At 30.1% G+C, this 51,335-nt stretch overlaps 4 protein-coding genes across 7 annotated transcripts in view; 3 read left to right on the top strand and 1 right to left on the bottom strand.

The window, feature by feature from the left end:
* The window catches only part of PFC1 (Ribosomal RNA adenine dimethylase family protein), a 5,684-nt gene extending 872 nt beyond the window's left edge, over nucleotides 1-4,812 (top strand). The window contains exons 2-10 of the mRNA XM_020363760.3: nucleotides 1-21; nucleotides 318-374; nucleotides 1,165-1,245; nucleotides 2,057-2,152; nucleotides 3,172-3,256; nucleotides 3,578-3,630; nucleotides 3,751-3,834; nucleotides 4,052-4,162; nucleotides 4,295-4,812. The exon at nucleotides 1-21 is cut by the window's left edge and continues 129 nt beyond it. Of these exons, the coding sequence (XP_020219349.1) occupies nucleotides 1-21; nucleotides 318-374; nucleotides 1,165-1,245; nucleotides 2,057-2,152; nucleotides 3,172-3,256; nucleotides 3,578-3,630; nucleotides 3,751-3,834; nucleotides 4,052-4,162; nucleotides 4,295-4,360 (654 nt within the window). The 3' untranslated portion in view covers nucleotides 4,361-4,812. The remainder of the gene's footprint in view (nucleotides 22-317; nucleotides 375-1,164; nucleotides 1,246-2,056; nucleotides 2,153-3,171; nucleotides 3,257-3,577; nucleotides 3,631-3,750; nucleotides 3,835-4,051; nucleotides 4,163-4,294) is intronic.
* Nucleotides 4,813-8,116: 3,304 nt separating this feature from the next.
* Nucleotides 8,117-10,876, bottom strand: LOC109802319 (RING-H2 finger protein ATL54). Its single transcript, XM_020363637.3, has 3 exons — nucleotides 10,335-10,876; nucleotides 8,906-9,009; nucleotides 8,117-8,690 (listed from the first exon to the last, which is right to left on the bottom strand). Exons 1-3 carry the CDS (start codon nucleotides 10,608-10,610, stop codon nucleotides 8,381-8,383), a joined length of 690 nt encoding a protein of 229 aa, XP_020219226.1. The 5' UTR covers nucleotides 10,611-10,876; the 3' UTR covers nucleotides 8,117-8,380.
* An 18,150-nt stretch (nucleotides 10,877-29,026) lies between these two features.
* Nucleotides 29,027-35,908, top strand: LOC109801831 (uncharacterized). Its single transcript, XM_020362959.2, has 7 exons — nucleotides 29,027-29,148; nucleotides 29,259-29,386; nucleotides 29,471-29,547; nucleotides 31,261-31,428; nucleotides 34,515-34,625; nucleotides 35,009-35,075; nucleotides 35,495-35,908. Exons 2-7 carry the CDS (start codon nucleotides 29,266-29,268, stop codon nucleotides 35,773-35,775), a joined length of 825 nt encoding a protein of 274 aa, XP_020218548.1. The 5' UTR covers nucleotides 29,027-29,148; nucleotides 29,259-29,265; the 3' UTR covers nucleotides 35,776-35,908.
* A 9,878-nt stretch (nucleotides 35,909-45,786) lies between these two features.
* Nucleotides 45,787-49,448, top strand: LOC109802416 (ARM repeat superfamily protein). 4 transcript variants are annotated; one of them, XM_020363782.3, is made up of 3 exons: nucleotides 45,787-46,420; nucleotides 46,610-46,717; nucleotides 47,601-49,448. In XM_020363782.3, the coding sequence occupies exon 3, from the start codon at nucleotides 47,636-47,638 to the stop codon at nucleotides 49,313-49,315; it is 1,680 nt and encodes a 559-aa protein (XP_020219371.1). In that variant the 5' UTR covers nucleotides 45,787-46,420; nucleotides 46,610-46,717; nucleotides 47,601-47,635; the 3' UTR covers nucleotides 49,316-49,448. The 4 variants fall into 4 exon arrangements, with proteins under 4 accessions (XP_020219371.1, XP_020219372.1, XP_029128023.1 ...); XM_020363783.3 differs by having other exon boundaries at nucleotides 46,562-46,717; XM_029272190.2 differs by lacking the exons at nucleotides 45,787-46,420; nucleotides 46,610-46,717 and adding an exon at nucleotides 46,909-46,926.
* The last annotated feature ends 1,887 nt before the right edge of the window (nucleotides 49,449-51,335 follow it).

Here is a 51,335-nt window from a genome sequence, read left to right as displayed (position 1 = left end):
TTCGTTCTTGCAGTTGAGAAGGTAAATAATAGAGATACACACACTCTCGTGCTTTCCTTGACTTGTTAGTTTCTGTGCAGTTTGTCAACATTGAGATGGATACATTTTTGCACATGTAAATGTGTGTAACTATGAGTTTATTTGTGTCCTTTTTGGTCTGTGTTATTTTTAATTTTGATATCTCTATAGTTTAAATATTTATTTATTGGTCACACTGTAGGTTGTGTGAACTTTCCAACTTTGTGGTAAGTTGGAGTGGTGATTCTTCACTTCTGCTTCAACTCAACTTTATGTTTTATATCTTTCGTGCGATTCAGGATAAACACATGGCTGCCCTTGTGAGTGAAAGATTTTCAAGTACTGGAAAGTTTAAGGTACAACTCATGGTGAATTTAAACTTTATGTTGCACGCCTATAATCTTCTTGTTCATGAGGTGCAAAATTAGGTTTCTCAAGAAGTGAGATATAATTCAGTTACTATATTTTATACAGAAGCTTAATATGCACTATAGTTATACTAGCTGATGTTAACATTGAAATCTAGTTACTTATAGTGCTTATCAAGATTATATCTTTCATGACATTCATTACATGATTAGGATTACTAATACTCCTTTTCTGGCCTTGATTGTTTGAGTTTGAGTCTCGAATCATGTATAGGATCTATTTAGATAAAGTTCTCCATAAATAATTCTAGAAAGAAAAAAAATAGAAAAGAAAAATGAAATAAGTCTTTTCACAAGTTAAAATTAACTTATGTATAAGTTAATTTGTAAAAATTCTCTTATATTAGCTTATCCAAAAGCTTATTTTTTACTTATGCATAAACTAATTTTAACTTATAAAGAAATTTATTTCATTTTTCCTTCTTATTTTCCTTTCCTTGAAGTGTTTATGGAGAAGTTTATCCAAACAAGTCCATATTGTTGTAGTTTTCCCTCAGTTTCTTCTTATTGCATTTAAAAATTGTCACAACTTGTAATTTCCCAATAATTTTTTTTTGATTCAGTTCATTTGTACTTCAGTCTGTTTACATTGCCCATCTATATTTCATATTTTAGTCTGTGTCATGTATGATTTGTATGCTAAAATTATGATAATTCAGGACCAGTTTTGCTGCATGAATTATGATTTATATTTATGTTTTGATTAAAACGCTTGTAGGTTTTGACTGAGGATATTGTCAAATGTCATGTGCGCTCTCATATGTCATCATTGGTTGATCCAGAATCTAGAAATGCAAAAGTGAGGACTTTACTTCCTAAACTAGCAAACATTATTTAGTCATTTGTCAACTTTTAGAGGTCATGCTTGCTTAATCTTGTTCATTTTCTTTTTTGAATAAAAAAAATTGCAAGGCTTTGATTTATGATCTCCACAACTCAATTGTGTTTGAAGCTTAAGCTTTAGAACTGCATAGATGTTAATAATCTTTTTAAAAAGTCCACATTTCTTTTGAGTCATTTGTGGGGTATCAATTTGGGAGGGCACACTATTGGCTATTTATATGGACTGGGTCAGATTTGGTGTTAACTAACAATTTGTGGGCCGAGACAGCCCTGTGCAGGCAGTTGACTGGTCCAATGCATTAACTTAGAAGCAATAAAAATAGTATCCTTAACAAAAGTCTTTCTAGAGTCTAGACACAATACTGGAGTTTTTTCCATGGTAAAAAGTTTCAGGTACCTCTGGAATCAGAATAACTCATTTGAATACAAACATTGTCATTACTGTAAGAATTGAACATATTTGAAGAAGTTACATGATAAAAGCGGGCTGAATTGAACCCACCTTTCTGCTCCACTTATCACTTTAAGAATTAGAAATCATAGCTCATTTCACTTTTCTTTAGTTATGCTTTGTATCTATGCTAGCTTGCTCGTGCTTGTTATGAATCTTCCACTATTATTATTATAAACCTAAATAAATTCAATTGGCAGCTTAACTTCAAGGTCCTGATGCTAACCAGTTCCGCTCTTCTACTAAAGTTTGTAAGATATGCCAGAAAAAAAAAATGAAAATCCTGAATTGGCCTGTTATGTTATGTTGTTTGCAGGTGGTTGCCAACATTCCCTTTAATATCAGTACCGATGTGATCAAACTACTTCTTCCAATGGGTGACATTTTCTCAGAAGTGGTTCTGTTGCTCCAGGTTAGAATTCATAGCTCTAGTGTATATAATTTTTTGTCTAGTTTTACTTTTTCTCATAACCTTCTAACTTCTAAAGTTTCCATCCGTATCACTCAACCCCCTACCCACCATTTACTTAATCCGAAGTTCAAGTGCTTCTCATGTTCGTTGTTTTTGCATCTTGATCAGTATTACCAGCTTGAAGCACCGATACCTTAGTAGAATGAAGAAAGAAATTATAAAAATTAGAAAACTGAAGGTAGTAGGGTCAAATTATTTATAAAATGATCAAATCTGTTGGCAAGAACTGGAGTTGATATTGCAGAAGAGACATGTTTTCCAAAGGACCTTTGCAGCATTTATTTAACTTAGAGACTTCAGAACCTAAGGCCATGTTATGTTTTTCCCCGTCTTTTCTTTTCGAGGTAATATTTCTTCTCTTCAAAGTGTGAACCTTGGCATACGATAAGGTTGTTGCCTTGTGATCTAGTGATTGAGTTTTGAGTCACAGAAATTGCCACTTTGATTATAAGGTAAAGCTATAACTATACATATCACCTTCCCCAGACCTCCCAGACGGGAACTTAGTGTAATGAACTTCTGCGAGGAAACCACCTGTTACTGTGGGTATATTAGAAAAATGTGCAAAGGATATAAAAAGGAAAGGAAAGAAGATAGAGGGGTAAGCAAAAATGTGGAGAAGACTGAGGGAGAGTATCAGAGTTTCTCGATTGCTCTCTGTTTCAGTTTTCTGTCTTCCATAGTAAATCCACCCCACAGGTGTTGATATGACACTGACATCAATATCTGCACAAGAATTGTGCACTACATTCACCACAACTGAGTGTTTTGAACTAGTTTCTATCAACCTTCCTTTCAAGGTTTTACTGTCTTAGTTCATTTAATCTTTTAAAATTAACACCCCTTTGAAAAATGACAAGGGTTCAACCTAACGTAATGAGAGTACCACTTGGAATAATAAGGGGAACATCATATAATAACAGTTAGAACTAAATACTAACCATATCAAACCATTGCAGGAGGAGACAGCCATGCGCTTGGTAGTGTCATCACTCCGGACCCCTGAGTATCGTCCCATCAATATATTTGTTAATTTCTACTCAGGTAAATATGAAGTACAAATAGTTTAGTGTTAAGCTATCCTTTTATAATCAAGGATCACAAGTTTTCCTATGGTATATTGAAAAATCAAACCTGTAAAACTGATCCAGTATTTCAGTTACAAAAAAAATTTAACTCAAGTATATCCTTTTCCTGTGTTGGCATTTACGACACAGAGCTGTAAATGCGTGTAAGATGCTGGTTTTACTGGTTTGCATGTGGTTTCTTAAGGAATCACATGCGTCAAAATTCAACCAGAGATTTTGCTACCCGTTCCCCACAGTTTGGTTAATTTTATGCTGAAGTTCTGATTTTCCTTTTCAGATCCAGAGTACAAACTTAAAGTCCCAAGAACCAATTTTTTCCCTCAGCCTAATGTAAGCAATCTGATATTTAAATGTACCTTTAAGATCTTGGTTGTGGATTTTTTGCTTTGATGAACTCGAGAATAGATAAACTATAAATTATCAATATGACTCATTTTAATATTTGTGTAGGTTGATGCAGCCGTTGTCTCATTCAAGCTGAAGCTACCCTCAGAATATCCCCAAGTTTCTTCCACTAAAAGTTTCTTCTCAATGGTAATCCTTTCCACAGCATATACTGTCATGCATCGAATTTCCAAGGATCTTCATCTTTAGTTTCATTCTAAGTCTCATCACTATGTGATATACCACGATGCATGAGCTACTGAAGATATCCATTAGCATGCTTTCTTCCTAACAGCTACCGTAAACCAAGGTAAAGCAAACGCCTCTTTCACCATTTCAATGATACTTCAGTCGTCTGTATTTATAGGTTAATTCAGCATTCAATGAGAAGCGTAAGATGCTGCGCAAGTCACTTCAGCACATATGCACATCCCTTGAGATCGAAGAAGCTTTAACTAGCATAGGTCTTCTAGCTACTGTAAGTGATTAGTGTGTGCTAATTTTCATTTTTCATTTTTATTTTTATGCCCTCACTAAACTTCATCAGTTCTGGTATTTTGTTTCTCGAGGATTCTGCTGACCCATATGATCTTCTGACGCTTATTTACAGTCAAGACCTGAGGAACTTACATTGGATGATTTTGTAAAGTTGCATAATTTGATTGCCAAGGAATAACAATCTGGATTAATGTGGAATTGTAGAGCAACCTCAAGCAGAAGAAGGCCCTGGAGATTCACATATTCATGAGGCTCTTTGTTGCCGCAGACATATGATTCAAATATAGAAGCAAAGTTTTAAGGAGAGCTGTGCTATGGCATTCAGATTGGGAATATATTAGATTCCCAGCAGGTTTCTTCTACCAATGTTTCAAGCACAGGAGCATGTTCATATTAGAAAAACAGTTCGCAGCTCCAAAGCATTATGTCCATTATGTGATTATAATTAAACTGGACTCCTTGTGCTAATATACAACCTGTAAAGTTTCACTGCCATCATAGGCAGTGCAACCAGACTGAATCAATCACTCTAGACTGTAAAAGAACAGCAATCTATTCTTCAAGCTGATACAGATGCTTGCTACATCATCATAGAGGGAAAATGAAGATATGTTTTCATTTTTGTTCGAATGCTATAAACATCTAACACCTATAACCAAGGTTTTAAGAAATGGTTTGCAACCGCAATTTCGGCAGTAATGTCAAGGTTTTTGGGATCTCATCGTGATCGCAATTTGCATCTTCTCCCAATATCAAGGAACATGATTAAAAGTGATCACAATTTAAAAACCTTGACTAGTAACTAATATTTTACTTAGAGTTAACCAATAAAAAATCGATGTATCATGTTTAATTGTATTTGTATTTACCCTACCCACCCATAAACAAAACCCTTAAAAGATTATTTGCATAAAAACAATCAGACAACACAATGCTATTCTTATACACAATCAGAAAGTCTACAAAGAACTAACACAACGCTTTGATTAATTTATGTAGCTTGAACTGACTATACATCCCAAATCTTCCATGCCCCAAGAACCAAAACTTGTATAGGTAGAACAAAAAAGTAATCAAGAAAATTAACACCACCATCATTATATATCTGACACATCATCATCACACATGAAACTGGTACACAAGTTCCAATGCCCTCAACCTGACATCATATCCCTTCCCACAGGCCCATCATCGGAAAAAGGCTTCTCTCCGCGAACGGCGACAGGGATCGTCCTCCACCTGCATCGGCGAGGAGGCGGAGAGGTGGCGGTGGGCGTGGTGGAAGGAAGAGTGGATTTGGTGGCTGATGATGGCAACTGTTTTGCCATGAAAGTGGGTTGTTGAAGAGAGAGAATGAGGTCTGGTATTGATGGGGGTGACTCTTCCATTGAAAAGATTAGATTTTTGCTTCTGGGTGGTTCATGGAACACGAAGTACAGAACTGGGTATGTGTTGTGTTGTTAAATGAAGAAGGCTTGTGTACTTGATGGTTTTCTAGTGGAAGATGGTGATTTTTATTTTTACATTGGGGTGTTACACTGTTACTGATATTGTTGGTTGTTGTTGTTGTTGCTGTCAGGAGTGTAATGGCTGAATATTGTTTACCCATTTTCAATTTTCAGATCTCTAACACTATCTTTCGGATAATTAAAGGCATGTTTGAATTGTTGAATTGTCGTTCCTTTGTTGAATGGAAAAGCTTTGCAAGATAGCTTTTCTGTTCAACTTCTCTAAACAAACACACTATAAAACTATTCAAGGAGTGAAAGAAGACGGAAAGAAAGAGATTTTTCTTTTTTTAATTCATTGAGAGAAAAATAATGCTTTGGGTTAATTTTAAATATTATTAATGATTTTTATGTATAAACTATTTCATCAATTAATTGTATTTTTTTTTCAGTATAATTCTTTTTCATTCTTCAAACCTACTTTTCATGATTTTTATATTCCCAAAAGTTTATACGGTGTAGTTATAACTGATACCTACAAATTTTTCTTGATTCTGGATTTGTCTTGTAGGTTTCATGTGCAACTTTTTTATATATATAAAATTTGGGATTTTCTTACAATATTTTCTTCAAATGTTGCAACGATTTTAGCAAAAATATGATTATCTAATAAATTCATTAAAGAGTTTAATATTATTTTGCGTATTCTCCGCACAATTTTTGTTTTTGATTAAAAGAAATTAATTTGCCTTACATTTTTTTCACAATAATAAAAACTTTTCATTTCTAATTCATTATACAATATTCTTTAAACTCTGATTATTGTTCATAATAAAATTGTTTTTGAAGTTACCAATTCTTAAAATGTGCTATCCAGTGAATCTAGTTTTTACTTTTTGATCGATTAACTTTGAAAAAAAAAAATTCATCTGAACAAATTCCAGGTTCCACTGCTGGCAGAATTTATTAAGACCACAGTTTATGGCCAACCAATCATTGTCCTTAACCTGCTTTAATTTTAAAGACTTTTGTAGAGTTAACTATGGAAATTCTACTTCTTTGGCATTTATGTGTTAATTTTATTTTATTTTTTTGGTATAAAGCATTTATGTGTCAATAAAGAAGAAAATGAAATCACTATGATTTGTTGGTGGTTCTTAACTTCGTACCACATGCTCTATAATTCCTAGAAAAGCGCAAGATGAGACCACAAAACAAATATGGTGCCGAGTTATGAAACATTGGACTTGATTGCTTTGCAACATTTGAGGATGGTTTATAAATTGATGTTAAAATTCTGTATTTAGTTTCAGTTTTCTAAGGGGAAAAATTACCCTGAAACAGTAATAAAATAATCACTTGAATCTATTTTATTTTACGTTTAAGGTTTTTCACATGTATTAAGAAATGCAATTAATATTTTAGATTTCATAAAAATTAATGTTATTTTCTAATATATTTTTTATATTTTATATTACTCCTTTCACCCTATTAGAAAAATATTTCAAAATGAATTATAGTTTCATTTTTATCATAATATTAACTATTATTTTTTATTTATTTTATTATAAATTATTTAATCACCACAATTAAAAATAATATATTTATTAAAAAATAAATTATTCGATCGTTCATGGTTCTTTTCTCTTACACCCTCCTCCTGCCCCTACCAAACAAGAGGCAAAGTATTTTTCTAAGTTATTGATTAGCATTCTTTACACCTAAACTATCGAACCACTTCCTTAACTCCTGTCATTATCTACAAGGCACACGACCATAGTTACATGGATAGATCATAGTTACAAAGATGATCTGGCATTTAGTAATTTAATATACAGATTTAACAATATATTGACTGAATTCCTGGCCTCAAATTCTTACATATTAGGTTTGCTCTCATTTCAACATTTCTTAGAGGACCTAACATGCACATCATGATAATTTATGACAAGAACAATACCTTTCTCTTTGAATTCTCTACAATATTTCAATGAGAATGAGTAGCTTTGCAGATGTATTTGGTATAATATTTCAATGAGCAGTTATTGTTTGTTTTATGTGCAGGGAACCTCCAGCCGTTTTGAAGATATATTTGGTAACCAATTGCAAATGCAATAAATGAAAGAACTTTCTGCAATAAATATTATACAAATTTGCTCCGCAATAAATAGGATAATTAATTGCTTAATCATGAATCAGATACATTTTGTAGTTCTGAAAAAAAAAATTAATGTTAAATTTATTAAAACATGCAAAAACAATTATAAATAACGTCAAACCAAGCCTTTTCTGATCAGTATCAAAACAACACCATAATATTCTATTGTGAATCATGCAACTATAAATTTTTTTTAATGATTTTATTTCTTTCATACTAATATATGCATTATCCCGCTATCCAAATTTTCTAGACCCATCCTATGATAAGAACAAGAAGCATTATGTAGAAAAAATTTGCTACTGAAAAATAATTGCACAAGAAGAAAAACATGTAATCAAACATTTGTTTAATCTGTGGAGCATTAACAAGAGTAGTGTGCTTGCTTGAGTAAGTGATACCATGGACAAAAGAACTTCAACTTGGTATGCAATAAATCCCACCAAAACCTAGGCCTGCATATGCTACAAAAGGAAACATATTTACACCACCAAGTGAATATGAAGGCCATATTAAAGGCAAAGAATTTGAATCCAATCTATATTTAGAAGCATTCCTCTATAGAAGCAGAACAACCCCTTTAGCTCTTAGATCATTGCCTTGCTTCTTGTTCTCCTGAAGTTGGTTGTGAAGAATTACTAGCAGCATTAGGTTCAACATGTCTCTCTATATCTTCATTCCTTTCTGATGTGTGAGACTCATCAAGAGGTTGGCTCATGGTAAATGTCACAGGTCTCACATGTTTCGTTTCGGAAGCGTTTTTCAATGGCAGACGGCACACCGGACAGGTAGATTGTTTTCTCAGCCATATATCAATGCAAGAAAGATGAAAAGTGTGGCCACATTTGGGCATGATGCGCAATACTTCTCTTTCTTTGTAATCTGCCAAACATATTACACACCTGAAGAAGCAAACTCAGTCATGAATCTATCTCCTCATTGCATGAACTTATTAGTCTATCAAAGTGTTTCTTGCATACCATGAGCTCTTGTGACAAAAATTGAAAGAACAATGTATAGTAGTGAGAATTTTTTTGTATCAGTTTGAAATCTTCTGTCGAGGAAAATATGATAAACTTTCTGTTTATGACGCTACAATTGAGAGACTAAAACTTACTGTGTGTGTTCAAGCGAACTGAAAGCCTCTTGGTTGAACTTCAAAGTAGGGATTGCATCAAGCAGAACAGGTTCGGATTCAGGGTCATTAACATGATGTTCTGGCTATCAGTAAACAATGAAAAATTAAAATCTAAAGCAACCAACCTTAACAGTACAGAATGACATAAACTAAATTACAAATTAGACACAGTATATCCTCTTGCGATCAACCACTGTTTGGAGGTCTAGAAACATTCAAATTCATGAACACAACATTATATAAATAGGTTTAAATACTTATTTGATACTATAGTTTCATGAACTTTATCTTTTAGTTCTTATAGTTTCATAAATTTTATCTTTTAGTAATATAAAATAAAACAGGAAATAAAAATGGTATGTATAGAAACTAAAATAAAATATTTTTAACTATAAATAAAGTATATGAAACTATAAGTCTAGAAACATTCAAATTCATGAACACAACATTATATGAAATAGGTTTAAATACTTATTTGATACTATAGTTTCATGAATTTTATCTTTTAGTTCTTATAGTTTTATAAATTTTATCTTTTAGTCTCTATATAAAATAGAACAGGAAATAAAAATGATATGTATAGAAACTAAAATAAAATATTTTTAAGATAAAGTATATGAAACTATAGAGACCAAATGAGTATTTAAACATATAAATATTTACCATGAAAAAGTAACTCAGCTTATGATTTTATAGCCATGCCCAAGCCAGGTAAAGGAGAAGGGTTGTGTTAGGCCCTCAACAATCAATGTAAAACTTATCGATATACCAAACAAGGATCACTCGCAACATATTTTTGCTAATGTTGGATTGTTACCGAAAAGTAACGCATTGTATGGTTAGCATGGTTCCATTATAACGTTAATATCTCCAGATGTTTCATCTTTAACCAAGCCAAACTGTATGTGATCTATGTAGCCCATCTCACCTAGTGTGAATGTGTGGTAGGGCTTTGTAATTGTTGATATTTATCACCAAAAAATCTCCATTACAAAAACGGGTTAGAACAATTCCATACATCTTAGTATCTTACCAAGACAAATGACAATCGATTTAAAGGAGCAGTATACGCATTCATTGTTACAAATACCCATTTTCTAAATCTGATTGAAAGCTTATACCCAAGTCACAGATTTACTTATGGAAATAGAATGCAGCATTTGCATCAGAATCAAAAAGTTTAAAAAACAACAGAAAATTGCAGCTATCCTCATTCCTCATACCAATTACCGGATCAGAACAATAACCTGCGATTCATGACCAAATAAAATAGATTACAGTATTCAAATTCATACAAGTTCCATGAAAATTGAACAAAGTACCCAAAATCAGGCCATATTCACAAGCAAAAACAGTAAGCAAGAAAAGGGGAGAGAAAGAAGGAAAAGGCATAGCTTAACTTAATTACCTGTTCTATATCAATTCTTGATTCAATCTCATACATCATCCGAGATTCAACACCCCCTCTAAGCCTTCCACATATGATTCTGGTGCACACAAACACAATGAAAGTGGCACTCATGCCAAACCCAATGACCGTGGTTACCAAATTGGTACCTGAACCCAACATCTCCACCCCAAAAACCAATCCACAACACACACAAGATGCAACAAAGCACAACACAACGCACAAACCCCAAAAGCTAGAATCACAATAATAGCAACAGAAGCAGCACCACAGCATATAGAACAGAACAACCCCACTTCACAGATTCTTCAGCACAAACACATGATGGCACCCCAAATACACGTGAGGCAAACTCCACACGTGACAAGCACAAAGAAGATGAAAACTAAGAAAAGCAGAGAAAATAAGAGATACCCATGTCAGAAAAACGGAAACTTTGTTGTGCAGAGGAAAAAATAGAAAAGGGAAACCATGAATTGTGAAGAGATGGAATGGAATCACAGTGACTTTGGTGTGACTCAAAGGATGGTGGTAGGGGAACAGACAAGAGTAGAGAGAGAATTAGAATGGTGTGGTGGGGTCCACTGCATGCGGTGGACCCTCACTGATGTTGGGGATTTCTAGATCAGACGGTTGAGAGTGGCTGTCAATTTTTCGGCGGCAAAAGATCTTAACGGTAAAAAAACGTTGAAACATAAGCATTGGATTTTTAAGATCTGACATTTTTCTCAAACTGCTTTAGCTTAAGGAGTACAAGATTTGATGTTCTGTCTATTTCCCTTGTTACTTCTTTTCTGGAAAATTTTTCTCAAATGCAAAATGAAAAAAGTCCTTTTAAAGAATGTGACATTACATACATTAAATTGGGCTCATAAATTATCATTTTACCATAATACTTCTTTACAAGTTATCGGTGAAGAAAATTAATATTGATAGTATACGAAAATTAAATATCCCATCGTAAAAGTAATATTTTAATTCAAAAAGTTCTTTTACACCATCTTTAATTCAAGAAATTAGAGAGTAAAAACTGCATAACATTAATTAAAAATAAAATACGGTTATGTTATTCTTCATTTTTTTCCTTTTCTTTTCACATTCTCCTTTCTATTATCTTTGTGTGCAAGAAAGAAATATATCAACAACAAAAAACGAGCGAATACATGGGCAACATCAAATTCTTGTGGGATGAGCTGTTTTTCTTATACTTTACTTTTCCTTGTACTTTGTTTCTCTTTGTACGCCTACTATTATAAGACCTCTCTTGTTTTTAGGGAGTGAAAAAACCTACTATAAGACGTTTCATGGTTCCGTTATTTTAATTTTTATGACAATCTCACTCACAAAAGTAATTCTAATTATTATTATTATGGTTGTAAAGTATTTTTTTTAATACAAGAGACTTTCATGATGAATTTTTGTTAATATTAAAATAATATTTAACAAGTGAAAGTCATATTCTGTGAAGAGAAATTAAATTTTTATCATCAATTTTGGGATATTAGGTGACTATTCTCATAATCAAATTTGATTATTACTTATTTATTTTTATATTATAAATTGGAATGTAAAATTTATCAAATAAAGTAGTGAGTGAGACTGTCTTTAATGTTATTTTTTATTGGTTCCTCATACATAAATAGCGTTGAAAATGTGTTAGATTGAATAAAGTTTTACTTAAATAAGAATAAAGAATGATCCAGAAAAAGAATTCAATAATCTAGGGTAGGTTAAAGCGCCGTCGAGTCTCCTACTCTATTCACACCGCTATATATAAAAGTAAGTATGCTTTAGTTAATTAAAAAAATTGAATTTAATTTCACTCACTCTACCTTTTATTTCTTTTTTTACAGTTTAACAGTTAATACTGTTCAGTAGTTAATGGTGCTGTTGTTCACATCTCAGATTTGTACTAAAATTAAATAATGTGCTGGATCTCTTTAATGCACATTATTTGCTGTCTTTGTTGCATAATTATTCTAGCCACAAATTATTGCCACAAACACCCCCGTGCTGTGCTATCTTGTGACTTGTAAAATGTCAATGAATCTAATATTATACGAGAATGCTAATCTAACGTACTATTATCATAATTTTTACTAAAAATATTTTACGTATATTAAAAAATTTCATTGATTTCTTTAGACCCTCGTGAGTAAAATGTATAACTTAAAGCAGAGGTTAAGATAATACTTGTCTAATTCAAAATTTTCAATTTCCAAAATAAGTGGTTGGTGCATTCTTGATCCTGAACGCTTTTACCACAAAAAAATAATAAGCTCGGTTAATTAAAAAAAAAGTTCATTTGATTTTCATAATATGATCTTATGAAATTTACCATTTTGTTGTTGTTCTAAGTAATAGAAAAATTGTTGTTATTCTATAGATACCTTATTTTATGATTGTTCATTTCATCTTTAAGAAAAAAATTAAGATCGAGAGAAACTAATAATAAAAAGGAATGTTTTCAAGATTGAGTGCTACAAAATGACTATGGATTTTTTTTTTTTTTTTTTTACAGAAATGAGTATGGATTTATTACTATTATCTTAGGAAAAAGAAGGGCACCCCATGCCTGAGAGAATAGTTTTTTCTTTTAAGTATTTTTTGTATTAGTTTAATTTTTTTATATACAGTTAATTTTTCTTTTAAGCAAAATGGTGATTAGATTTTTTTAGTGTAAAATTATCTTTATAGTAGTTAATTGAAGATAAAATTAGAAATAAACTATAAACACCAAAAATGATACTTTTGTTATTAGTATTGATACAATATTCAATATTGTAATGCAATGTGTGGTGAAAAATCATAAACGTCAATTAGAAAGGAGTTTTCCTTTATTTATCTTTAGATTATGTTTTTTTTTTAATTCTGTAAGCTATCTTTAGATACACATGCTTTCTAAATACGAGCTTGTTTCATGCATTATGAATATATGATAATCACGCATTATTATATTTTGTAAAAATGATAATAATGTAAACACATTTGAATTCTTCACTACGAACTGTTGCTCTTTTAGTGGTATTGTTGACATGTAAAATTGCAAGCACTTCCATCAAGAGGTTCTTAATATTTAAAATATATACAAAAGTTTAAATTAAATATACTTTAATAATTAAGTCTAAATTTCAACAATATCAACTATTTTTTTATTGATAATAAGTTAATATCTAGAATAAAAAAACAAAAATATAAAGAGAAAATCAAGGATTAAAGTGTTATAAAGAAGTCGAAAACTAGTTTTCATCATTTTTTTTTTCATCTTTAATAATGTTTTTCCCAAACTAATTGTATGAATTATTTGAATAGGTTTATCGGTTTCCGATCCAATCGGTGGATTTGAAAACACAGTTAAAAGGGTTGTGTTCCCATTCTACCAACCCCTAGTTGACCAAATCATGGACTCCTTCGTGCTTCTCAATGTGTCATGTGACAAGGAAAAGAAAACAATATGTATGAGAAAAATACAAACACAAGCACTTAGCTCAAGAAATAAAAAATAATAGCATAAGAGGAAAGGAAAGAAAAAGACATGAGCCATTAATTAGGGGAGAGACTAGATGTTTTGTCTATAAAATTAATTAAACCTCATTGTCAATAATAGTCAACACTATTTTTTTGAAAACGATATCCACTTCTTTCATCACGACACTCTTTAAAATGCAATGAGATTTTTCAATCTCCTTTTAAGTTCTAACCATCATATGGTGCCAAATATGCCTTGGGTCAATTGCAACTTAATTGCAAGGGAAAACTTTGGGATATGCTTCTCTTCACTAAAAAAGGATTTTTTCTTCTTTTGGGTTGCATGAATTTCAAGTAGGATTTATGGATACCAAACTCAGATGCATATAAATTATTATGAAATGAGAAACTGTTTTATAAATACTTACAAAAGAAAAAATATAAGTTTCTCTTTATATTAAACTTAATTTATGCATAAGTGAAAAATACACTTTAATATATTTTTTTAATAAATATATAATATACTTTAATATAATTTAAAAAAAAATTACTTAAAAAAATTATGAAAAGTTTTTATTGGACACAACGATATTATAAAATTCTAATAGATTTTTATTAGTTACAAACTTTAACTAATAAATTACATATTTAGAAAAAAAAATGTTGAACCTCCTTTTATTAAATCTCTAAATCTATCATATTTTAACGATTATTATATCAATCATCTGATATCAAATTATTATTTAACTATTTAAATATGTTTAATTATATAAATTTTATATTTAAAAATGTATAGTTTTTAAGAAAAATTTATTAAAAATATGACGTGAATTGAATATATAATTACTTAGTGATATCATCTTAAAAATTAATTTTATAAGATTGCCAAAACCCATGTTATTTAATAATTTTGACATGAATCCCGTGCTGTTACAACTTCTATCATGTGAATATATAAAAGGGATTGTACTTCAATTTTATCCAATGCAATGCAAGTAGCACAAATAGTCGTTGGCCAATTTCACAATTGTTGATTTCATGATCCAAGTGCTCTTTTATTTTTTCTTTTTTTCTTCTCGAAGGAAGGGAAGAGTACTTGGGTTGGGTCTAGTACTGAAAATCAAGATTCACGAAAGGACATAAATAAATATTAAATAAAACAAATATCTGAACTTGGAAGGTAACATCATCAACATGCCCATAAAGATGGCACTGTTTTCACAGTGAAAGATGACAGATGGGACCACTAGAAGCCAAAAGAATGACATACTTATTTTTGGCCCTGCAAAGATCCTTGGGCTTTGGAATTTCATGTTTTCGACAGTATCTCCTCCTCACAACTCACAACCACGGGCTTTACATATAGGAAAAAAATAAACTAAAATATAGGATTAAATAAATTTTTAATTTCTCAACTACTTAAAGAACTCAATTTAGTTATTTTCTTTTCTTTTTCTTATCAATTTTTAGTACTTTATTATTATTTTTTCCCTAGTTCTTGATGTTAAATCTCAATTGTTAAGATGAATTATCAATATGCCATGCATTTTGTACATTGAGATGTAAGGTATTGAAGTCTCAACCTCTCAACATGTTTTATTATTTTTTTGTTTTTTAATTTAAAAATTAAATTATAAAAATATATTTTAATATATATATATATATATATATATATTGAAATGAGTAAAACACAATTTAAATTTAAATAAAATGCTTCTTCCATTATATAATAAGGGTCCTCCTATGTTATTTTATGTTGATAAAAAATGAAAAAGAATAATGATTTTACATTAATCTTCTTTATCGTAAATGATGCAATACAACAATCATTATTTACATAATATTATTAGAGGTACAAATGAAAAAAAAGACAATTAACAATACATTGAAAAACTAACATAACACTTATTTTGAGGTGATTTTCTTCTTCTAACAATACACCGGTGTAATTATAATCATTCTCATATTATATATATATATAGATATATATGTGTATGTATCAAATTTTGTTAAAATTAAACAATAACTTAAAGGTAATCAACATGTTTATATTTTAGTGTATTTTGAAATAAATATATAACGTCAATTTTATTTTATAAAAATGAAGTATCAAATTATCTTAGATTAACATAAAATTTTGTATATATGATCTAAGAGTAATGAACTTTCAATCTAACGGTTAGAATTACAAAATTCACATTTAATATAAAGTTATTGAATAATTAATACTTAATAAAAGTTATATCAATATAATTATAACCCCTCATATAATATAATATAAAAATATAATATTAAATTGTATCTGTGTATAAGTAGGTTGGTCATAAACTATTTTCAAGGTATAAGACATGATCTTTTTATTCAAACAAACTTTTAAAAAATTAACTTTTGTAACAAATGAGTTAGGTTAAGCTAAGTGAAACTAATCCTCACAAACGTTACACATATCGAGCTAATATCTTAGATTTTTGATAGACGCATAACTTATTTTTATTCTTAATAAAATTTGAAACTTTGAATATATGACTTAAAGGAAACAATAAAACATACAGTGTGCATGTTTGATTCGAGTTTCATTTATAAATTGATATGTGAGCTAAATACCTTTTGTTTCATATGAAATCCATTCGATGACACAAACTAATATTCAATATATTTATTTGTTATTCATGAATACACAGTTTTATCAGTTATTTTTCTATAAACAATGATTAAAAATTTGTATTTAATCATTATATTACCAATTCATGATATATCATTAGGATAATTAAGTTTAATATATAAAAGTTCTTAAATTCAAATGTTATTTTTGTTAATATAATTTTTTTCGATGATAAAAAAATTGCCTAATCATGATATTTTGTTTAAAATGTATACTACATCAGAAATCTTCTCCATACATCAATGCATTCTCCAAAATTGACATGTTAGTTGCTTATGAAAAAAGCTATGGAATAGTAAACTTTGGCCTCCTTTGGAGAGGTATTTATAATGGTAGAGATAGAACAAAGGTGTAGGCAATAATTCAAGGCAAAATTGGTTCAAACTTTGATGGATCTATTATGATTACGACCATGAAAATGAGGTGCCCACTAACTTGTCCTAATTGTGCTGAGAAAGAGAGAAAGTTAACCATAGTAGTATTTCTCTATGGTCCAATTTCAGCAATAAATTGACGCGGATATTTAATACATTATGAAATTCAGTACTTATGAAGAAGAAAATATCCAATATATCCTTTCAAATGTTCAAACTATAATGTTCAGTTCTTTATGCTTAGGATCGAAGTGAAAACAGTTGGTGCCTCGTGTCATCAAAATCTTCATGAGCTGAAAAGGTGTTGCCTTTTCTTTTAGGTTTAGGAAGTGTACGGTAATGAGATTTTATAAAATTATTTTAATATGAAAAATTCTCATGAATTTAAAATGATTGTATAAGAATATAATAATTTTAATAATAATATTATATATAAAATAGTAAATTATGTATTTGGATTTTTTTAATAAAAAGTATAATTTTTTTTATCAAATTATAATTAATCTTAATAATAATAAAATGATATATTTAGTCGTAATTTCATCTCGACTAAAAACAAAGCTTTCATTCAAGTTTCTCAGCACAACTGTATTTTCAATGATATATTTCAACTCAAGACTATGATCGAGAATACAATTGCATTATTATTAATGATATATTTAACAACATATTTTAATTTTTGTAAAATTAAGTTAAGCCATATATAGATACTTTGGGACAAAAACACTGAAGAAGTATTAATTAATCATTCATTTTTATTAAGAATGCTTATAAATTATTTATATATAGATATATTAAAAAAAACACTGGGAAGCATTGAATGCTTTAAAAATTGTGAAAAAGACAAATAGATGATTCACAAAGTCCAACCACCAAAGCTGCAGATGCAACTATGAGAAATTGAGAATAAGATTACAGGGGCCGTTTGGCCTTTGCTTCCTTTTTTTTTTTTTTCATTTATTTACTCATTTTCATGAGCTTAATTTTATGTTCTATTTGATGTTAAAAAATTATACAGTCAATTAATCATAAATCATTATCAGTATAATTTAATTAATAAATTTATTATACATAAATGCTGGTGATCGAAATGAAAGCATTTTTTTTTCATTATTTACTATTTTTAAATAATATTATCTACATATATAATGAACAATACCTTTAATGTGAAAGCATGAACCCAAAAGAGAAAGTTTTCGTATAATATTATCTTTTGTAACAAGAGAATGCCCAATTCAAAAGAGAATTAACTTTACATATATACAATATCAATCACAACCTCGAAAACATTGTTTCTATTTAGATATCACTACTTATTAAATACAGCTCGACCAATTACTTAGGTTCCACAAGTTTCACCTTCATCAAAAATCATTTTTTTAAAACATAATATTAGTACAGAATATTTATTATTTAAAAAATGTGACTAACCTCTATTAAAAATCATAAAAATAATATATATATATATATATATATATATATATATATATATATATATTATTGACATAACCCATTATACTTGAAAAGTATGCTAAATGCAGCATCTAAAGTAAATCTATATCTACCCACTTGTGAGGGCTTTTTTACATACCGAAACCCATAAGTTGTTGAGTTCTTTGAACTTTTAAATTTACACCAAAATTTTAGAATCTTTTGAGTATGTTTTCAAGCATGTAGAAATCTTGAAGATAAAGGTAAGAATAGATTCTATACATAACTTCAAAATTGAACTCTCCCAACAAGATCTCAGCATCAGATAACTACCTCGACCAAACTTATTTACTTAAATTTGCGAGCCTGACTAACTTTTGGGGAAAAGAGTCTAAAAAATAAAACTATGTAGACATTACTAAGAAAACTAGTGGACCCTCAACCTACTTGAAAGCATTAGAGGTGAATACTTTGCGAGTAAGTATGACAAACTCTACCTTAGATTGTCCCTTTCTGATTTTTCTACCTAGAAAGAAACATCTACGTAATAATTGGGTTGCTAGTTTCCATCATATCATGTCAGCAATAAGAAATCCCAAAATTCAAAGGAACTAAAAAACAAAATCTCAGAAAATCACCAAAGAAGATACATATATAGTTAAACATCTTGTGTTGAGCTTCTAGCAAAACCATCGTAATTTCAAAACCCAAATGGGTTCTTATAGTTATTCGTGGGATTTTTCATTTTCCTTTAAAGAGAAATATGAGATATATCAACATACCAGCATATACAATGTCATCTTAATCAAATTTCTTCTTTAGCAAGCCAACAGTGTCGCGGTTAATTGTGACTTCAGGCAAATTTTACTTGCAATGTTTAGACATGATTCATAACATTCGAAGTATTTTTTTTGGTCTTTAGACCAGGAAATTCCCGCAAAGTTTTGTGACTAAGGTTTGGTAAAATTCTCTCCAAGATGATTATTCTGTGATGCACTGATGCATGTTATCATTTAGCCAACGTGGCTCATTGCCATAATGTCAACCTTTATATCTATGTTCATGCAATGAAGAAATCCACGAGGACCAAGTATTAATCAAATTGAAGTACCAAACAAGAATCAAATAATCAAGGTGTATAACATGCATTATCATGTAAACAATGTCAAGAACCTTGAATTCTACTGTGCTGTTTCATCTCAATTATTCTATACTATTCAGCTTTTCCGGATGTGGTTAATATTTTCTAATGCAATCAATTTATTCTCATGAAAAACAAAACACAACCACGTGACAGTAACTTTACACATCCTTTTGGACCTTGATGCTGCTCAAGCAAAAAGGGAAGGGAATATGTAAATAGTGGCACAAAAAGTTACATATGTAAGGTAAATAAGAAAACTGAAAATAGAAAACCAATGCTGAAACTCAGTTCGCTATCAAATCCAATCAAAATAATAACACAAAGCCTTGCGATCTAGAGACATGAAAGGACCAAGTGCCCAAATCAGGAACTAAAAGAACACTCCATATTGGTAGTACTAGGTACAAGCACATGAATGCTCTTATAAGGACAAACATAAAGAGCATCAATGTCATCATATTTTCCACTAAACCTTATAAGCACATGCATGCTATACAATGTAGCTAGCATACAAAATCACGGGCTCCTAACCACCAAATGTGCATATACTAAAGTAGGGCCCCCCCACACACACACACACACATATATATATATATATAGCATATCAAGTGAGAAGAATTTATTATGAGAAGGTGAGAAGGTTAAAATATAACCTTTAAATTAATCAAGTGAGAGAAAATTTTGGATTTAATCAAGTGAGAGAAAATTAATCTAAGGGTTATATTTTAACCTTCTCATCCTTTCATAATAAATTCTTCTCACTTGATATGCTCTATATATATATATATATATATATATATATATATATATATATATGTAGCATATATGGGAGTATATATTTTGAAAGATGTTTCATATTATTTGGATCTAGTAAATCTTGAATGTTTATATATCAAAGTGTACTATACACTTTTAAAGAGACAAATAATAGGTGGTGAGCTCACGCCATGAGAATGGATAAATATTTTCTTTAGGCTTATGTATAGAGACATCTATCTCACTATGTTAGATGATACATCTTTTTAGGGATAATAAGTAAACTCGTTTTTGTAAGTAATATTCGAATCGGTCCCGACTTTGACGGCAAATATCTAGTTTGACCGAGTACAAGTAGTACTTGAATTGGATTTCTAGAAACTTAATTTATTTTTTAAAAATTTATTTGACATTTATGTAATTCTTACACTGTTTTAAATTTATGTCAAATGAAATTTAATTAATGTAATTTTGTAATTGTTACTTTATGTTGAAATTCTTGTTTTTTTAATATTTTTTATAAAAATATTTAATTAATTTTTGAACTAGCATGAGTATTAAGGACAGGAATGTAGACACAAATTATATACTCGTCTGAGTATGGGATTGAGGATGACTATAAGGTACAAGAATGAGGACGAGGGTGAGGATAAGGATAGTGAAACTCCTATCTATCCCGTTGTCATCCATATTCTCTTACGCACTCGGCCTCTTCTCTCTCTATAGGCTCTACAAAATTTTTAGTCAATTCTACTCTCCAGTTTTCCTAAGACAACCTGTTGTATCCTTGGAAACTTGTGCATATATCATAGATAAGTTTAAAATTAGTGTCATCATATGTCTCATGAAAAATTTTGTTATCTATCTACTCAATATTTTAGGTTGTTTTACTTATGTGTCCATCATTTTTCCAACAATATATATATATATATATATATATATATATATATATATATATATAAAGCATAGTTTTAAAAATCGGACTGGTCATCAAACCGGTTAGGATACTGGATCAGTGGGTCAAAGATTGAACTGGTGAATCACTAATTGAACCACATAACCGATTTTTATTAATTTTTCTAAAAAAATATCCATGTTAAATATATTTTATACTTATAAATTTCAATAAATTCATATTCTATCTTAAATTTCAATTTTCATCTTATTTAAAATTATCTTTATTTTTTTTTGTATAAAGAAATATATTTAAATTTTTTTTTTTTGAATCGGTCTGACCTACTAGTTCAACCCACCGGTTTACTAAATTGACTGGTTCACTCCGATTTGAAACAAGTTGAATATATAATCGATTCAACTCAAGATTCGGACCAACTAGACTATCAATTCCCAGTTCGACCCGAATTTTTAAAACACTATATATATATATATATATATATATATATTAACTTCATCGATTATGTCCTTAAATTCTTCGAAATATATAATTATATTAAATAATATTTAATAGGATAAATTTTTTCGCTTATAATAATTTTACTCGAGTCAAATAACGAAATAAAATTGTTTTCGCTGGAAAATATATGCATACAGACTTTGGTCTAATAAAAAGTCGTGGGCTTTAATTTGGGGAATCCTATCAGCTTCTGCTTCATTCCACCAAGTAAGGACCCATCAAAACAATCAAAACTTGGGTCAGGAAATAAAATTATCGCCTCTACAGTTTCATGTCTTTGCAATTGAAAATTGACACCTTCAAAATTTAAATAATTTAAGAAAATATTACGTAGTATTATTTAAAAGAGACTTTAAGAGAGAGATGTTTTGTAGTGAGGGTTATATATATATATATATAGGGATATATATAGGGAGCATATCAAGTGAGAAGAATTTATTATGAGAAGGTGAGAAGGTTAAATTAATCTAAGAGTTATATTTTAACATTCTCACCCTTTCATAATAAATTCTTCTCACTTGATATACTTCCTATATATATATATATATATATATATATTTTTTTTTTTTATTTATTTTTTTTTTTTTTCATTTGGAGAGAAAACGTACGCACAAAAGAGAATAATGAGCAAAATGGAAAAACTTTTAAATTTAATTTGAACATTAGAGATTACAATGTACATGTATCAATCTACTCTTATGCTATATACATTAGAATATGCATCATTTGAAGAGCGGTAATACTTTTTTTTCACCCTCTTTATTAGAAAATTTCAATATTATTTTACTCCTTTTTAGATGTATATTTTATACGTTACTCTTGTTATTTACCAAAAAAAACTTCTATCCCTTGATCAATCATCTATAACTAATTACGTTTTTAAAAGAAAACGGTAATAACTAAAAATAATTTAATATCATAATTTGAATTATTAATTATAAATTTAAAATAATATATATATATATATATTAAAAATATTATTCATTATGAATTTTAATTATAACATCATATATGTATATACGTATATATAAAATAATTATATATATATACGTAACACTATATTTTTTTTATTAATAATTGTTGATTTTATTAAATAGTGTATTGTTGTTTATTATTGAAAATCCCTGAAAATTTAAGAATTATTGTGAGTTTTAGATATTTAGGGAAGTTTCTTTGAGTAAAGGTTCAATTTGACCATAAGGAGAAGATATTTATGGTTTCTTTTAAGATTTGAGTTTCATAAGTTCATTCTTAAGAAAATCTGAAGAGATAAACTAAAGAGAGGTACTTTCAAGTCAATGAGAAATCCTTTCCTCTATTGACCTCCAAGTGTTTGTAGGTTCCTTCTAGAGCTGTCAAAATAAGCTCAGCCCGGTGAGCCAAGTCGGCCCACCACGGGTTCGAGCCGGGTTGGGCAAAAAAAAATTAAAAATTTCAATACGGGTCAATTTTGAACCCGACTCACTAAAAACCTGGTTCACCCGGGTTGAACCCGTGGTGAGTCGGGTTGACCCACCAACCCGTTAAAAAAAAAAACTTATGCTTCATCTTTCATTTTATTGGGCCCAATTGCCCAAATGAGCATTAGGGTTTGAATTATATTTGAATTATATTTGAATTATTGGGCCCAAAAGAGTATTTGAGATGATTTTGAATTATATTTGTTTACATGAGATTATTTATATTTTATTTGATTGTATTTAAAATTATCATTTAATTATAATTTTGGGTTTTAGTTGTATATTAAAAAAAATTACATTTTTTTTAAATTAGGTGAGCCAACCCGTTTAACCCACCAACCCGTGGTGGGCCGAGCCGGGTTCAATTTTTTTGAGCTTACTAATAAATGAGCCAAGTTAGGTTGGCCCACCAAATGCTCAACCTGTGGTGGGCCGGGCCGGGTTACCCGTTTTGACAACTATAGTTCTTTCCCTTTAGAGTTTTTGCTGCTGATCGGTGATTTAAGGCCTGTAGAGCTGAGAACCCGAGTTAGTACGGATTCGATGTTAGCTTAAAGTCATCTTCTTCCTTGTTTTCCTTTGATTTTGAGGTAAGGGGAGCTAGATTTGTAATTCGTATTGTTTTGTTGAGTCATTGTGCCTAGATTTAAGTAAATTCATGGTTTTATGGATGAATTTGAGGAGGGATTTGATGCTTGTTGAATTTGGTGTTCTGAGCTTGTAGAGGTGAAATGTGGTGATTCCTAATTGTTGTTGCATGTTGCTCCTTAGGTGCGAAATAAGTTGTTGATGATGAGTATATATGAATTGTTGCAAGTATGCTTGGAATCTTTCGAGTTTTAGGTGGATGAAGAAAAATCGCGATTCTGTCAAGAGCAGAAATCACCATCACGTCAGACCCAATCTCAAGGCGACCTAACATTAGGCATGACACGCATTAGAGACTCTTTATGTCATTTACGTTGGACGTAGGATTGGTGGTGTTGGGTGTGAGTAAAGAAAAACTCTCTAACTTAGTCTCGTGTGAACATGGGTTAAATGATGTAAAACGTGAATGAGAGAGAAAAGCCTCTAACTTGGTCACATCGAGCCTAAATTGAGTAGCATCAAGCCTAAATCGAGTAGCATCGAGAATGATCATGATAGAAGTACTCTGCCTAGATGATGCCAAATGCCATTTCATTGACGTCGAACGTGAGTCAAGTAGAGACTCTTTATCTAAAATGGGGCTAAGCGTGGGTTTAGCCATGCCAAGCGTGATTGTCACAAGAGCCCTCTACCTCATTCATGTTAGGCGCGGGTTTAGCCACACCAAGTGTGATTGTCATAAGGGCCCTCTGCCTCATTCACATCGAGCATGGGTTGAGTAGCATCGGGCCTGGGTGAGCTCTAGAGTTCTCTACCTCAATAACACCAAGAGCGGGGAGAATGGTGTCGAGCGTGTGTGTTATTTTCTTGATAAAATTGTGAACATGTATAGGTTAGTTAAATCTATTACATGTTGTACATTGATATATGTTGTTGGCTTTATATACATTAATCTAGGATAATGTATATAAATGATTCTATTGTTAAACTATTGAGGCGATGGTGTTAAGAATACTTAAGACATTGAGGCATGTTATGTTGATTGACTTAGAATTAGATGAGAGGATATTTTAGAATGTTGGATATTCTATCGTGAGGGTATTGTTGTAGTGTTCTACGAGCCTAGTTATTGAAAATCCTTCTTAAGTAGTTGGTTCTTGAAATGAATAGTTGGGTCTCTTATAGGACCTTAATTGATGAGGTATATGGGTAAGGTCGAGGCATATCAATTATAAGTGGCCAAATATAAGGGTCAAGTCAAGTTATATTGATTACAAATGGCCAATGTTGATCTGTATGTAGGCAAGATAGAGACATACGTGTATAAAATGACCAAAACGAGTAAGGTACAAGGTTGGAGACCAAAATGCCTAACTAAGTACTAGAAGGGCATAGTATTTGAAGGGCAGAGACTAATTCCATAGGTGGCTTAATTATGCAAGTTAATATCTTGGTAGGCTCACACAAGTTGTTTTACCCTAACAAAAATACTAGACTTCCTAGTTTAAGTGACAAAATTTGAGAAACCATGTTGTTATGGATTAGTATTCAAATTGGCTATTGATTTAGGAAATATAAAAAAATCGTGTTGATTTGGTAGGATTAAGCCATATAAACTACTCAACATTATTTATGAGATCTCCTTAGTTGGATATATGATGACGCATTTAATTGAGGCCCCTAGAGGCACATCCACCTCTCACGCTAAGTGTGAAAACTCATGCTTAGCCTTAGCCACATTAAGCGTGAAATCTCACGCTTAACCTTAACCTTACAGAGGCACTTCCCAATTCTCATGTTGAGCATAAGAAATCATGTTCAACCCCAAAAACCCATAATTGTTTGCATCAATGAAGAGCATATCCGAATAGCCATGAACACCACCCACCCTTCAAATCCTCTCAACTTATGAATAATTCATGCATACAACCCAAAAATCTGCCAATTTTAACAACATGCAACTCAAAATTCAAGGAAAAAAAGAACATGCATTTGCATTCAATCCTTCATCACCCTAAATTCCTCCATATTCTCAAGAAACCCAAATTCCAATTTCAACATGCAAACGATTTCAATAATTTCCAACCAAGATTAAGCTTTATAGAACAGTGAACAATATATCAAACAACTCCTACGACAATTGAATCTAGTTTTTCTTAGGTTGATTTTGAACTTCCGAAGCGAAGAGAGGAAAAAGAGGAAGAAAGGAGCATCTGACCTTCAAAGCTCTACATTTGGACAAGCCAAACACTACACCACTAATCTTAGTTTCCCAAGTTTCAAGAACACTTAAAAAAAAAAAAAAAAAAAGCTTCCAACAACAATCTACATCTCTTGTGGACTAAAACAAAGAAGAAGAAGATTCATAATCTTAACTTGAATTTTTCTCACCAACAATACCCTAAAAATGATATTTGACTCCTAATATTATACTTATATTAAAAGTTTAATAGTGTGATTTAGATATTTAAAATATTTATTTATTATATGTGTATTACACATATTAAAATATTAATTTATTATAAATTTTATTTTAAAACAAATCTTTATAGTATCAAAGACGGTTAAAATACTAATTATAAATATGACTTCACTTTATTCCGTGTAGTTGAAAGGGAAAAAAAAACACACACACACGTCATCAACATATTATTTCATATTGACACGTACGCAGGAAAAAAGTGAATAACATGGATTCATTCATTTTCCAAAGGATCCACATATTTTGGATGCCACCCTTTTGTGGGGAGGAGAGATAGTATATTATATAAATAAGTATCTTAATTTTATATGAAATATGGAGTTAAAATTTCATTATTCTTTTTCTTGACGAAACTAATCAAACGAAGGAAGGATTTGTTTAATATTAGATGATACCCAACGAGGAGGGTTAATGGATCCTCCACTTAATGTTTGTTCTATTGTTTCATTTATCATATTCTTTTAACTTCATTATTGTATCATTTAATATAAATTTACTTTAGAGGAGTTCTATCCCGGATATAGATAACCACGCAAACTAATTTGACATTAATTTAAAGAGTAAAGTTTTTCCTCATGAAATGATATGAATTCAAGAGGGTGACTTTCTTACAAGAGATCTTTAATTCATACATTAATATACAAAAATGTTAATATAAATTATATATATAAAATTTATTTAATATATATTTGCAAAATTTTAATATTAATTTTAAATAAGATTTTATTAACATATTTTATATTTTGTGTAATTATGAATTATATTTATATTTTTTTTAATAATATATCAACATATATTATATTTCTAAGATATGTATAAGTAATTTTTAATGATATCTATTGTGTCATTATAAGATTTGTGTCACTATATAACAATTTTTTAAATATAATTAATTTAAAACCAATAAGTAATTATAGAGGGTTTTTTTTTATTATTTTTTTTAATGTTTTAAGTAATTGTATATTGAGATAACACAATAGTTTTGTCTGAAATTTTCGCACACAACTAGCAACAGCTAGCCTTTTCTAAAAGAATATAAACGTACTTTGATCCATCACCAATGTTTTATTCTCAATTTAGTTCCTTTTAGCAACTATTGTTTATATTGGTTCTTGAAGTTAAACAACTTCATAATATCATTAGAAGAATAAAATGAGTTCTTACTGATATTAGCAAATACAAATATTGTTTAACTGTAAAAAAAATCCAAGTCAAAATGAGAGTTTTTGAGTGAATAGAGAGATAAAATATAGGACTCGTTAAAAATAAGTTAACAACGCAAGTTATCTTTTTCTTTGAAAAGAAAATCAAGAAGTCGGATTTTTTTTTCTTGAGGAAAAAAAAAAAAGAACTCAAGTTGGACTTTATTATTGGAACGAAATTGTGAAAATTAGTGATTGCTCTTAAATTTACATGACAAATAAAAGATTCACCGAAAGAGAATTAAGAATCCAAATTGAATTCTTATATCGGAGATATAATAATAATAATAATAATAATTATTATTATTATTATTATTATTTTTAATTGAGGTCAAAGTTAATTCAAGGATACTAAATTAGAGAAAAAATATATGAGGAATTAAATTGATTATAATAAAAATAGTGACAGACTACAATAAGGCTTTTGAGGTTTGTCTATTAAAAATTATAACACACATATAATCGGGAGAGCACAAACACATGTTTTATCTTTGTAAAAAATTATATTAAGTGTTTAAAATAATGTGATTGGGTATTTTTGTTTGGTGACTATTTAATTTAATGTATGAATACGTGAACCATTTTTTATTTATTTTTTGAGCAGAAAATGTGAACCATTTTTGAAATGCTATAAGAACCATTTTATTTATTTTAGGACACAAACCAACCAACAAAAAAGTGGCCTATAAATTGGCCCAATTTGACAAGAGGTAGAAGGGTTACATGGCCCAGAGGTTTTTGGGCATGGGATGGTGGTGACTACTCAATTATGGTTTTATGGGGCTCGCTTGTAAAACCAGTCATAAAAAGCAAGGACAAATACACGAAACTTGCTATAATAGATGAAATTCTTTGTGCACCATAAAGACCACTAATAACTAGAACCAGGAATTCCAAGCGTGTGGTTCATCAGTAAGGATTGATCCATGCTTAAGTAAGGTTAGGGGTTTGAATGCTGCCTTGTGTATGTAGCCACGTTAAATTTTGGGGTCAGCTATACTACCTTTTAAGGTATCTTCAACATAGGGAAAAAATTAGTCACACCTATCAGCTTTAGATACTCAAAGAACGAACAAGAAAATAAATGTATCATAAAGATTAAAAACATTTAACTTTTAAGGAAAAAAATTATGTACGGAGTCAAAAAAAAATATAGATAAAACAAGTTTATTGATTTTTATAACAATTATTTTAGAAGTCATATCAACAATTATTTTTTATTCGTTGGTAGGATAATTTTCTTTTATATATAAACAAAAAAATCTAGAGCATATAACCAATGAAACAAACAAAATTATACAAATACCCTATAAACTAAAAAATCTACAAAATTATTTTAATTTTAATCGATAACTTTTACTTTATAACACCTTTTACATTATACTAATGAAAAAGAACTATTAAAACATATTAATATTGTAAACATTTTTACACTCTTGTTCAATCATAAATTGTTTAAATATGTTTGTAGTTTTTAAAAGTTTGTTAGTTTTTCCTTCAAGTTCCCTCAACAAAATTTTCACTAATTTTAGTCTTTAAATTTTGTAGATTTTCAATTTTACTCTCCAAACTCTTCTTTTCGTTAACATTTTCGATTTTTCACATAATTTTTTTTTATAGAACAAGATCAAAAGTGAAAATTGTCGTAGAGTAATATTATTGATTTCCATAATACTTTTTTTTTTAGTAATAATAAATTAATAATAATTACTTTACTTATTGAAAAGAAAAAAAAAAAAAACGGAAGACACTAGAGTGCACTCAGGTAGCCCTAGCTCTGAACAACACAACACAACACAAGACAGTTTTGGGTTCTTCTATGTTGTTGATCTGGTGTGCACTTCTTCTTTTTCTTCACTACAGCGTTGTTTTTTTCTTTGCCCAAACACCAAAACCGCTTCATTCATTTCCCCAACTGAGTAACCAACTATTCCGTTGTACAGAACAAAGATGGTGCAGTGGCAGAGACACATTTTCCCCTTTCTTCGCCACATTCGCAAGGGAGTTGTTGACGCCAATCATTCTTCTCCCAACCTTGTAATTTCTCGCTTAGCCTCTTCTCTTTCACAAGGTTACCACTTTTCTCTCTTCCCCTTTTCTGTTTTCGCCTTTCTCATCTCACTTCGTAAGCATAAACCCTTGTTTGGTGTTGTAGGTCAGTTAGAGAGGAGGGCGTGTACGACCCCTTTTCCCTGGTTCTCAAGGCCCATTTATCTCGCTTTCCAACTTCGGGTAAAAAAAATGTGTTTTGATTGCTTGATCATTGTTGAAGGAAAACTAAATGACATGTTAAATCGATTTCTCACGCTGAAACATGTGTTGCAATGTAAGATTTTTGGTTGGAATTAATTTTGGCAAGGAAAATGTTTTGTGGACACCCATTTGGGTGTTTATATCCCATGATAGGAAAAAATGGGAGAGAGAGAAGTGATTGGTGATATGATGTGATGATGTGAGAGGAAAAAGAAAAAGAGCCTCACTTTTGAACGAGTGTGTTACTTATAAAAACTATTCACGAGCTTTCACATATTAGCTTAAATTTTTGGATTAGTTGGTCATCAACAAAATCATGGTTTTGGGTAACTTGGTGCATAAATTTTTTGTTTGGTGGGTGAATGGTCATGGCAATTTCCGCAAGAGCCTTCTTCCTCTTGGCGTTAAGTTATTTCTCGCAAATATGGTATGAGATGAGTCAGAATGGGTGGATGCCAATCTGGTGCTCACTGCCACTCATGGTAGACCTTGGAAATTTATTTAGTTTTGATATGATGTTTTTCTTCCTCTGGTTTCCATAAATTTGGAGATTGTTCTCATATTTGATCTGGGGAAGATATTTGGGCGGGTGGCTTCTATATCATTGAGGTGTTTACTTGGTAATCTTAATCATAGCAATATTCAAGATTTCTGATCTCTCTTCTAGAATTTGTCAATCTTTCATCTATTACAGTTAGGAGATTATTGGCCTTCTAGTGGTTTCTCTAATAATTAATTCTTTCATTTCTTAACTTATCTCCTAATTGAGAAAAGCTCACCATTGATAAATTTATTTGGAAATCCAAAGTTCTTTCTAAGGAGAAGACTTTTTTTCCTTTTGTTCGGACTGCTGTATTGAATCGAATCAATAGTAGTGATTTGTTGCAGATTTGGCTACCTAAAACGGCAATCTCCCTTGATTTATGCCTTATGTGTGTAACCAATTCTGTTTTACATATACATTTGATTTTATGTTGCCTGATTGCCAATTTATTTTATAGAATAGGCTGTTTGGTGGTTGTGGAGAATATTGGGTTTTTCCTGACTCCCGACTCTAGAGACTTTATGACAACAAGGTTTAAAGGGTTTGAACGAGAAAAAGAGGTTAAGAATTTGTGGAACGGTGTTGTGGTTGCTTTCCTGTGGTGTATCTAGTTGGAGAGGAGTGCTTTGAATTCTCAAGGTGTTTTGATGTCTTAACAAATGTTTTGGGAAAAAATGTTTTTGGCTTCTGTTTGGTTCTAGACTCATGGTTCTTTAAGTGAGTTGACATTCCAGATTGGCATAGAGATCAGATTTCCATTGTGCACTGTTATTCTCGAGTTCTGTTTTACTGGTTCTTTGTAATTTTTTCTTTAATTAGTTTTCTTGTTGAGGATATCTTATCCTCCTTTTTTTTTTCTAATCTCTTTTATGTCAAAACAAAATTACCTTCACGACAATTCTTCTTACTGCTTGCTAAATTGTGGCCAACTCATTTTTGGACTTTGTGATCATTCTTAATTATGTTTAAATATTTAAATATACAAATTTGTTCATATGTATATCCAACTCACCAAACTACAACCTTGGGGCATACTGAGCTAGTGTATAAATAATATGATTTTATATCTCTGCATTGTGGTTGCTACTCTAATCATGCCCTCTTAATTTCATCTTTGTCTTTTTATTACTTGAGTATTTTCATTTCAGGGAATTTCAAGTTCTACTTGGTTGCTGGCAAATTCATCTGAAGAAACACCTATTTCGTCACCTTTAGTCCCAGTTTCATTGTTGGGTAGTTCAAAAGGTGAAGACCAGAAGCAGAAAGCTGTTACTAAGCCAGAAAATGTTCAAGCGGTACTAAAGGGAATAAAGCAGGTTTGAGATGCCTTATATCTGATCATGATTGATTGCCTTTTGTTTCCATATATGCTTGAGTTGATTTTTTCTTACATTGATTAAGAGCATGCATGTTAAACCTGAAAAATTATACATTGAATGTAGTTTGTTTGAAAAGAGTCTAATTTTAAGTGCTGAAAAGTGCATTACAGAAAAGTTATTTAGGGTCTGTTTATGTAAACTTCTCCTAAAGCACTTCTAGTAGAGCAAAATAAGAAAGAAAAATGAAATAAGATTCTTCATAAGCTAAAATTAGCTTGTGCATAAGCTATTTTGTAGAAGCTTTCTCCTATTAGCTTCTCCAAAATCTTATTTTTAACTCTTGCATAAGCCAGTTTTAGCTTATGGAGAAGCTTATTTTGATTTTCCTTCCTATTTTTTTCTTCTAAAAGTGCTTATGAAGAGCCATATCCAATCAGGCCCTTAGTATGCCAAACATGGGAAAACCAATGGAACTAATATCATTTAATAAGTTAAATAAGGAAATAGATGCTGCTTTATTCATTCAGCACAATGCATGTGCTGAATGTATTAATGGCATATTTTGCTAAAAAAAATATATTCAGTTTTTTATATGCTTTGGGATGGCTATAAACTGTCACAGATAGTTGGAAAACACTGGGAAGTGCTGGAAATGTTGCCGGAGAAGGTTTTTTTTTTGTCAGAAAAGGATAACAATGGGTGCTATTTCAGAACCTGAGTGCATCCAAGTGACTGGGAAAATAAGTTTCAGTTCTGATTCAGAGGGGGCAAAATCCAAATTGCCCCTAAAACGCCCTAAATGTCACCGTTTCATGGTCAGAATAGTTTTTTTTTTTTACCCACTCCAGCAGTTCCCACTTTAGCCGCAATCACAGCCGTGATGGCTGATACTTCAAATTGCAATACTATTCAATCCATGTAGCATGCTCCAGCCACTCTGCAATGCAATTCCATGATAGCACTGCTATTTGACACTATTGACAAACCTAAAAATTGCAACAAAAGAAACACAGCTTTTAACTTTATAAACAAATTAAAATAAAAAAGTTTATAAATTAAACTAATTCTACTGTTCACTGTTATGGAAACTTTTTTTCTCCTTTAAAACAATTTTGAGAGGGAGAATATAAAGTAAAAGAATTGGTTGTACTCTGTTGTGTTGGACTGGACTTTCCCCATACTTTTTCATCTCTCCAATTGTAACTGTAACTGTAACTGCCACTGCCAAATTCAAGAATGGAACTCTCAGATCGCCACCTTTTTATGCAACAAAATAGCAGCGGCACATCTTTACATCTTTATTGAATATATCATTTCAGATCTGCCATATAATAATGATAATAACAGCAAACATAAATGATGCACTCATACACTCTTTTAAACAATGCTTATATTTTCAACAAAGCTAATAAAGTGCAGACCGCAGACAATGAACCAGTAATAATGCAAATGCTGGTTGATAACTTCTCTGCAGCCATACACCTCCGAGTTTCCTTTCTAGTATAGATTTTTAGCCCAAATTACTTGAATTAAATTGCTTCAAGACAACAATCAGCAGCTTTAATAATATGCTCAAATACTCGTTTCATACAGATTGTGTATAAAAATATTCAATGTAGATTTTCTACCAACATACATTCATTCAGGTACTTAATTTCCAAGTTCTATGAACATTCATTGCATAGACCACAGATTCACACTTAGATTAAGCATCATAGCCCTACAAAGGGGGGTTAGGGTTCAGGAGATTTGAATTGAAATTTTATTTTGGAGCCGATGTTGAATAAGATGCAATATCAAAAAGGGGGTTCAGGAACTAGTGTACGCAAGAATTGAAGAAAGCCTTTATCTGATTTCTAATACTAATGAGAAACAGGAGGGGTTTGGTTTGGATATTATGAGTAACCTCCTTGTTTTGCAAAATGGTTAAAAGATTTAAGATTTGTCATAAAATTAAAAATTATCTTGGTTTCAGAATTGGATTGTGAAAGCCACCTTCTAAGAGTGCGGTTTGCATTGGTTTATGGTGCAGTTTGGCATATTTGATTATTCTGTACACCTATTTTCACACTTTTCAGCATCGGCAGCTGGTACAATTCCACTAGCACCCTTGCTCCTCTTTCTTCTTATGCCTTTGTAATAGGAGGGTGGCCAACACTTTTTTAATTCATATTTAATGTTGAAACTTTTTAATTCATTCTGATATCAAATTATCAAATTGTCCTTAATTTTGAAATGCTTTACTTCATGTACCGTTCATGTTTGTAGTCATTTCAGATGAAACTGCTTATAATTCAATCTTGCATTGATTTTTGGGATGTCTTAACTATTTTTCTGTTCATGATATATTGTTTTGTCCAATGTAGATTTAACTACTAAAAATTGAATGTTGCACTAATTTTTGAACTGCCATGTCATGTGCTTTGGTTATGGTTTAGTAAAGTTTCTTATATGCATGATTCAAATTTGTGATTAAAATTCAATATTACACTAGATGTTTTAAAATAGTTTTTTCCTTAAACCTTTTTTCTGAGACTCTTGGTATGTGAAAGTCACATTGAGATCTAACTAATCAAAGTCAGGTTAGGTGGACCCATTTAAGGGGATAAAGTTTTCCCAGTGCTTATTTTTCATATTCACAAGGCTCAAACATCTAAGATCTTATTTATAGGAAACTAAACTTTTCACTTGGACCAGCTTTGATTTTTGGTGTTATCTTTTATTGAACATTTATTTTATTTAAATTTAACATGCTAATCACATTTCTACTATTCATGTTAAAGTATATTCAGCGTAGCAATTAAAAGTATCACAAGTATATTCGGCTTAGCAATAATACGAGTATTGAAAAATTACATTGCTTTGTTTCATATGTGTGATTCCCCTGCCTAACTACTTGTTAACAAAATTCTGTGTAATTTTAATCAGCATGTAACAACTTTTGCAGAAAAGTTGGGATCTAAACTTTTTAGCCAATGAAATGCCTTCCCTGGTTTGCTGTGGAAAATTATTGTTTAATAAGGGTCTGATTCATATATGACTGGTTACACTTTTTACGTACCGTGTTTTCAATGGTATTTTAGAGTCCCAAGAAGGTCAACTTGGTTGCTGCTCTGGTTCGTGGTATGCTTGTTAAAGATGCATTGATGCAGTTGGAATTGACAATAAAACGAGCTGCAAAAACTGTATATCAGGTAGTCACACTTGGTATTTTTAATTGTCACCTCAATTAATGCAAAAGTAATCATTTTTATTGTTTTCAAAGTTCTGCGCATGCATCAGATTTTGATAATTTATTTTCTCCCCCATCTTTCTTCCCTCCCCCAGCTCTTTTCCATTTTGTCATTGATCTCAAGAGCCAGGTTTTCAAAGAGGTTAATTATATAGATTTTTACTTGGACATTGTCCTGACAATGAACAAGAAGAAATTGGAAATGCATTTCCTTGTTAGATTTAATTTTGCTTTATGCTGGTATTTTTAACAAAACAATTTGTAATAAATTCAGATTTGAGGTATGTTTGATTTCAGTGGAGGAGGAAGGCTATTCTATTAATCTTAAAATCCTACATATTGCAGGTTATTCATTCAGCCCGAGCAAATGCTTCTCACAATCATGGGTTAGATCCAGAACGTCTCATTGTTGGTAATATTTTGAAGTTCATAATTATTATAAGTGAAATTGTTTTGTCACATGATTTAACGTAGAATATTATACTATTGTTTAGGATCTTTTTGGATAAACTTCTCCAAAAACATTTTTATGAGAAAAAAAATATGAACAAAAATCGAAATAAGCTTATCCATGAGTTAAAACTAGCTTATTCATGAGATAAAAAATAAGATTTTGGAGAAATTAGTTAGAGAAAGTTTTTACAAATTAGTTTATGCATAAACTAATTTTATTTTATAGAGAAACTTATTTCATTTTTCCATTCTAAAAGTACTTATGGAGAAATTTAACCAAACATATTCTTAAAATTCATGTCATGTAGCCAATCTCATCTAGTGGGAAAAGGACTAGTTGTTTTATCTCTGATGATGCCGGGATCTTGTTTCATACAGCGGAAGCATTTGTAGGAAAAGGTAATTTCAAAAAGAGAATTTGGTACCATGGCAGGGGAAATGCAGGGATCAGAGTGAGAGCAGAATGCAGGCTAACTATTGTAGTAAGAGAGATAACTGCAGAAGAAGAGGCAGAGATTGCTAGGCTGAGGGTCCACAACTTTAAGAGACTCACTAAGCGCCAGAAACGACTTGTGCCTCATCAGCTTATTGAGACCAATCCTGTTTGGGGTCGCAAAAACAAATCTAGTGCTCAAAACTTGAGTGCTGCACCTGCATGAGCCTTACTTTTTTCTAAGTTTCCATTTTTTATGGCATTTTTTGTGTAATAGATTCTTGGCCATCACATTCTATATGGAAACTGTTGAGAAATTTATCTGCCCCTTGGTGCAAATAATAGAATTTTGTACTGAACCATGTTAGTATATTTCTCATTTATTAGCTTATTTTCCTTCCTACCGGGTACTACTATAAAGGATGTGTTCTGTTCTATCAGCAGTATGAATCTCCTCTTGTTTTGAGGGGAAGTGTAAACCGATGATTTTTTCTTTTTAAGATAGGGGTATTCTTGCATCATTTACAAGTTGTGCTTTAACTATTTTTTAGCATTTGATGCATTGCATTTATTTGCTAGCATATATATCAATCAACTGAGTTTGGTATCTAATGTTACTTTGATTACATATGTCAAATCTACAATACATGAAATAGAATGACGAGTTTCATATTGTTGTGCTCTAAGAACTTGTTTGAGTATAAAGCTTTTCGAGAGTTTCTTTGTTAAAAACGTAGAATCACTGTATTTGGGATAGAGATTGGCCTAGACAAAAATTGTAATGCAAAAATGAAATAAAAATAAAGTAATAGATACCTGCAACCGGGTTTATTTTATATTTAGAACGTGTTTTATAGTTGAGAAGTTTCAAGTGTCTGATGAATTGGAAATTGCAAAATTAATGGATTAAATTAAACGGATATTGAAAAGTGTGCTGATGATAAAATAACCACACTTAATGGTCTATTACTTGTGAACTTGTGTGGTGCCGGTGCCACACTTTTTTTTTTTGCTAAGAAAAATATTATTTATTGAACACGTGGTATTTTGCTTTTAATTGTTATATTTGTTAACTAGAAAGGTTATTTTATAGCTAATCTTTCAATGAGAAGAAAAAACAATGTATGAACTCGCCTTCGAATAAGTGATTCAAGAATTTTTAAAAATAATTATTACTTATCACGGTATTTTTTTCATCACAATTTTGAAAGAAGAATGCAATCTAACTCTTTTTTCTTTCTTTTTCCAAAAGTTATTTGCAGAAAAATATCTTTTAGATAATTGTTTAGTGAATCGTCATATCAAGTTAAATGGCCATTTCATAAATTCAGATTAAGAAAGTTATATAGTTTTGAAAAATTACGAAGACTAATAGCGTGTTTGTTTTAGCGTTTTCTAACAAATTTTCACGTCTATTCTATCTGAAACGCGGAAGTAAAAACTATTTGCTTCCGATTTGACGTGAAAAATCACGTTATTGACGTGGAAGCAAACACACTATAATATATAAAAAAAAGTAAAAATCACGTTTACAAAAGAAAAACTACAAAGGCCATCATGCATGCATAAATGAATAATTTTAGATCAAATGATTTTGTGACAAGTTACTTACTGAGTTATGGATTAAAAAGAAAAAGGTTACTTACTGAGTTCAATTTGGATTTAATAAATATTGATCACGTTATTCTGTATACCAATAATCACGGTACAAAGTTGACCCTATATCTATCAATTTAGGCTTTAGAATTATCATCAACCCATAATGGCATCTTTAATTTTACCAAAAAAAAAAGGTGAAGTCTTTAATTGTAGAGGCTCTATCAATGTTTAAATAATTGTGCAGTTCAAATAATGGAGTTGTGACTAGCCAAACCAATGCATGTTTGCAAAAACCAAACCGCAGTTGTTACATTACATCACTCTCAAAATGGAAGTATTAAAATCAACTTTTAAGAAGTGTACAAACTAATAATAGAGATGTCTAAAAGGTTGTTATTAACAACGACATTTATCCATTCTTCTTTTATGTTATAAACTATCTACCATATTATTTTATTTTATTTTTCTCTTTTTCTCTTTTATCTATCTTGTTACAGCATGTGAGTGGTGTGTTTGAATATAGTTTTTATTTTGGCTATTATAGACTTGTATATAGTGCAAGTTGGATTTTGGTTCCTTTTGTGCAAGATTTTGTGATGCTTGAATCTTTTTGAACGAAAAAAAGGGGAAAAGATATTCATTTAAAGAGGTTCATCCCACTTGACCTATAAATTTAGTAGAGATTTAAACTAACTTCCAAGCGTTTAAGAACAAATAATATGGATGTTGGTACTTCTGTCCAAATTTCTTACACCACTCGTAAGAAAATAATTCATGAATGCATAAATGAGATTTAACCAAAATAGAAAATAGTCACAATAGTTGAAAGCATATTTACACAATCATTTAATTGGATTTGAATTCCTTTATGTGACATTTTTGTTCGGTAAAATCTCAGTCTTTAATAAAAATAAATAAAAGTTTTAAATAAAAAAATAAAAAGTATGAAATTATGATGATAAAATTTTCACATGAGAATCCAAGTAAAATTTTTATATGAGATGATCATTCTCATTCAATTACAAATACTCGTGTATCGTAAATTTGTTAAGTTTAATAATCACTATATTAAAAATTATATTAACAGTGTCTTTTGATTGATTGTATTATATTAATAACATATTAGTTTTATGCTGATAATGGAAAAAAATCTCCCGAATTTTTAAATATAATTTCAACCATCAAGACATTGATTGCAAACATGTCATCCTCAAAGAGTAGAGTGAGTGACCATTTCACCTTTGCTACCATTTTCCTTCCTAGGAGTAACAATCATCACCAAACCCCCTCCATTGAATGTGAAGAACATTGGGAAAGTGGTGAAGCCTAGTTGGACATAGTTAGACTTAAATGATATGAGAGTAAATTATAAAAATAAAAGTTGATAAAAAAATATTATATATATATATATATATATGTCAACATTTATAACAAAATCTTTACAATTATATATATATTTTTATTATAAAGTCTTATTGATGTTCTAAAAATTTATGAAATGGAATTTATGTAACATTGCTTGATTATTATTCTTTTTGAATCATAATTTTTTTATGTTTAATATTTTTGTATATCTTTTAATAAATAATTAGTACTAACATATTAAATTTAAAATACTTTCATTTAATATCTTGAAATATATAAAATAAGTAATTATAATTAGAATAAAAATATTAATTATCAAATAAAAATATACGTAAAAAAATAATTAATATTACTTGAAATTAATGTGTAAAACATTAAAAAGTTTTGGAACAAAAGAAAAGGTCTGAATGTAAAAAAACTATGGTTCAAAGAGAGTATTTACGATAATAGTAACCAACAAGTTTGGAAGAAAAATTATTTTCAGATTATTGAAAAATAAAAGAAGATGAAGAGTGTTGTGGCATCTATAGCTAATTAAGACAAGAAAAATGAAGAAAATATACGAAGAAATAAATTTTTTTTTGGTGTGTCTAAAATTTGAATATATCTATCTATTTTAGAGTGTTTGTATATTTGTCTCTTTGATAAATGTTGATAAATAGTTTTTAATTCTCAAACTAACTATAACCAGATTAATATAAAGAGAAGGCTTACAAAATCATTTGATTAATCTGTAATTATTAAAATAACAATAATGAAATTTAAAAATAAAATATTATTGAAAAATAATATTTGAATAATTTGTCTAAAAAATACAATAATCTCCATCATGAATTATATAAAAAAAAAATTTACTCACAAAAAGACATTTTGACTACAAAGGAAAAATTGCCAATATGTTTAAAGGATTCATTATAAAACAATAATGAAACTAAAAACTAATTTTCTTTTATTTGGAGCTCCATCATATGAAGGTCAAGAAATCATTTGTATATGATGATATTGAAGAAATGACTTATACAATGGAACCATATAAATCATGGGAGACAAAATTATGACTATTATGAATAATAATTTTTTAAAATATTTAATACAATTATATATAAAATTCAAACTTAAAACACCAGTTAAACTGAAGTAATCTATGCCAAATTATCAACCCACTTTTAAAATTTTTAATTTAGTGTAGGTATTGTTTTAAATATTTTGCGATAAATCATGAAAACAAACTACTACATTATTGTCAATTAAGGAGCCAATTCATCAACCCACTTTTAAATTTTTTTATTCAGGGTAGGTAATGTTTTAAATAGTTTCCAAGAAATCACAAAAACAAACTACATTCATGCCAATTAAGCGGCACTGTAATTCATAAAATAAAGACTTAACTAAAATTTTAATGGTTAAATAATTATGCATTTTATCTCACCAAATCTAGTTACTGGTTAGTATTATATTACAGAAAAAAAATTGCAGAGAAAAGTTAAATTTGTTGTTATAAAATTTATAAATAGTAATAGAATTTTACTGAAGAGAAGTCGAATCATGCCCTTAAAATAAGGGGTAGTGGATCTATAAAAAATTTAGGTCAACCTACTTCAAATTAGACTTGTCATAACCATAAGGCATAAAGTAACTGTTAGATCGAATTCACCAAACTCATGATTTCCATGTCATGTGCTTAGATATTTGCCACCAATCAGCTAAACTATTAAATTCGTTTTTTTTATTCATGATATTAGTTGGAACTTGGAAGTATCTTGTGACTTTAATTTATTTTAATTTTAAGTATTAAAATTATCCTTTCTAACATTTTCTTATCAAATTTAAGCTTTGAATTCAAGACCATTATAAATAATTAAATTGACTAATATACATCAAAATTAATAACTAAAATGGTCGTACTAGTGAAATTGAAATATCAAGTTGGTAAGTCCTTAAAATTACATAAATACTCAAATAATAAATGAAAATCAAATTAAGAATTAAAATTTATTTTCATATTTTAAATATAATTAATAGTTATAATATTAGATAATTTTTAATATTATGATTTAATAATACTAAATATTAAATTAACTAATAATGTTAATAACTTCACATACTAAATTAACTAATACTTATAACACATTAATTTATATGTACTGTGAAGTAATTTGAAATTTCCGCACAGAGCACAAAGGTGAAGCACATTAATTTACACGTGTGACGTTGCCAACCGTACGAACCTCTTCGAAAAGCGAGGACCACTTCACACGTGGCGACTCTATCCACGTCATCATCTTTCGAAAGTAATGATCTTGTTTCATTTACCTTCAATCACGAAATGAAGTCCGTTTGATATAAATTTATTAAAAATAGATTTCAATATATAATTCTTACTTTTAATATTTAAGATAATTAATAATTTTATTTGGACATAAAGTAAATCTATCTTTAAAATATAAGTAATTTGTTAAAATTATAAAAATATTTATATTCAAAATTAATTTTACTCATGTGAGATTAAAATTTTACTTTCAACTTAAAAAAAATTACTTTCCGTTATTAAAATTATTTTTAAGATCTACATTTGTTAGTCTAACTAGTATTATAGTTGATTCTCAAATATTAAAGTCTTGAGTTCAAGTCTTAAAGATATGTTTTTAGTTTTTTTTTTTTGGTAAAATTATTTCTAAAAATATCAACATAACATATTATTTTTATTTAAAATCTAATTTAAATCAATCAATATGATTGTGTAATGACCCGTTAGATCATAATACTTAACGACATATTTGCTAACAACGGAAAAATATAGAATTATAATCGACTAGAATTAACATACTATTAATACTTAGATATACATGTATAATTAAAAGTTTATCAACTACTAAACCATATACAATGTACATGTCTATATAGTAATCCGATACTAAAGTATGAAAGAAATTATAATCATCAATCAAGCAAGACTACTAACAATTGGCCACATTAGGATAGCTTTTAAAGATCCACACCACTATTGTCTAACATGGCCTCAAACACAAGCTCCAATAGTAATTTATTTTTGTCTTACTCTCATACCAAGTATGATCATCACGGTCTAATTACATAGAAACATACAAGGGTAAACTAGTATCAAAAGAATCAACGTAATCAGTATAGAAGTAAAAACAATTATACAATCAACATAAACAACTCAACATAAGTCAATACAATATCAACTTACAATTTTTTTAACACAATACAACATGTTATTCAACTTGAACAACACAACAACAACACTTCAATGCAACTTATCACTATTTAGCATGGCATATGAAAATATAACTAAGTCAACACATCATATGCACAACACAATAATTGTATGTGTCGTCACACATTTCAATTAAGAAATTTCCTACAATACACATGAGTAATTTCAGTGGTTTGACCCTATCGAACCAACAATCCAATCTTTTCAATCTAGCTAGATCAATAGAAAATTGGGATACTAATTCCTAACAACATGATTTCTTAGATGTCACTTGGACCAAGAAGTCTAATATTTATGTTAGGGTAGAATAGTTTGGGTGTGAGTCTATCATGATATTAACTAACATAACTAATCTATCTATGGGATAAAAACCTTCAATCACGATATAAAGTCTGTTTGATATAAACTTATTAAAAATAGTTTTCAATATATAAATCTTACTTTTAATATTTAAGAAAATTAATAATTTTATTTGGACATAAAGTAAATCTATCTATAAAATATAAGTAATTTGTTAAAATTATATAAATTTTTATATTCAAAATTAATTTTACTCATGTAAAATTAAAATTATTTACTTTCAACTTAAAAAAAATTACTTTCTGTTATTAAAATTATTTTTAAGATCTACATTCGTTAGTCTAACTAGTATTATAGTTGATTCTCAAATATTAAAGTTTTGAGTTCAAGTCTTAAACATATGATTTTACTTTTTTTTTTTTGGTAAAATTATTTCTAAAAATATCAACATAACATATTATTTTTATTTAAAATCTAATTTAAACCAATCAATATGATTATGTAATGACATGTTAGATTATAATACTTAACGACATATTTGCTAACAACGGAAAAATATAGAACTATAATCGACTAGAATTAATATAATACTAATACTTGGATATACATGTACAATTAAAAGTTTATCAACTACTAAAGCATATACAATGTACACATATCTATATAGTAATTTGATACTAAAGTATGAAAGAAATTATAATTGTCAATCAAGCAAGACTATTAACAATGGCCACATTAGGATAGCTCAAAAGATCCACACCATTATTGTCTAACATGGCCTAAAACAGAAGCTCCAATAGTCACTTATTCCTGCCTTACCCTCATACCAATTATGATCATCGCGGTCTAATCATGTAGAAACATGAAAGGGTAAACTAGTATCAAAAGAATCAACATAATCAGTATAAAAGTAAAAACAACTATACAATTAACATAAACAACTCAACATAATTCAATACAATATCAACTTACAAATTTTTTCAACACAATACATGTTATTCAACTTAAACAACACAACAACAACACTTCAATGCAACTCATCACTATTTAGCATGGCATATGAAAATACAACTAAGTCAACACATCATATGCACAACACAACAATTGTATGTGTCGTCACACATTTCAACTAGGAGATTTCCTACAATACACATGAGTAATTTCAGTGGTTTGACCATATCAAACCAACAACCCAATCTTTTCAATCTAGCTAGATCAATAGCAAATTCGGATACTAATTCCTAACAACATGATTTCTTAGATGTTATCATTTGGACTAAGAAGTCTAATATTTATGTTAGGGTAGAATAGTTTGGGTGTGAGTTTATCATGATATTAACTAACATAACTAAGCTATCTATGAGATTAATCCGTCAACTACCCTCTAAATAATACGTCCTTCCAATACTAAGTTAGAGATTTTGGTCATCATCTTTCTATCGTACTTTGATTTGGTTGCTTTATATACGTATGCTTTGACCTTACCCACATACAAATCAACATTGATCGAATAGTCGATATGCCTCAAACTGACCCATATATCACATCAACTAAGATTTTAGAGGAGACCCAACTATTCACTTCAAGGATCAACTTTTGAAGAAGGATTTTCCAACAAACTAGGCTTTTGGAGTACCACAACATAATATCCTCATAATGTAATATGCAACTTTAAAAACAAATTTTCCTTTGATTCTATGTCGATCAATATAGTTCAACTTTAATACCAAAACATTCTCAATACACCTACTCAACTTTAAATAGGAGTTTTTCTTCAACGAGAATGTTTTTAGAGATTTTTTTAATTTCATATTTAATTTAATTTTTAGTTATCACAAATATTTATGAATTAAATTTAATATTTTTAAAATAAATTATCATTAAATAAAAATAATTTTATGCTACAATATAAATTATTTATCATAAATTTTAAAAATAAATTATATATTTTAAAATATCTATTTATTCAAATTTTATATATAATTTATATATTTAAACATAATATATATTTATATTCATAATTTTTTTAATTTTATTTATTTTATATAATAAACTTTTAATATGTTCATTTATATTGTACATGCTAAATACTAGTTTTTCTTTATTTATGTTATATCTCTTTTTCTTATTGTCAATTTCCTTCCTCTTTCATTTATTTAATTTTTAAAATACATAAATAAAAACAATTTTTAATTTTTCTATATTTTATTTTATTTTCATAATTAATTTTTTTATATAAAGTAATATTATTTATAGAAAGATTAATATATTCAACAATATATTTTAAAAGTGGTACATACTACATAACATTTATTCTCATTTTGAATTTTTCTCTTTTAATTGTTTGGCTTGATGGTCCTCTGATATCTTCTTAGTACACTTTGAATATATTTATCACCATATTTACAATATTAACTTATTATCTATTTTATTGTGTAAATATTCAAGTCATAATTACTTGATTAAAATGAAATTATGACAAGTAGAACATGAAAATAATGTATCCTACACAAACTTAACAGGTACACTATTGGCATCAACTATAAAATAATATGGATTGTGTCTTTATATTTCATACACCGATAAGATTGCTACATCCTTTTTCTCAATTAAACGTGGGTACTTTCATAAATTTTGCTCACAATTATTATTTGATAACATGTGTATTTGTTTGTAATCCTATTTCTCAATTAAATGTGGGTACTCTCATAAATTTTGCTCACAATTATTATTTGATAATATGATTTTAAAGGATGTTGATGAGTATTTCATATATTTTCAAGTTAAAATATTTTGGTTATTCTTAGTTAACAATTTAAAGATTTAAAGTTTGGAAACATATAAAAATCAAGCATTGACACCCACAATTATAGAGGAATCTAACACATCTAAAATGCATTGTAGTTGTCTTTTACTCCATAAATTATTTCTTATCAATGTGTTGTTCTTGTGGCTTACTTATCAAAGTCAAGTTACTAGAATTTATATTTTACTTTGAATATTATAAATAATTTTTTTAGTCCTCACTTTTATACACAATATATTAAAAGGATACACACACACACATATATATATATATATATATATATATATATATATTATTTATAATCATTAAATTAAATACATATTATTATGTAAGCAGATATCTCACTTGTACGAAGACACGACGAAACTAAAGTGACATTGAAATATAATTTCAAAAACTAACGTAATATTGTGTTATAATTTCAAATATTAAAATAATATTGTGTTATAATCATTGGTCATATAATACATATACATCTCATGTCATTATCGTTTCTATTTAAGAAAACAAAAATTATTTAACAAAAAAATTTAAATAAGTAACATATTACATTTTTAAGAACTTTTTTTTTAAGTTTCACGAGATTTAAGGATAAAATTGAGAATGCTATATAATTTTAAGAATTAATTTGACCATTTAATTATTTATTTTCATTATTTTTTTTATTTGTTACAAGATTTGTTTTTATTACTAAAATTAGTTAGATTTTTAAATTCAGGGAAGGATATTGTATATGTGACCTTATACATTATAATTTCTTAATAAAAACAAATTTGGAGAATTTCGTACTCATTCAAAATTTACCAAATCCCAACGGTCGCAATGTCTGTCCAAAGATAAATCATGACGGCTGGATTCCGAAACCTGCTCGACCTTTAAGCCATATTGGTCGAAGTATAAGCTCCCTTCCTGCGTTGACAGTGTAAAATAATACCTTTTACAGAGAGAATCTTCCTCTTCGAGCGAGTCTGACATATTATCTTCCATTTCTAGAGAGAGAAAGCTTCAAACTTGATTTCATTTTTGAACTGTGAAGTGAAGCTGTTAATGTTTTTATACTGCACTTCGTGAATGTATTATTTTGTTTAAGCTTGTTTACTTCTTAGGCATAGTTGGGTGTTTTTATATATTTTTTTTCTTACGGCATTTGACTCTAGGTGAAAGGTTTTTCTGTTTTCCCACATTTTTTTTATAGATATATATGGTTATTAAATGATATTTTGAGCCTTTTGTGTCTGTTTCTCAATTATGTAGCAGAAACTGTTTCTGGGTGTTTCTGATTCTGAGGAACCTGTGTCTGGTTAGTTAATAGTCTTAGTTGTCTTCTGAGCATGAAAGCTGCGGTTTTGCGGAAGATCAGGGTTTGTTTTGATTGCTGATTCTGGAAGCATTAAATTTACATGAGTTAACATTGTTGAGAGTTGTCAAAGCAAAGTCTTGGGGTGGTTAGGTGGTTATCTTTGAGGCATTTCTGTGTCACTACATTAGTGTGTGTCTGAGTCATAGAGTGTGTGATTGTTCTTGTGATGTTTGAAGATTAAGCCACAACAACTTGCTTAAAAGGTTGGTTGGTCCATATTTTATTTTAAAATTTTTATATTTGGGTTTGTTGCTTTGATTTGATCTCCTACTTCTGGAAAGTAAAGTAGTGTTCTGTGTTTCCTTTTTTGTTTTTGTGAATATTGGGTTTTGTTTTATCTCTAGGTAGATATCATGGAACATGGGGTCTCTTAACTGTTTTTGGCTTTACAGAAACATCGGATATTTTGGAGAACAAGGCTGTTTTGTGCATCATGATCCAATGGCTCCCAACAGGATAAACTCTTTGAATATTGAGCTAGTCAATTAACTTGATTTGAGGTATATATTATATTAGTTTTTTAAAAAAATCATGTATATTTTTTCTGGTGATGGATCATTGTACGAAATTGCGTGTATACAACTGTAGATTGAGACTTGTGTCTTCCCTTCAAAGGAAGGCCTCTCCCTTTCTCATACCAGTAGCCTCATTTATGAGGGTAAACACAGCTAAGACTTCTCTTAAGAACAATCCTTGACCGTTGATATCGGTCAGAATCTCTCTTCTCTCTAGATTCATCTTTTACACTCTCACTACAACCAATCTTTTTCCATCATGGTTGAAAAGTAAAGTTAGGGGTGTTATTTCTGATTGACAAATATACCCCTATAAAGGATGCCTTATTTCAATTGTACCATGTGTTAGGTGTGTCTTTTGTAGGGGTGTTTTTGGTTGTGTCTAAAATATCTGCCGACGGCTTCTTTATTGTTTGCCGTTAAAAGTATTTTCCTTCACTTTCATCAACAGCAATATTTCATCAACCATGGTTTAGTTGTAATGATAATGTTAAATTTATAATAAAGTTTAATATATGCTTGTGATTTTTCAAGGGCATTGAATAGTCGCTCTTGCTAAAGTGAGAGAAAAGACTAGTGGGGTATGTTTTAGTACTTCAGTTTTGTTGGTCGAGTCATGCTTTTCAGTAAACAAGCTTTGTGTGATCATAGGAGATTCTCGAAGTTGTTGGGTGTATTGGGGTGGTTGTTTTTTTGTGCCTCAGAGTTTTCTATTGGAGTCTTAATTTATAATTTACGGATTATATGATTGCAACTGCTCCACCACAGCCTTTTAATTTTCTATGCTTGATATCATTTTTCTATTTACGAATTGGTATCTGGGGCATTTCTTTGAAGGCTTGGTTTTCTTGTGTTCCATTTGTGGCAGCTAATCATCGATTCTGTGCCTACCAAATTGAAATCATGGTGGAAGATGGTGATGAGGTTGTGGTTGATGAACGTTCCACAGAAGACTGGTTGTTGCATGCACAGGAACTTGTTCCTGTTGCCCTTGAAAAGGCAAGAGAGGTTAAGGGATTTGCTGGTAGATGGAAGATGATCATTGCAAAATTGGAACAGATCCCGTTGCGGTTATCAGATTTGTCAAGCCATCCATGCTTCTCAAGGAATGCTCTTTGTAAGGAGCAGTTGCAGGCTGTGTCGAAGACACTCAGGGAAGCAATTGAATTGGCCAAGTTGTGCATGAAGGAGAAGTATGAGGGTAAGCTTCGGATGCAGAGCGATCTAGATGCATTGGCCGGGAAGCTTGAATTGAATTTGAGGGATTGTGGGCTTTTGATCAAGACTGGTGTGCTTGGTGAGGCTACTTTACCATTGCCTGTGTCTAGTTCTGTGGCAGAATCAGATGTTGCAACACACAACAACATAAGGGAATTGCTGGCACGCCTTCAGATCGGGCACTTGGAAGCAAAGCACAGAGCTTTAGACTGCGTGGTTGAGGCCATGAAGGAAGACGAAAAGAATGTTTTAGCCGTTCTTGGCCGGAGCAACATTGCTGCTATGGTTCAATTGCTTACAGCTACCTCTCCCAGGATAAGAGAGAAAACAGTTACTGTTATATGCTCGCTTGCAGAATCTGGAAGCTGTGAAAATTGGTTAGTTTCTGAAGGAGTTCTTCCGCCTCTTATACGGCTTGTTGAATCAGGCAGTGCGGTGGGGAAAGAGAAGGCCACAATATCCCTTCAGAGGTTGTCGATGTCAGTGGAAACAGCCCGAGCAATTGTGGGACATGGTGGGGTTCATCCACTGGTTGAACTTTGTCAAACTGGTGATTCTGTGTCACAGGCTGCGGCTGCGTGTACTCTGAAGAACATATCAGCTGTTCCTGAGGTGAGACAAGCTTTGGCTGAAGCAGGGATTGTGAGGGTTATGATCAATCTGCTTAACTGTGGAATTCTGTTGGGTTCCAAAGAGCATGCAGCAGAGTGCTTGCAGAACCTCACTGCGAGCAACGAGAATCTAAGGAAGAGTGTTATATCAGAAGGTGGTGTTAGGAGTCTTCTGGCTTATCTTGATGGTCCACTTCCTCAGGAATCTGCGGTCGGAGCATTAAGGAATTTGGTTGGATCAGTTCCTGAGGAATCATTAGTTTCTCTTGGTTTGATCCCCCGTTTGGTTCACGTGTTGAAGTCCGGATCCTTAGGCGCTCAGCAAGCTGCTGCGGCTGCAATATGTCGGGTTTGCAGCTCCTCAGATATGAAGAAAATGGTTGGTGAAGCTGGTTGCATCCCTCTACTTGTGAAGATGCTTGAGGCCAAGTCAAATAGTGCTAGAGAGGTTGCTGCTCAAGCAATTGCAAGCTTGATGATTGTGTCTCAGAATAAAAGAGAAGTGAAGAAGGATGATAAAAGCGTGCCAAACTTAGTACAGTTGCTTGATCCAAGTCCTCAGAACACTGCAAAAAAGTACGCAGTTACTTGCCTTGGGTCACTCTCCTCAAGTAAGAAATGTAAGAAGCTAATGATCTCATATGGGGCAATTGGATATCTGAAGAAACTTACTGAGATGGACATTCCCGGAGCTAAGAAGCTACATGAGAGGTTGGAAAGAGGGAAATTAAGAAGTTTGTTTAACAAGAAATAGAGGAAAAAATTGTTTACTTCCTTTTTGTATCAAGAAGCAAAATGCTAAGTTGCAAACTGGAATGAACAAGTTTGCTAATCTATGTATTATAATCAGTCTTAGATTTATATTATAAATATTTAAACTTTGTGTATTCTCTCTCTCACTTGTTTTCTGCCCGAAATTCTTATGGGAATTCGAATAAGTTAAATCTACATGTTTTGCTATTATTTGAACTATATAATCATGTGAACATTTCAAACTCGAATAGATTCTCTTGTCTTCACACAGTGATTTCTAATTGTTATTCATTGGTCGCATGGTGAATCTATATAAATTGCAAGCAATGCTGGATTATATTATACTTGTAAATAATTAAACTTTCTGTATCCTCTGTCTGTATGAATGTGTTTTCTGCATCCTCAATGTTAATGCTAATCAGTCTTCTTTCAGAGAAGTCACCTTTTAACACTGATGCTAGTTCACAACACCTTATCACACTTTTCATGGTCATCAAGTTGATCTCTATTATCTCCAGTTAAGATGAGATCATCGACATATATTATAAGTGGGTGATTTCCCAGTGATCATTCCCTATCTTGTATCCCTTGAACAGCTCATTTTCTGCAGCATTTTTTTATTAATCCACAAAGACCCTCAATTACTGTTAAAAGAAAAAAAAAAAAATGGAGACAATGGGTCACCTCGTCTAGAACATGATGCAGTTGAGATACACTCCTATATGCAGGATCTCCCTTTATTTAGAGTTTAAATACAAGCTTAGAAGAATTTTGTAGAATTTTTTTATTATTTTTCAGTAGAGAAATATTAAAAAATTATTTTAATAACTTATTTAGATAGAAGCTAGAAGTGTTTTTTTTAGAACTTATCTACTGAAAATTAAGAATTATTTTTAATAGAAAAACTTTCAAAAACACTTCTAGACTTGTATAAAAAGAGTCCAACTAACTCTTATTAATCTTTATTTATGTTGCTTGTGTTTAAATATGAATCATTAATAACATGAATTGAAAATGTCAAAAGATTGGCACAAAACTCATGAAGATTCTTGATGAAAATTATGAAACACATTCAACAAAATTTAAAATAGTATTATTTTTTAAAAGAACAATGTTTTATAATTGTTAGCATTTTAATACTTTCAATAGAATGAAGAAAGATACAAAATACAACATAATAAAAATATTCAAATAAGACATCTTTAAAATACACAAGATCATAGAAGAAATGTCAATAATCTTCACATGTCCTAAATAAGCGATTTTCATGATAATTAAGACGTTCAATGATAAATGTGCTTTAGAATATTTAGAGAGTGAATGAATACCAACAAAGATGTAAGAGTATAAAAAATATACCACCAGAGAATTTACAAGTGAATAAGACTTTGTCTTTTTAAGAAAACAAATTAAGAAATATTAACAATATCCATTTGTCCAAAATAAGCAATATCCAAGGGTATTGTCACAAAAAAGGAATATGAAATGAATATTGTGGAAAAAAATATGCACAAATATTTTGATGATGCCAAAGTGATTATAAAGCATTGAAGAAGAATTAAGGTTGAGCTAAAGCAAGTTGATGCAAGAACAAGATCTCAAGTGTTACATAGATAAGTCTTGTCAACTTAGCTAAGAATGTAAAAGAATCTTTTAGAATTGCAAGTATGCTTAGCCTTAAGAATAAATTTTCAAAAACCTCAAATTAATCTCTTTTAAATTTAAGCAAGTTTTAAATCTTTTGAAAGTAAGTAAAAATGTTTTTGAAAGACTTAACAAAAGCTTTAAAAAATAGTTCAAATCATTTCTTAAAAGAGATTTGTGAAAGAAATTATTGATATGAAGTTTTCTACATTAAAGTTTTTGAAACAATGCAAAAATATGTTTTGGTAATCCATTACCAGACATTGTAATCCATTACCAGAACAAGAAAACTTCAAAATTCATATTTTGAATACAAAATGTGTTCTGGTAATCGATTACCAGACCTTGTAATCGATTACCAGAAGATGAAACTTCAA

This window comes from Cajanus cajan, chromosome 4, assembly GCF_000230855.2.
Source record: "Cajanus cajan strain Asha chromosome 4, NIPB_CcT2T_4, whole genome shotgun sequence".
Lineage (NCBI taxonomy): Eukaryota > Viridiplantae > Streptophyta > Magnoliopsida > Fabales > Fabaceae > Cajanus > Cajanus cajan.
The sequence above is the reverse complement of the archived record's forward strand: the minus strand, read 5'-3'. Positions and strand labels throughout refer to the sequence as shown.

Bases quoted from the DNA above. Each gene is read 5' to 3' on its own strand.
- LOC109802319 (XM_020363637.3), bottom strand. From the start codon at position 10,610: ATGCTGTGGTGCTGCTTCTGTTGCTATTATTGTGATTCTAGCTTTTGG. The intron at 9,010-10,334 runs GTAATTAAGTTA...GTTTACTGATAG, and splicing joins CAAGAATTGATATAGAACAG to CCAGAACATCATGTTAATGA. The intron at 8,691-8,905 runs GTAAGTTTTAGT...TTGCTTCTTCAG, and splicing joins AGTTCGCTTGAACACACACA to GTGTGTAATATGTTTGGCAG.
- LOC109801831 (XM_020362959.2), top strand. From the start codon at position 29,266: ATGGTGCAGTGGCAGAGACACATTTTCCCCTTTCTTCGCCACATTCGC. The intron at 29,548-31,260 runs GTAAAAAAAATG...TTTTCATTTCAG, and splicing joins ATCTCGCTTTCCAACTTCGG to GGAATTTCAAGTTCTACTTG. The intron at 31,429-34,514 runs GTTTGAGATGCC...ATGGTATTTTAG, and splicing joins TACTAAAGGGAATAAAGCAG to AGTCCCAAGAAGGTCAACTT.
- LOC109802416 (XM_020363782.3), top strand. From the start codon at position 47,636: ATGGTGGAAGATGGTGATGAGGTTGTGGTTGATGAACGTTCCACAGAA.